Consider the following 72,089-nt stretch of genomic DNA (forward strand, 5'->3'; position numbering starts at 1 on the left):
CATATTGTCAAATAGTAAATTCTATAGTATGCAACCTGGAATATTCTTTTAATAAGGAACTCATCAGTACACCTCTACATGGTATGACATTTGCACACAAAGCTTGGATCATATCACTTACATGCATCTATCTTTCAATTTGTGATGGTTGGTGTTTATGTAAACATGTGTTCCAACAAGTGGCCCCTGCCTTCTAATATAAGAATCTTATGAGAATCCTGCCACATACTTCCAATGCATCATATTCCTAATCCCAGCATAACTTTGTCCTAATAGATCCTGTAAGCAAAAGCTTCATTTCTTTCCAGCAGACACCCATGAATGCTATGTCCTTTTAGTAGCACATTACCGTCAACAGTTGCTGTGAGATCAAAGAGAACCCGTTGGCTAATTTCAAAAGTACGATAGTGCAGCCAGTTATGTGAAATCCTGCATTATAAATGTGAAAATATTTTCTAGATATTTTAGAACTTCAGATGACCTGATAACTCCTTAAGTATGTAATATTATTTTTATTGGGTCTATTTAAGGCACTATGAAATCTGAGTGTATAATATATTATTTGAAAAGGGATGTTTGCAAAGGTTGAGGAATGAAAACTATTCGTCAGGGAAGGCAGCAAGGGGGAATTACAGATTTCGTATAAACATTTGATTACAAATTTGTATTTTCATTGGCATATACAGACCCATTCAGAACCTAAAATATAGCAAGTGTAATAAAGTGTAAATAAGTAAGTGTTCCTTATTTTAGTAGAATAGTCTTCAGAGTGATATCTCAGTGGGCCAACACAGCTCTTTAACTCTCCTAAAGTGAAGCTTTATCAGAAAAATTGTACCATAGTCTCAAATTCCTCATGCTTGCAGCACTGTATTCAGTTCCAGGGTCTCTAACTTAGGGATGTGGAAAACTTTCCCGTCCTTATGTGACAGCTTTGGATCAATCAACACCTAGCAGTGTCACACAGGAGAGTAAGGGCCATTTCATGCCCATGGTGGACCATAGTGTTCTTCCATAAGGTCAACCAGGGCCCCCCGCTGCTTCTATTCAAATAAATGGGAATGGATTGGGACCATTTTTGCACATATGTAAGCAGCTGCAGCAGATAATGGTGTGATTTCTGAAAGCGTTATATATCTTTTGGCTGCTGCTGCTTTTGGTTGCTGTTGTGGGCCTGTGCTGTTGCCGCAGACGCAGTAAAGTGCAAATGAGCCAGTGCAGTTTGCCTCCTGTGTCCATACAGCAACAGTATACTGTGTGCCTGGGAACAGAAAACCACATAGTTTTAAACTATGGGTCTGAAGGTCTAATATCACTGTGATAGGTACTTCACTTTTCACCCAGCTGCAGAACAACTTGTCTGCAGAACAAAGGTAAGTATATGCTGCAAGGGACAGAGAGGGGCCTAAGTTAGTCATTTACTTTCCCTGCATGATCAATAGCAAGGTTCACTTTGCAGAGTCAGAAAGCAAACTAGGATTCTCCAGAACTTCTCCGCATTTTATTTATTTTTTTATTTTAAGCCAGAATATGTTGAGTTCCAGGAATATTCAAATATTCTGTGAAAACACTCCACCTTCATTGTATCCTCTGTGTCAGCTTCTCAAATTTCATGTTTGCTACGAAAAAGGAAATAAACCCATTTCATGGGAATTTCTGTTTTGTAAGTCAGAAAAAAGAAAAAAAAATGGAGTTTTTTTACTATTTTTTATCAGGAGTGGAAAGTGGAATAGTGGAATATGGAAAGTGCTGAGCCTAATATTCTTTGTAGAACAGACTATTTGTACCATATTATTAGAGAAAAGATAGTAATAGTAAATTTCAAATTACTAGTGAATCTTGCCATTCTCATCACTTATGTATATAGAGTATATGAGTATTGACTAAATCCCAATAGTCCATTGGATTAACACACATGTTTCCAAACTAATAGGCATGCCAATAACATATTATAAAATATGTTATTATAGGCAGGTAAGACAGAAAGCTAATATTTTGCAAGGGAATAATGGTATTAGTATATAATATACTATGGTATAATATGTTATAGTATAGTATATTATGTTTTGCATATGTATTAACTCAAATAATTGTAAGTATATAGTAAAGTACACAGTAAGTATTATAGTATTATAATATTGTATTAAGGAGAATTTAACAAGAAACTGTTACAAGAGGTAGAAGTTCACAAAGTGGACAAAGTAACCTTTCTCCATCTGTGTCTGCCCTAACAATGTTACTATGTAATACAAAGTTCATTCTGAGCACTGCCATGTTGATGATTACTTAAGTGCAACCTCTAGACACAGATTCTTCATGACTTTCTACAGAAGTGCTGATTACTGATGAGTGAAATTGCCAAATTCCACTTTGCATGAAAAAAAACACAAAATATTGTAGTCAAATGGAAGGCAAATTAGGGTGATTTTTAAGTGGTTTAAATGAATGAAATAGCCTTGAAAATTCCTCTGAGAGTTCCTTGCAGCTATACCAGACAAAAAAACAAAAACAAAAAACAAAAACCAAAAAAAAAAAAAACAGCAATGCAAAGCAAGATGGTATTAGCTGAAAAGGATTGTTAAGCTAATTGGGACAATATTTCTAAAGCTACGTACACACGTCCAATGGTTCTCGCCTGATAATTGACTCAGGGCGGATATCGGATGAGAATCTGGCGTGTGTACAGCACCCGTTGTCCATCAACTGAATGACTGTCCTGGCGGATCCATGGACGATGGACGACGAATGATCCTATTGCAAGTGAAGGGCGAGAGTGCGCAGCAGGGTGCAGCTGTCGCTGTTCCCCTTCCCTCTCCATACAGCAGAACGGTGTATGTACAGCACTCGTTCATGCATCGTGGAGTGCTTAGTCGTGGGAAAGGATTGTGAAAGATCCTTTCCAATGACAAAAATTGCATGCGTGTACCCACCTTTAGTACAATCTTTTTTTCTTAAAACATGAATCATGTTGCCTCGATTTAATAAATGTTTTTGAATTTAGTATATCGAAACATAAGAATTTTTTGAGAAATAATACACCACAAGGTAAAACTTTTAATGACTTTTTACAGCATTTTCCTTCTCATGTTAGCAAAAATATTGTGTCTTGAACTCTGCCAAGGCCTGCACATAGATATCATAGAACCATCCAGGTTTACAAAATATAATAATTTTTGTGTTAAAGAAAAAATGACATGGACTTTTTATTGCATGTGTACATTTTCCTTTTACCTCCAGTTTAACAGAATGCTGAAAGTTCTGTTAAAGCAGAATGAGAAATTCAATATACAGCCATATGGTAAATAACATCTGTATTACCAAGCCCAATAATTAAAGCAGCAGTAACTACAGACCTACACTGCCCCTATGTTAATGGCCTCCTGGCTCAGAATCATATATTAGTGCTTTTTCCAGTATCTTCATTAACGTGATATGTACCTGTGTTTTCTTCCACACCCAATTTTGTGCAGAAGAAATTCCTATTTTTGGTAAAACTCCCCTGCATGTTTTAATGTTGCAGTTGGGTCAGGAAGTGTGAGGATACCTTTCTCTTCAAACCTCAAAAGTGTTTGAATGTGGGATATCTACTTTGTATCCTGATGAAATGTTGTCACCAGGACAGGAAGTAAGCCTAATGGGAAAACAAACATCTAAAAGCACCAACATTTTAACTTCAGATAACTTTCAATGTGGCTTTTAGGTTAAAAGTGGAAGTAAAATGTAAACTAGGAGGTAGAGGTTCATGGCAGAAGGAACATGCAAAGCTTATTTTACCCAAAAACTTTTCTTTGGCTCCAGGTGATTTTTTTGTTTCCTGTTTACAGCACAAACCACATACATTGGGCCTGATTTATTAAAGCTCTGGAAAGACTGGGTGATCCAGTAAACATTTGCTATTATTTGGCAAATATTTTCAATTCTGGACCAGATTCAATTGGGGTTTGCTAGATCACCCAGTTGCCAATGAGTATCACCCTAAACCCAGAAGAGTTGGCAGCTGCATATGATGCATTGGTTGCATGATTTTGGATTTGTCATCGTTGGAAAGCACAAAGTGGCGGTAGGTAAGTGCTTTATCTGCAAGTAGGATATGCATGCTGGTCATGGCTATAGTTTGTATTTATTCATAATACTGTACTGAGTAAAAATAAATGCTTTCTTGATATGTGAAATATATATAATGTTGTGATGATTGGAGAAGGTTACAACATTTACGCACACCCTCTTTTTTTCTTCATTTTTAAGGTTATTTTAAATGATTTATGTGTCAAGGGCTTAGGGTGGCATGTTCCACGCAGGCAGAGCCCTTGTGATTGTGTACTGCATGTTCCAATTCTCCAGAGGGGAAATGAGTTGACAAAGTTCTCAGATGTACTGGAAGAGAAACAATGTTGTTGCACTTCTAGTAAGTTCACATTCGCTAACAATAACCTTCGTCCTGAAATCTCTCAGTGTCAACTCAGTTTGTAGCTCAAAGTGAAAAGTTTGTCTCAGTGCATATGTTTTCACATGACTATGCTTGTATAGCACGAGATGAATTAGCAAAAACAGGCAACTTGTGACTGTCCAGTTACTGTGCAACTTCAAATACCGACATGCCAAAATAATTTTATTGTCCAAGTCTGCCACACTGCTACTGATGTCAGATGATAGCTGAATAAATTGGGCTTGTTATTTTTTTCCAGGTGTTATGAAGATCTGTGTAAAGCTGCATACGGATGTCACATTCACAATGAACAGTCAGTAAAAAATCTTACATGTGTACAGCAGTCCCCTGGCATTGGTAATCAAGTCACCATGGCACAAAAATGCTGGGCTAGTCAATAAAATGCATATATAGTCTAAACCTCTACATACTTCGGATAGAATAGAGAGAAATTACAACCTTTGTCCAGTCTCATTGCTGTCTGTGTCTCAGCTATGTAGAATAACTACAATCTTTACAAAAAGTGAGGGGGAAATCTAAAATTTTACAGTTGTCACTAGAGCTGAAGGTGAGATTAAAGCATCCTTTGGAGTCTTTTGTTTTAATTAAAATGTCATAGAAGGGAATTCCCCTCAGTTTGATGATTTTCTTTCCCCAACAGAACACAGACCACAAAAAAATTGACTCACTTTGGACTTACCTATTTTCTGTCATATCAAACATTTTTAAAAAATTTGCCTGGACAGTTACATAAGAACAAGGTAAGGGCAATTACATAAAACCAATTCCAAAAAGGTACCAGATTGTTTTTCCTAAACTTTGATGGTAAATTGATTGGAGGTGGAACAAAGGTGAGAATAGGTAGAATGGGGTGGTTGAGCATTAAATTGAACATCTTGCTTTTCTTTGCATGGAACATTTTAATTTTCATTGTTTTTTATGCATTGTGAAGGTACACTATGGGGTCTATTTATAATCCAGCATTTACTAAAACATTTCCAGGTGGAGAATTAATCATTGCTATTGAAAAGACATGGAAGATCTACCAGATAATATTTCTGAAATCAGAAATTCAGATTCACTGCTTTATTCATAGATCCCTATATGTCATTTATGAACTGTGTTGAAATGTCATTGTTGTGTCATTACTTTGCATAATGGTAAATTGGGGCCTGGTCTCAATTGTGAATAAAGATGGACCTCAGGAAAGCTAAGATATCAAGTGAACCTTTTCCTTTGCCTAGTATGATGCACAGGTTTAGTTCATTTTAATTTGTTTGCTGACATGTAATTATTATTGCTTTTGTTTTTACACACTATATTATCTTAGCCAAAGAACAGCCCGTCACAGTGGTTTAGTCTTTGAGCTTTGTTCTGGTGGATGCATCATCCCCATCACTCCTACAATGTCCCAACCACTAAATCATGTTTATTGTTTGGGAGAAAATATACAGTGTGCTAGCCTATAAGAGAACATTTAGTCACTGCAGTATTTGTAAATGCATGCTAACGCCAGCTTGTTTGCGTTACAACTAGCTAGCTTGAGCGTTACAGAACAGTGTTTTGAAAGATAATCTGCTTCACAATCAATAGTCTGCATACAAAACAAGGCGGCATTACATAAAAACACACGCAAAAGCAGTATCAGCATGCTCTATTCAGTGTTCTTCAATGCAAAAACACCAATCACTGTAGCTTTTACTTTTGTTTGTGATTTAACTAGGTCATACCATAGTGAACAATTCTGTAGTGAACAAAATAATGGCCTTGAGGGAGCCAGCCACAATTGCATGTTATGTTATAGACAATACCAGTGTTTGCTTTTACTGCTGAGAGATGATGTTTTAGCAATTAACTGCAATTCTTGACGAGACTTGAGAACATACAATCTGTCCTGTACAAGGTCTGACTACAGGAGTTTTTGAAGTGTAAATATGTTGAGCAATGCTTTTTAGAACATTAATTTGTTGACTTATTTATGAAATTTCAATCAATAAAAATCTATCTATATATTTATATATATATATATATATTTACTCACTGGACACTATATTAGGTACAACTTGTCAAATCTTTGTCAGCACAAATATCTAATCAGCCAATCACATTGTCAAAATGACCTGCTGTAGTTCAAACTGAGCATCAGAATGGGGAGGGAATGTGATTTAACACAGTGGTCGCCAACCTTTTTGGTTCCGCGGACCACTACAAACACCGGCTCCTGACCGCGCAGTTCACTGTTATCTCCCCGCATATCCAAGTACAGAAGAACACATTATAGGAACATGTCACAGATACATACATATTCATTGTTGGAGTATGTCTGAATGTAAGAAGTCATATAAATAGATATATAAAGAAAAACTCAGGTATTAAATAACTTAAATGTGCAAAAACTATTCAACTTCTAATGCTGCATAGTAAATAAAGATGATTCCTCACTGATTAGCAATATGGCTTATTTCTTATGGTTTTTTACCTAATTAAAAAAAAATATACTTAGTAACACTGTGGATCACCAAGTCCTTAATAGTTGTTATTAGGGACATTACCTTTACAAATTGTCCTTTATAAGGAACATAATATAACTATAAACCTTGTCACTATCAACTGATTTAGGCTGCTTTTACTCCTGTTGTCAAATATTAGGCAGTTAGCTGTTGCCAACCATATCCCTTCTATTGCAATGCATTTTTTGAAATTGTTAACAGAAAAGATTGACAACTGCTTTGTCATGTGGTTGAGTGTGGCTGTGGTTCTGTTTTTATCCCCAAAAGACTTACAACTGGCAAAGTGTGCACAGAATACACCAGGGGTTTCAGCTGCAGAGTTGTTCAAAGCAGTAGTCCACAACCTTTTGGAGCTCGCAAACCACTAATCTCACGGACTACAGACCGCGCATGAGCTGGGAGCCGGGTTTCAATCAAAGGGGGAGAAACCTCCCTCATAGTGACCTCATTATGATGTAGCTCTGCCCACTCTCCCATCGCAAATGTCCAGGGACACAGCCCACCCACTTTCCTAAGCCTGGGTCTTTTACAGGGACGTGTTCCGCAGCTCTGGCCGGTTTGTACCCCCAGCGGGGTCCTTCTCCTGCCCCGTTTGGGGGTGCACTGGCCAGAGCCACGAACCCCCAAAATGTTCTCGTGGACCACCGGTTGGTGACCATTGATTTAGGAGGCTTTAAAAGTGGCATGGTTGTTGGTTTGAGGCAGAGAGGGCTGTGTATTTTAGAAAACAGCTGATCTGCTGTTTACATTTACAGAGAATGGTCTGAAAAGTAAAAAATATTTAATGAATGGCAGTTTTCTGCAGGAGAATGGTCAGACTGGTGTGAGCTGATGAAAAACAGCAGTAACTCAAAAAACACCTGTTACAGTTAATTATGCAAAAGAGCATCTCTGAGTACACAATATGTTTAACCTTGAAGCAGGAGATCCTTCCAGGTGCCACTCCTGTCACCTAGAATGGCCACCTGAGGCTGCAATTCACATGGGCTCATCAAAATTGGATAGGAGAAGATTGGAAAAACATTGTGTGGTCTGAAAATTCCTGATGCAGGGGGTCCAACTCGCTACTAGCAGGGTGACCGCTGATTATAAAACAATAGTTTGGTATAGTCCAAGCTGGGAAACACCTCCCATTGTCAGTGCAGTGAGGCTATACCCATTATATGATACATGTGTCACAATATTTTGCCCCAGGTTTTTCACTGTCCTAGCAAAAACACTGATAATAAAGGTGGTATATATATCCTAAACACTGCCCTGATGGCATTAGATGAGATTTAGGGTACATACACTTTAATCTGTTCCTGCAATGTGTCCAATTCTTGCATGATGAGAGTGATTTCATACAAGGCCTGATACTTGTATGATGCAAAAAATAGTGCCACTTTTACCTGTCCATATACTTGTACATTGGTTTGTCTGTATGGGTAACCTAAGCGCAGGTAATTTCATTATGAACAATATTGGCCAAATATAGCTCCTCCAGCCTTATTCTAAGCAGTCATATCATGCGGGAACAATGGAATGGTTGTTTAAAAACCTTGCACAATCTATATTAGCCTGCTTTGAAGATAACCTAGAATGTCTGAACATATCACTATATTTATTTATAAAAGATCAAGTTTATTTGTTTTTTCTCTGCTTTGATAATGGGCTAATTTGTAGTTCCTAGGATACTGTTGTGGCTTTCTTTCTTTGAAACAGGTTAAATAAGGACAGTCTAAATACACACAAATCAAAGCTGCCTCCTTTCATACTGTCACGGTACCTTCTAATCACCAAACTTCCTTGTGTAAGAGGAACAGCTGCTGTAACTGCCTCTTCAACATGCAAAAAAACAGTCCAAATTGTCTCCTACCTTCCTAGAGGAACAGGTGGTGGTTTACCGGTACACTGATCTCCTGCCCATTCCACTTGTAGAAATATCTTGGGATTTCATAGGAAAGAATTAACACATATTTAAATGTTGAAGCAAAAAGCAAATTTATTTTTTACTGAAAAATACCTAAACACTGTATATGTAAACACACAATGTTATTGCACTAATTGTATGGTCCTAGCATTTGGCTTGATGAAAACTTTAGATTTTAGCAAATCCTTCTTGAATGGATCTTATGGATGATAGTATTGTAATATGAATGAACCACTAAACTTTTCCACATCGTTTCAGGACAATTTTGTGGTGGTTCTGAAAGTGGTATGGGCAAAGCTACACAAAGCGTGGGGGAAGCTCTTACCATGAATGAAGGGATGTAAAACTCTACCTTTATGAAACGCATTGTTGTGTCCAGGGAATCATCTTAATCTGCTATTCAAAAACAGTGTATATGCAATGAAATACTAGTTTCCTTTTCTAGACAGAAATTGTAACAACATTTGGTCAGACTTTCCAAGTTGAAGAATCTTTATACACAACAGATCTGATCATTATTTAATTATCAGATGTTCATTACTCTGGGGAATAATTTACAAAGTTTTGGACACCATAATGTTGGCAATACAACCAGTCGGGCAATTGGTTGTATTGTCAACTAGCTTTCAATAGCAAGAACAACCAAAAAGCAACCTGTTATAAAAACTGTTGGTGATGATAATCTAATGTAATCTCTTTTTATGTGTTACTGGCAGATTGTAAACCAATGTAATGTTCATGTACTCAATTTTATCAATTTTTTTTAACCTAGTATAAAACTACTATAAAGCAAAATCAAGTTTCCCTTAAAAATAGTCTAGGTTTAGAAATGCCTGAAACTTTTCTGTCTTTATTGAATCATTTTTTTTACCATATCCTGTACAAAATGTTTCAACCACAGCTCAGAAATTGTGTATCTGAATTGTATTAAACACTGTAACAACACATAGTTTTAGCTATGCATGGTATGTTTCATCATGTGACTTGTAAAAGCAAGAATAGCCCTGATTTAAAGCAACTGTGCAATGGTCACTCTAATAGTAAAGTAAAATGCTTGACCCAGGTCAAGAAGAAGACTTTCTGAATACCTGCATGCTAAAGCTGTGTACACAGGTCAAATTTTTCTCGCCCGATAATCGGCATCAGCCATATATCGATCGAGAATCTGGCGTGTGTACAGCCCAGATCATTCATCGTCCGTGGATCCGTCCTGGCGGATCCACGGACGATGTACGATGAGCGATCCTATTGCAAGGGAAGGGGGAGAGTGCGCAGCTGGGTGCCGCTCCGTCGCTCTCCCCCTCCCCTCTCCATAGAGCAGAACGGTGCTGTATGTACAGCACTGGTTCATGCATCTTGCGGTTCTTATCGTTGGAAAGGATCGTGAAAGATCCTTTCCAACGACAAGAATTGGACGTGTGTATGCGGCTTTACTGTGTCAGCTGAGTGACAGCAAAGGCTGGTTCCATATACTTAAGATTTTCTTAGGTCATTTGGTGGCCACACACAGTGATCACAGATCATGTGGTTGGTCCCTCATTCAAGAAGAGATCAGGGGTTGTTTGACAGCACAGTCCAAAACAAGGTTTCCTAAATGACAAGTTCTCTAAAACTAAAGACAATTCACCTGTGATTGGACATTGACTGACATTACATGGGACACGTTTTTGAAAGTTTTGCTAAATATAAATGCATACAGTAATAAGTACATAGCAATAACAAGGGTATTATTTTATTGTGTAAAGTGCATATAATATACAAGCTGAATAAAATGAATTTAAAATATTGGATACTATCAGAAACACTTAATGTTTATTTAATCTTCTGAAAAATCACTACATACTTTCATACAGTTACTCTACCCACTGCTTTTAACACATGCTGTTAAACAAGCCAAACTTCACTTTATGTGTCTGTTATTGTGTTTCAACCAATAGTTAACTCATTCTTTGCACAATAAATTAATGCAAAGTAGACTGGTTGCTGTAATCAAACTATGCATTTTGGTTAAAGCCCAGCTAAATCTATAGGAGAAATTGGCAGATTCTAATAGAAATCAGAAATTTACCTGTGAACTGAAACATAGTGTAGAAACTGTGGTGGACAGAAAAGTGGTGGACATAATATCTGTTTCATGGGTCATATATGCTTACCCACTATATTACAGCTACTTCCTCTCATCTGTGGATTCTTCAATCCACAGGAAGCTTCTCCAATATTTAGGAAAATCTACTCTTTTACACTATCCTCAATAGAAGACTTACCCTATATTCCTTCTTCGGTGGTAACTAAAAATGTTTACTTTTTCCTCAGTTTTGGTCCTGATAACAGCGATCAACCACGACAAATATAGAAAGTGAATTTCCCCTAGTAGGTACACAGCAATAAAATCCTGATAGAGGGTATAATGCCTAGCTGCCCAACTAAAAAATGTAAAAACTCTTTTGCCGTAAGAGAATACCAGCTGTAAAGCTTGGCAAACCCTAAATTACCACTCAAGTTTTTAGAAACTGGTAAATACATGTCTCCTTTATAAATACACAAAACCAGGAAGAGGAGCAGACACTAATGTTTAAATATCCCAGGATACAAAATAAACCAGTGTGTTGTGTAAAACCAGGGAAAATGTAATATTTTTACCTTATGCCATGTTATTTGTAAAAGTGGAAGCCAGGTGGCTTCAGTTTTCATTGAACTACAAACAATACAGTTTAAATATAAGAATGTAGGAGGCTTTTTATTTATTAAAATAACTGTTATGGTCTCTCTTAGCTTTTATTCAGACATAACAGAGTGATGGCCAACCTTATACAATGTAGTCAGTCTGTTGAATTGTTTTAAGAATGTATATATAATGTAATATTTGCAAAGTTCTCCAGTGTAGGGTTCATGCACACAAGTGTCACATCATATGTCACATTTGGAGCATCAACCACGCATTTTTTGGTTTCACCCAGCCTTGGCTGTAGCTGTTAGTCATCCATAGAGCAGCTCACAACAGAATACGGGAGCAATGGGAAGCTGTGCTCAGAGAAACAGAGGTTACCATTATTTATCTGTCATTGTAAAGGTGATATCTGCCCTGCTGTCATGCTGATCCAATGGCTTCAAAATAACTGACATGAAACAGGAATAAAGTGACTTGCTAAGGCCATGTTGACAATAAATAATGTACTTTGCAATGCATTATGTTGTACCAGATAGCAACATACAGCCACCCACATTGCTGTCTGTTGTGATACCGACCTCACTTATTACACCGAATGGGGCAGTGCAAAAAACATACAGAAAAGAGTGCAGAATTATGTTCTAGCACCACACCGCACTGCATGGAAAATAATGAAAATAGCAGGCATTGGGCCTGATTTATTAAAGCTCTCCAAGGCTGGAGAGGATACATTTTCACCCAGTTTCACTGATGAAAGTGTATCTTCTCCAGCCTTTGAGAACTTTAATAAATCAAGCGCATTGATTTCTATGCAGTGTCTGTTGTTCCTACATATTGCATAGTATGTGAGCCACATTGTACTTCACTATACTGAATATACAGGATTGCTGGATCATCCAGTTTCACCCATGATAGTCTATCTTATCCAGTCTTGGAGAGCTTTATTAAATCTGGCCCAAAGTGTGAATGAAGCCTTGTTCTGAAATGAGAAAGTAGTGAATCCACAAACAGCAAGGAAACCAGCATTGTTAGTATCGTCAAGGTATCATGAAAAAAAAAAGTTTTTTTAGGGGTCTTTTTATAAATGTTTTTACTCATGATTCACAACTTGAACCCAAAATTTACATGGACTCAATTAGAAAATGTGTGAATCAACTAATAGACCCTATGGTATACAAATAAAATATAGTGCATTGAAAACTTACAGTCGATTTCAAAGACACAATCAAACTAATCGTATTATCAATTTCAATACTGATCCAAAAAAAAGAGTAGACCTAGCATTAGAGTGAACATGTGTTTTGCCGTCTACTTGGAGGAAAGAACACTACAAGTGGTCCAAACTATTAGGCACTGGCTTGTAATGTAAATAGGGATATGTGTGTTTTCTAATGTGGTTGATTGCCCCAGGGATGTACTGGATAGAACTGTCTAAAGCTGCCGACAAAAGAATATTATTTTATGCCTATGAGCAATTTGTGGAACAAACGTTGTTAAGAACTATTTAAGAATCAGAGCATTCATATATAAAGCGCAAATATGCCTTTTTTCATGCACAAATATAACTGCATACTACGCATTACATTACAGTCTCTAAAACTCTCTCGTCACTCCCATGAACCTCTGTACTGATTTCCCTGGGTGAAGGGTGGGTACCTTATGACCTTTGTTTTAAAAGGGGTTTCCAGATTTCACTATAAGCTTCCTCGTAAAAAACCCCACATCGTTTTGTGGGAATAAATGAGGGGAGGAGGCCCTGTCCCTCAACATGGGACCCTTCAATGCTGAGGGAAGGCATAATGCCTGGTAGGGACAAGCTTGTTGCACCCTTTCCTGTTGACCCATGTCTGGATAAGGATCTAATCCTTAGGTGTAACCCCACACTTTTTAAAATTATCCATAAAAGTAATATTAAAATTATCACAGGGCATACAGCAAGCTTGATATTTAAGGGGTTTGTAAATCATTGATGGTGTCTCTAAGCCACATGGATAGGTACATGCTCTCCGTGGCATTGCCTAGCTCCTCATGCATTTTTTGCCAGTAGTTATTCTATAAGCCCTAAATTTTTAATGTTCCTACCATGCCCATAAACTAATATATTGTGCCAATATTGCAAAAACAAATGCTGCCGACTGGATTTTGCTGTATTGTTTATCACTAATCACCACAATTGCTACTGATGCGCACACTAAGTTTGAAAATTTCTGTAAGCGCACAAGTGCAAAGCTTTACTAAATATGCTCTATGAGACATAAGTGCACTAGGTGTTTGATGAGATCTTGAAGAATTGTTGACCCTGAGAACTGGAAAAATCCTTTTATGTCTGTACAGTACATAATTCCCTTGCAGGTATCAAGACATTGTGTCATGGTAAAAGTAGCACTGATCTCACCTTTTCAATTTGTGCAGACGTTGCTGTAGTTACTGCTGAGACGTACATTTTTCCTAATTTTAAAGTAACTCAGAGCTGTTTTAAGGTACGTCAGAATGTGCATAATGGTTATTCTAAAGGTATTTCTATTTATAAACTCCAGTGAAATGACATTCAACTGGTACAATCTTACATTTACTTCTCTAAGCATACAAACTGTCTTCATTTCTTAAACACCCATAATACTGTTTAACATGTCAGTTCATATTTCCATGGGCCAGAAAAAGCTTTTATTTTGTTTAGGGCTTTACATATCTCTGGCCGGTATCTGTATACAGTAATACGTCCCAATATGCCTGGTGATTAGCATAGTTATGATCGGTTATTTCTGGGGATTTGGCCAATAAACACAGTTTACTAAACAGCTAAATAAACAAGTCATAGTTATGTTTGCAGGCAATGCAGTCTGTATCTTCTCCATGGTGTCATTAACTGGGCAATGCTGTGCCCAACACATTCTCAGCAGTCTTCTCATTTGAATTTCCATTGCTGCAGCCAGTACTCTATTGATGTTGCCAGGGACCTCTAATGATGTAACTGTTTTTAATTATATAACTATAATGCATGCTTACACTTTGCAGAAAATTAGTAAGATGATATGTAATGTGAGTTGATGGAAAACAAAGTTCTACCAACTGCAACCAATCTACTTTCATCTGCCATTATATCTAGAGCAGGTTAGGAAAATTTTACCTTATATTTCATTTTATTGGTTTTTAATAACTCAGCTTTGGGGGTGTTTTTTCAATAAATTATTTGGCTGCCAGCTAAAGGGTTCTGGGCACAGATGCACAATTTTTAACCGGGCTGCACAGTATATATCGCATATACCTAATGCCTAATAATACACATGCCATATACAAAATTTAATTTTTTTAAAAGAGAATTTAATAAATGCATACCTTATTTGACTAAAATAACACAGTGATATTTGCAATTGGAAGGGATAAGCATGCGCGTCTATGGGCCTAGTAGGCTTGGTTACCTTGTGGTTACATCCCTAATACAATTGTAAGTAATAATAAACTGCCTAGCCAATAAAAAGTCATACACTCTAATATTTTGTTAGTCTCTCTTTAGCTTTCATTACAGTATTCCTTCACTACTGTATTGTTTCAATAAACGTCTGCAACATCCCAACTTTTATTTCTGTCCAGAGCTGCATTCATTTTTTGCCAAGATCTTGTATTGATGATGGGAGAGTTGGACACCTGCATAAAGTGTTCTCCAGCACATACCAAAGATTCTCAATGGGAAGAACCTGAACCACTCTTTTACAGTTTTTAACTCAGAGAATCTGGCATTATCATCTTGGTATTTGTCCATGCCAAAACCCATTGATGGAAAAACCTAGACCTGATCAAGTGTAGCAACTCTAGACCACACTACTGCTCCCACAGGTGTTACGATCTGGGGTTGTATATACTACAACAATAAGGTGATGGGTGATTAGGTTTTGCCTTCTCCCTTAAGTAAGGATCAGTATCAAGTGCATAACTAAAAGTCACAGCCACCAGTTTTACCATGCTCCTCAGCAGTGATATGTAGCCTATTTTGCACTCTTATTTACACTCATTTAATACTTTTGGCCCATTTATAATGCACATCTATAGGGCGATATTTTTTTACTCCTATAATAAAGTGACAGGTCAGTGTTTGTTACAGAAGAGACCCCCAAGACCCTTTATGTGTATTCTGCAATAAAAGCCCCTTTTCTGCCAGCCATGTTCTTATAATTGTACACTGAGCCACACTGAATTACATCAGTCTTGGCCAGCCATTCAAGATGCCACCAAATGGATGAAAATATGAGTGAAGCTGCAGCTCTGTTCAAAGCCGGTGCAAGCATTGAAAATGTTCTTTCATTGCAAGGTGAAAACTGACTTCCCCCCTTTCCCTTTGCAGCTAATGCTAAAATTACTGCCCTAGTTAGCGTATTATAACACAACCAGTAAGTACGTTTGTCTCTGTCCCAGTTAGGTGTATGCTAGAATAATATAAAAAAATGCAAACTATTCCTGAGTGTGTGCATGTTGGAAATCAATTCTCCCTTGAAACTCAAATTGCACGCTTGCACGTTAAAACATTCAATTCAGGTGGAATTGTCAGAGAACCATATATTCCTTAAAACTACTATCTTTAAACTTGTTTGCATAAAATCAAATTCCCATATTGCAAAGACATTTGTAGAGCATATACTAATTTTCAAAAATAGATATCCTTATAGTTTACTGGGTTAAACATTTTCATTAGCATTCTAATTGTGGAAGCAACTTTATATACAAAGCAATTGTTGCAGTCTGAGATGGCTCTTTATATGCTCTGTTCCCTTAAGAAAGACTTATCATGCATTAATATCCCTTCCATTGTATAGTCTGACCCAGTTTGATCCACCTTAGCAATGCTCTGGGACAGTCTGTTCTTCCTTAATTATACTTCTTATTTAACAGTTTCGTTCTAGAGGCTGTTCTTTCACAGAATATACAGAGAGACAATAGTGGCAAGTACTTTTTCCGTAACAATATTTTAAAAGTGGTTTAAGTTTCCTGATTGTTTATATCAGTTTTAACTGCCAAGATATTTGCAAAGACATTTTTATTCTTCTGGCAGAACTTTGTGTTATAAGACTCCAAATTGTACCTACTTTGCTTTAACATTCCATGGCCCACAAGGTGAATTGAGTTTATATTTGCTATCCCATGCAAGGATGTTAATATAATGTTTGCACATGTTAAGGTCACACATTTGGAGACGCCTGTAAGGAACAAATTCATTTGATTTTCTCAGAGTGACACAGTTCTATTGGCGGCTGGCCAACATTTAAAAAAAAAGATCCTGTAGGGACCACTGCCAAGAGAGCTCAAGGCAAAAACGCAGCCTGGGTTCAGAACATATTCCTGTGAAATCATCTGACATCAGAACATTCAAGTCTTTGGCGTCCTGGTTCCTAGTACAAAGTGCTCATAAACACATTGCACCCAGTCTCCAGTCTCTGAGGGTTAATTGAAAACTTCAGAAAGATTTAGTGGTAAGATAGAGCCTTGTGCAGCTCTCTAGCTTGTTATGAAGGCATGGGCTAAATGTTGTTTTGCATGGTGAAAAGCAACCTGCACTTCTAAAATAAGTATAGCAAAGGGGACAGCTCCAGAGGGACTAACAGATATAGCAGCATTCACTAGAACAAGCATGCCTATTGCACAATACGCCTTGATGTTTGTTATTCTACTTGGAATATTGATCAAAACACAGTCTGCTGACCAGAAGAGGAAAATAAGTTTGTTTCTGATCCTTGTGTTCCAGGGTAACAGGAGTTTATCTCAGAATGGCCAGATCACAATAACACGTTACTAATTCAGTGTGTTTTTCTCAGCTTTAATCCTTCTTATATCTAGGCAGAAGTCATTTGTCCATCTGCTGTGTGAATGCAGTTGCCAGGGATCACCTTCAATATTCTCTTTTATCTCTCTTACTATGGTGCATCATTTAAGACTACTATAACCCAGTGCATTAAATACCACATGCACTAAGCAAGCCCGATATGTTGTATTGTCACAAAGAAAATATTTACAGCAAGTTGGAAATATTCATACAGAGTAATTGTACAGCGCAACAAATAAAGTAGTTTTGTGCAAACCAAAAGCTGCAGTGTAATTAACATTGTGAAAAGAATTACTGTTAGATTTAAATGGACAAAGAAAATGCCATAAAACAACTCAACTAATAAAAAGCAAATTCTAGCTATACCAAGAAAGCAATATATTTCCATAATCTATGTTTCTTTCTAGAACAATAAAGCCTAACTAAACCAAAAATTTGAACAAGGCAAAGTCTACTAGTAGTCAGGTCAGTCAGTGAACAAAACGAGTTTATAGAAGAAATTGGGAAACATGCTTTGTCTTATGGGGTAAACATGCTGCATCTCATTTCTTTTCTTTTCTGAATTCAGCAAGTGTGAGGGTCAATTATGTTTGATCATATGACACCCAAGGTAGGAAGAACAACAGATGTTAGGCTGGATTTCCCAGCATCCCTTTATTACAGTATAAACTCTATGTCTGCATGAGAAGTCAGGACTTGTAGTCCGAATTAATGAAATCTTTAAAGCTTAAATACAAATTCCAACGATTACACCAGGGCCGCATTTCTATCAACAAAATTAATGAAAATCTAAAAAAAAGTGTTAACAAGGTAGCCTGATTGGCCTGCACATGTACACTGATTATCTGTTCTTGCCTTATCTATGTTGCAAATGACAAATGACCAAACACCTGATAGTTTTGTCCTCTTTCTATATTTTGGGTCCCTTGCAAGCAAAGCACCAATGCTCTGCATCCCTTTAAAAGTAAGCTAAAAGTCATGTGGTTTAGTAGCAACCCAACACTGTATACCAGGGCATGTTTAAATTGAAACCCTTCTTCCACTCACATGACCACTCATAGTAACAGACATAACTGTTTTGCAATCAATTGCTATAACCTAATCATATTCCAAGCAGCAACAACAACATCTGTGGCATGGCAGTAATCCTGCAGCTCATTCTCTCATTACCTCCAGGGCCTTTCCTGATGATGTGCCCACAAATACGGAGAAGAAACACCTATGTACTATCAATCTGACCAGCTTTTTGTACATATAGGTACCTATACGTTATATCCTCAAAAATATTTTGTACCTGGGCTGAGCAACCATGATTATAAATAGGCCAGTCCGTAGCAGAATGGTCTATTCTCAGCAACAAGTAAGTTATCAATCCTTAATTTCCGGATGACAAAGTAATGAAAACCACTATATTGATTCAGCTACTTCCAAAGACATTTCTATATTTGCAATTTATATAGACTTATCTATAAGGTCATTTTACAGAAAACTAGTGTTTCATTTTCTGGTAGATGCTAAAAAACACAGGAACTCTGTGGTTGAATTATCCCCAATCATATTTATAGGTGTGCACACCTGTTGTGGCCATCTCTGTTGGATAATTATTTTACACTGTAGGGAATGCAGGAATCCTCAAAGATAGTCCAGAACCCCAACCATTGCTAGGTGGAAAAAAAACACAGTTGGGAATAATGCCAGGGAGATATTACTGTGAGTATCCAAGACATGTAAAAGGGTAGGGTAGATAGAATTAGCCCACCAGGCTTCACTTCTGAGTGAAATTATTCTTCAAATACTTGGTTTAAAAAATATATATAAATATTATTATTTTTAATATTATTATTAATAATATTGTGGGTGCCCCTGTTTGCTGAGCAGGGTCCAGGGTCCCCATACAGCAACATACTTTGCACCTCCCTATGTCTGCCCCTGTTACTCATGTCATGCAAAAGGCAATAAATGCATATAAAGAGTACAGAACATTTGTTCGCTGTAGTATCATGATCATTGAAAGATGAAGCTGAATAGGTTGCTGTTGGTCACCACATTACATGTACATTCCATGAAGCCAAGTATACTTTTGTTACACCCTGCCACTAATTAATTACATATCTATACAGATATTCCCTAACTTAAGAAAGTAGTATATTCTAATCCAAATAGAGATAGAGAATACATATGGAGCTGAAATTTCAAGCTGCAGCTGGGTGACTTCTCAGGAAATGTCCCACATTTCTGATCTGTTACAAAAACTGTTCTGGCAGCGTTGTCCTAGGTATGTATGACAGAGATCACACCACAGACATGCATCCTGGCTCCTACATAAAACTAAGGAAGTCAGGAAAAGACAGGACGGATTAGTATGTGCAGGCTCTCCGTCTATATTTACATACCTAAGAAAAGAAGATCCCTTTGTTTTGCAATTTATATATTTCTGGTGGCTCCACAATGACATGTTAACAGTTTTTATGAGTTGTGTTTAGGAATTGCAGAGTGTACAGGAAGGAGTATACTGTAACAAAATACTGTTGTAATTATTGATTATGATTTATAAATTACATGACGCAAAATAGACTCATGGTTCTGTGCAAGAAATGCATTTTAAATGCTGTTTAAATCACTGTTTGTAGTTATTTAACTTTTTTATCCACTTTCCTGGCAGTGGAGGAGCAGTGAGACCAGTCTTTCTTGGTCTCTTTATTTCTTAGAAACCCTATAATAAATTTCTTTCTTTAAGAACCCCTTCTAAAACCAACATGAAAAAAATGCATTTAAGTGGCGAGTGGAAAGTTTCCCCCCTACAGTAGTGTACAGAAGAGCACCCCTAAAGACAACTAAAACATGATACAACTTGCTCTAACTAGTGGTGGTGGCCCCAGAACTATGCAGGCATCATTTAATGGGAGGTCAATCAGCCACAGTTCGAGGAAACCATTAGGAACCCCTTGAAGAACCCTGGTTGAGAATGACTGAGCTAGACCTTGAACTTTACACCATAATACATTATGATTTATTAAAAGTCTCAAGGACTGGAGAAGATAGCCTGCCATGAGAAAACCTGGAAAATATTTGCTAAAATTTGCTATTAGGTGGCAAATGTTTTCAATCCTGCCATAACCATTCAAGGTTTGCTGGATTACCCAGGTACTCTCATGACAAGCTATAATTTTCAGTTTTGGAGAGCTTTAAAAAACTTTTGACCACATTGTTTAAAAAGTTTTACCTACTTCATTCAGATCTACTCAGCTAAGGATGAAGGGAAACACACATATACTATTATTTAAGTTCTTAAGCTAAACTCATTATAGAACTCATTATTGCTAACTCATTATAGATACATAAATGTGTAGTAGAGTTTTCCTTTAATATGATTTTATGTACTGTATTTTTTACATTATTTGCACCTGAAACTGGGCCAGGACACAGTTGAAATGGGTTATGATTATACAAAGTAAAGAAATGTTCTATATAGTACGTTTAGGTACTCATTTCATATTAAAGTAATAAATGTTTTCACTTCATACTTTCAAGGATGCATCATCATTACCTGTTTATAAGGCCATCACTCCAACTAAATTACTTCATTTAGAACATGTGGGAGTTGAAAGGTAATAAAAGTTTGGGAAAGTTCCAATTACTCAGCAGCATTCCACCATAGATTGCACAACAAAATCTCAGTGTATCTCAACATTCCACCTTCAAATCTCAGAGTGTCTCAACATTCCATGTAAAAACCTAACTGTGTCTTGGCATTTCAAGCATCTTTAAATCCAGCTAAGACAATACTGTGTTGGTGGTCCCTTGAAAATTATCTGTTTATCAGACTGGTGTGACTAATTGTCCAGTACATTATGTTTTCTACAGCACTTCACTATCTGTCAAACAATTTATGATATCTATGGGATTGTTGTGTGATTCTATATATTTCCTAAAAATAACACCTTTCTAGCATATTTTACATACCAATATAGATAAATAATAGGTTTAATTGTAGACCTTTAGCAAAGGCCACCCACACATACTCAATATTTGCAGCCATTGGGACCAATTGGGCATTGTTTTTTCATTGTTTTTCAACAATTTCTGCAACCAATGGACAAAGGTTCTTTTTTGTATAAAGAAAGGGACAATTATGCATTCCTCCTATTAAAATATATAGAAACCCAATTAAAAATGTAAAATACTTTTAAATTACAATCATTCAGTTAGGTCTTTCACAAGCAGGTCTTTTTGCAGTCTTTCTGTTCTATTAAGGGGAAGGGTGAGCATCATGCACCCTGCCGCATCCCCCCCATTAAAAACATAGTTTTGTTCCTGTGACTTGTTTACCGGTCCAGTACTGCAGATTGCTAAATGATGTTGTGGACAGCTTTACTAATGCTAGAGTTTTATTTTCAAAAATCTAGTGTCTGTATAGGGCTATGTACCCACGTGCAATAATTGTAATTGGAAAGGATCTTTCACAATCCTTTTCAACGACTAACGACTGCACAATCCATGAACAAGTGCTGTAAATACAGCAGCGTTCTGCTCTATGGAGAGAAGAGGGGGAGAATGACGGAGCTGCACCCCGCTGCGCCCTCTCCCCCTTCACTTCCATTGGGATTGTTCCTCATTCATTGTTCGAGGATCCAGCAGGACAGACGTTTGGATGATGGACGATGAGTGCTGTACACACGCCAGATTCTCATCCGATATCGGCCCTGAGCCGATTATCGGATGAAAACCATTGCACGTGTGTACATAGCCTAAAACTTTAGGCTGCCCATAGAGACAGATATAGTATCTTGCTAAGATTTGAAGACAAAGGTATCTTCATACCCATCCACAACTCAAATGAACACTGGGAACTGCTGTAATTTCTTTACCCAATACTGATAGTGGTGCACATATAATATCTTAGATCAGAAACTTTCCAGGCAATCTGAACATTGGAAGTTTGCAACTGCTTGCAAATGTAGGTTAATACAGTTGGAAACATTCCTATTTTATTCTGCGGAAGTAGCAGACCCTTCCTATATGTTGCATGAAGCTTCTGAACAGCTGAAATGCAGCCCAAAAAAAAGGTTTTTAAAATGCTCTCATTGGTTTGTTTAGTGAACTACAGTGGTACTGATTGGAATAACCACCTGTCTCAGCATAGCCTTATCTGCACCAACTCTTTGATGTCCTGACTTGTCACTGTTTCCACATCAATGTATTGAACAACAGAAATAACATTTGCTTAAAATTATGATGGTTTGATGTTGATTGGTCTGTGCACATCAGAACAGGTAATAATAGCCCTTATGTACTTCTATGATAATTGAAGAAGATGGTGAGAACAGGCTACAGATATTTTGTGCAAAGTACCTAAGTGGGTATAAGTACACCTATACATAGCTCAAGTGCTCTGAAGTTCACTGATCCTAATAACTTTTGCAGAGGAACCTTTAACCAACATATGCGTGAATGGGGGCTAATATAAATGCATAGATGCTTCAATAAAAATGACATCCAGCTGTGCATACCTAACACAGTTTGATGTTCTTGTGAATGAACCCAAGAGAATAAAAAGTAAAAGCAACTAAGGTAAAAGGGGTCTGAATTCAAAACATATATATTTGATATTGTTTAGGGAACATGTGAATGCAAATTGCACATAATCTGTATTCTAATAACAGTATCTTCTGTCTATAATTCCTCTTTAAAAATAGCAGTATCCTTATACCACTACAGCCCCATAGTTGTATATCTGTAGCATGAGATCCCTATTCAATGTACAGTGCTGCGTAATTTGTTGACGCTATATAAATCCTGTTTATTAACCTCCTTGCAGTTAAGCCCGACCTTCGCTCGGGCAAAAAAAACTTGCAAGGATGGTTAAGCCCGAGATTTTTCACATCCTTACTTACCTGGTCCCCCTGTGCTCATCCAGCGTCGTCCTCCATCGATCATCGTCCGCCGATCTGTAAGTTACAGGTCTACAATTTAAAAAAAAATTTCATGAAAAACAGTGGATCACTTTTGGTACAGAAATCTAGACCTCAGTGTAACGCTTAGGTGGTTAATAAAAATAATAATAATAATAATGAGTTCTAAGGCACTGTTACCTTCAAGAAACCTGGATTGCAAGATTTGTTGATATCACTAATGTGCATTTGCTGTTTCCTTGCTGGAGGTGCTAACATGATGAAGCAAAGCCCTGTCTCTGCCAAGATGGCCACCTGTGCACGGACACAAAAGGCTGATATAATAAAGCTCCCCAAGGCTGGAGAAGATACACTTTCATCAGTAAACCTGGGTGATCCAGCAAACCTGACAAATTAATTTTAAGAAAAATATTTGAGGTTTGCTGGATCACCCAGCTGCACTGATGAAAGTCTCATAGTTGTTTTTTTGTGTTACTAGTGGCTGTGCCCATGCATATTACAAAACTGGCATTTTTCACTATTGGTACCACTGGAAAACCCACCCTGGCAAAACACATGCATCAGTTGCTGAAGTGCATGACAAGACAAGAGGTAGCTACAAAGCAGTAGCAATGGATCAACAGGACAGCAATAAATAAAAAATGGAGTAACAGTAAAATCAGATAAAATGGGACAATAGTTTATATTGCCCAACAAAATGCAATTTAAAATGCAATGCAATTAAGATTTACTTTGACATTAGTGTGTGTTATTTTTAGGGTATTACTGCAATATAGAAGTGCCAGCATTCAGCATTTAGGAAAAAGTAGAGAAGCCTTGTCATCTGTGCCTCAGCTGGAAAACTATTAAGGATTCTGGCAGGGATCATGCATTTTTATTCAGTATCCTCTTTGCAATCACAGTCATTTTTAGGTAAAAACATAGAATAGAACATAATAACACATGTTTACCGGTAGAAACAGAGAAATATCAACATGTTTTCTGCTTCCATGTATTCAATTCCATCCTGCTAGCACATGAAAACATATCCCGTTTCTTTCTTTTAGGTTTTAGGAAATTCTGATGTAATATGTACCGAATGTTGTAATCACAAAATTCCTGAAAATGCCAAGTCATTGTCAGCTGCTTTGTAGTACAGTGTGATGCAAGCTAAATTTGGCAAGTCACGTGAGTAGTTTCTGTCACTGTTGAATAAAGTTCATGTTAAAGAAAAAATGTTATTTTACCTGCAAATAATAAAAAGAATGCTTACATTCTGCATATTTCTTCAATGGTGATACATAATCTATTTAATCCATAATCCAAATGTGCTTTTTTCTTCCCTTTGTGTAATATTAAATTGCTGCCTGGCTGAAAATTAAAAAGAAGCAGTAAAATACAGGTTGTCACAATTTATGGGTGTGAAGCCCACATATCGCATATACTTGGATCTGTATATTCTGGATATCAACACCACTGAAAAATCTGCAGGTTGTGCAAAAAGAATGTCAACATAAATTTATAAGGAGCTGGTTAGTTATTTGCAATCTTTGTAATGTAAGCTTGTCAAATATTTAGGTAAAAATAACTTCAATAATTGTATTACTATTTTTTTACTAATTTTATTACTAATTATATTATATATATATATATATATTTTTTTTTTTTTCTTTTCTTTTTTTCTGTATATATACATGTGTGTGTGTGTATAGGTTTTGTATATGCAGACAGGTCTGGTATGTAAGTCGTGACACATCTTTTTCACAGTAAGAGGATTTGTTGAATTTTGCAGGAAATTAACCTATTGACAAACAACTTTTCCTGCCAAGAAGACTTAGTGTCACATTGGTGATAGATTTGGTAGATGTAGACCCCCTTCCCCCTCTAAAAAAGGTTTAAATTCTGCCTGGCAACTAGGCCAAGCTCCATCTGCTGTTATGCATAATGAGCTAGAGCATGGTCCCCGGCACATGCCAAGTTTTATTCCCCTTTTCAGTCTGATTATCCTGTCAGCTATTCATTGTTCTTTCCTAATGATCTCACAATGGCCCTGCCTGTTGCCTTTGTACCATAGTGGGGCCAAATGAGGAAAGCCTTAATCCCTGCTTCAAATTAAGGCTACTTCTGTGAGTTTGTAATTGCAGCTGTAGACGGGCCAAAATAGTGGCTTTGGTATAAGTGGATGTATTGCACTCCCCAGATATCAGCTGCTGTGATTAACGAAGCCTTGGAGTGTCATGTCATACTATTGCGTTTCTACTCGGCCAATGAGCAGCCGGCCCCTCTCCTCACCCTCTCTTTACTCTGCAGGGTTACCACATGGCCTTGTCTATACAGTCTTTTCAAGCATAGCCCAATTATGCAGCCAGGATGCCCCAGATAGGGTGACAGATGGGACTGAGTTTGTCTTACTCTAACGTGCAGCCTCAGGGCACACACTAATAGCCCTATTCAGCAAAGCAGGCACCAATAAACCAGATAGGCCCAATGTTAGACTAGACAGCATGTAAGGTCTCTGCAAACCTACTTAGAAGAGTATTCAGATTTTAAAAAGTCTCTTTTAAAATTTTGCTTCTGTCATCCACATGGATTTGGAATTATAACTACACCTACATTAGGCAAACAAGTTATATACGAACAACTGCGTGAAAAATAATAAATATGCAATACCATACAATCTTAAAAATTTACAAGTTGCTTATTACATACATTATAACCCATAATAAATGGTTTATTATTGTAATATAACAAAGCAGTGTACAAAAAAATATTCATTTGTGTAACACTTGTGAAGGATTATTGGATTAAACGCAGCATTGCCTTTGATAAAATTCTTAAAACATTATCAATATATTCACCTGCTGGGCAAGTTGTGAACTTTCCAATTTATGTGCTCTGTAAAAAGGAAGTCGGGCAATTGTAAGGTCTAGCATGGTGTGTTCCAATGTAAAATGAAGTAGTTGGCCTCTCAGACAATAGATATCATTGTTGTGTGTCCATATCCTCTGCCTCCTGCAGATCTTTTAATCTTGAAAGGACAGCCAAGGGTTCTGAAGACTCAAAACGTGTGCCTAATGTCCAGCATGCTAATAGGCAGAGATACTTTTGCCCTCTGGCCTGAAAAGTATGGCAGACTGGTTTCCTCTTTACGGAAGATCAAGCAGGTGTGGTGTATACAGGACAGGTGTAACGCTTACCATATGGTCTGACTGCACTGTGATGTCTCCGAATTTATTAAAACCTCACAAAAAACACTAGTTTAGACAAGTAGAAGCAAGCTGTCTGACTGCTGGCTGGTGTTCTATTCATCATGATAACTCCTAACAAATAAGATTATTTACACTGACTCTCTTCAAACAGGATTCACTGGGATCAAATACTCCTCTGTGACAATCCAGTTTTCCTGTTCACCTGCTGTATCCGCACATCAGTCTATAAAGGGCTTTGAAATCTAATATTGAATTCAGGATCATTTTGCTCAGTGGGTTTTTATGAGAATATATATCTAAGTGTTGATTTTGGGAATGTTTTGCATCTACATACAAAACTTTCATAAAGGAAGCTTTTTTATTATTATTATTATAGATTAACTCCAGGCAGATATACAGGGTGTATCTAGAAATCAGACGGCTCTGTAGCAGAATTTAGGACCCCCGCCCCCTAATATGTTATCTACCAGTGTGTAAAGGATGTATACCTAGAATATATCTAATGTGAAGGCAACCAGTGACAGATGGCCCCTCTTGCAGTATTGGGTTGCTCCTGCAGGCCCCCCACAGAGGTGCATTTACCCCTGGGTTGATGGATTCTATCAGTATTGTTGCTGATTTATGGTCCATAGATGGTATGATATGTAATATGAGATGGCACACTGAGGTCAGTGTGGTGACATCAGGAACCCCAGAAACATTGCCCAGCTGGCACAAGACAAGCTTAGAGGAACACACAGCAGCAGCAGCAAGTGATGTCCATTGATATACATAGAGACTCCCATGCAGATATCTAGAAATAAACAGCTCAGCTAATACCAACATTGGATACTGCAGTGAGTTTTCAAACAAATGATAGCATGACATGAGTTGGGTCTGCAGCACCCACGGATTTACTTCAAATCCCAGGAAAGTCTCAGAAATCAGACGGTATGAGAGATCTGTGGTCAGGTTTCTTTGGGCTCATTCATTGTCTGTGTTCCATAATATTAATTTTTAAACCATTGGTATCAGCCTCTTGCAGAAGCATCACAAGGAGTCACTCAATTGTGCTGCAGTGCAAGGTGCATGCTGACAGAGGAGAGTTCAGATTGACAGGGAAAAAAGCTTGATTTTCTGCAGCTGACTTTTTTTCACTTTACTTTGACAAGGTAGGGGTGGGGAGAAAATCTTTAAATCAGGGGCAAGGGGATCATAGGGAGGCGCAAAGTATACTGTTGCAGAATAGCCTCTAAACCTCCCAAACTACAAAGATTACAAGTCAGTTTGGTGATTTAGTTCAGGTGCTCACTGTTGGCTATGTCAGCCACTGCTTTAAATGTTACTTTACTGCAGTACCCTTCCGTGCCAGACAGCTTTGTTATGTGTTGCAGAACTCCCAAATTTGTATCCTCCTTTCTTGTTCTGGTGACTGTGCACAATATGGAACATATGTTAACAACCTTATTAATAGTATTGGTAAATATATTCAGCGTCATTTTTGTATGGTAAAAAATACATAAAAACTGCTGACAATGCATTCTGGCCAGTGACATCATTAAAATAAGGAGAATACCTGGACAGATTTAGGGATTTTGCTGTTGAAATGTCTACATAAATATACAGTGTTGCATATTGTTGTACTGGCTTTACAGTCTATTGCACTGGAAGAGATCACATCATTTGATTACACCTACATGCATCATTTATCTCAAGAAAGAGAAACCACAAACTTTTCAAATTCTGAGTCATACATCAAACGCCACTAGCTTTACTATAAGGTCACATACAAATGCTAAGGGGAAAATCCCAACTACAGTTTCAACTCCTACGATTTTATTTTTTTTGGTGAAAAAGAGTTTGATAAGAAAGAAATGACAAGTATAATAACAGATCGTATCATAGGGCAGGCTGTGTGGACGGGCTTTGAGTTTTTGCACATGAAATCAAATTGAAATAAGTTTTTGATGCTTCTAACCACAATAAGAATTCATTGGTAGGTGCATTTGAGCTGCAGTTGAATTTGTTTTGCAGCTGATCTGCATTCCACTTGCTTTACATGTGTTGTACTGTACTATAGACCTCTATTGGAAACTTGATGGAAGCAAACAAAAGTCCGCCTTCAGGTTTGCATTTGCCATATTACATAAAAAAATAATAACTTTAGAGTTTAAGCATTGGGCCTGATTTCTTAAAGCTCTATAAGACTGGAGAAGATAGAGTATCTTGGAAGAACCTGGGTGATCCAGAAAACCTACAATCGATTTCTTAAATGTTTTCAAATCCTTTTCAAGTTTACTTGATCAGCCAGGATCTCCTGTTTTAGAGAGCTTTAAAAAATCAGGCCCATTGTGATCAGCTTGCTATGATTTGCTGCTTTTGCATATGTTGATGAAAAGTTCTGTAACAGCCTGTGGTGAATGCAATTATTTTTCCCAATTAACACAATATTTATTGATGTGCTTATGTTCAGCTGATCCCTGATTACTGCCTACAACACATTACAGGATAATGTTGGCTTTTGGTATCATGAACCTGGTATCTTGGATTGTAATTTGATGTGCTTGACATTTCTTAAATGTACTGAACTGCATATGTCAAAATTGGGTGTAATAAAAGGGAGAATATCACATATATTATGTAAATGGAGAAGCTTCTGCAAATGCAGAAATAACTAACAGTGCAACCAAGCTATACATTAAAGCCTACCAATGTGGAGAGGAGGCATGATCTTTGCAACCTCTATAAAACAAATGAATAGTGAAAAGTTAAATTTGTAAAGTATTCAATAAGTCAGCCAACTGTCTTTTAGGTGAATGCTAACTGTGTTCAATTATAAAAAATGAAAAGTTTGATATGTCTGTGACAAATCATTGCCATTACTTTCTATAAATCTGGTGCATCATTTTGCATAGGCACATGCCTTTTAGAAGCTACAATCAGTAAAATCAACAACATAAGTTATTCCTCCTGTTATCTTTTTCTAATTGTAAACTTTTGCTTACAATTGTGTTTTATTTTTTTACCAACACTGTAATTTAGCTGCAGATCATAGCTGCGGTGCAACAGAATGAACAACAATCCAATCTCTTTGATGTCAAAAAGTGGTTTTCTATCTAAAATCAAGTTAAGACCCCTGTAAGGATATTTAATATGGGGTTAAAGAAGGATAGTGGTTTTGTGGACAATGTAGAATTAAGGCGCACGTGCTGTCTACTGTTTCAAAAGGCAAAAAAAAAAAACATACACACACTTTTTACTTATTTCTCCTTTTTATTATGGCTTTTAGAATGCAGGCAGCAGGCCACAATCGACAGCTGTGAGTTGCGTGTATCAGTAGCAGCTGTCTCTAGCTGGGGTGAAATTAAAAGATTAAGGGGATGTGGGCACGTGCTGGCTTCTGGAGGCCCAGACAATGCTTGATTTAGGCTGGAACTTGTCTGCAAAGGCTGACAAAAGAAGTAGACTCAGGCTTGCATCAGGGTCAAAGGGGACATTTCATTGACAAAGACAAAAGCCATACAAGAGACAAGTGAAAAGGGTGCTCAGTGCAAATCTGAAAGAGCCGGCTCAGCCCCGCAACAGCTGCTCCTGCACATGAAATTTGAAACGGTCCTTTCACAAATACAACAGGCCGCATCAAGAAGGGCCAGAAGAACAGCACGCTTTTGGCTATAAGGAATCGTTTGCAAATGAAAAGGCTGCTCTGGCTATTTTAAGCATTTGGACCTGAAATGCTAAAATAACCTAACCATTAGTCAAACTAGGTGATCAGACAGAAAGTGTGCATGGCACAAGCCACACCGGGGGCCGTCATCCCTTCCTGATACTTCTACAATTGGTTTCCATGAGTGAATATTACAGGCTATGCTTGTCAAAATGATCTGATTCCAAAGACTTGACAGAATGTAGAACCCAGCAAGGGTCTGCACTACTTTTATTGTGGGTACATATAGATAAGACACTACAAGAGATTATATAATCCTAAGAGAATTTAGTCAATTGATTTTTGACTAGTTGCTATGACATATCTTGCTTTGCAGGTAATAATGCCCAGTATAGTCCTCCCCAACCCATGCAGATTGCCTGATCTTGGAGGATGGATCAATGAAATGGATATTTCCAGCTAGTTGTTACTGTTCTTGAGGTGCTGGTGGCTGGTGCTGGCTGTTGTTTGCACAGGGAATAAACATACACCACTGCCTATTGTTGTCCTGCATGTTTGTGCCATCATTTTTCTACTCAACAATTGTGCAGCAGTCATATCTTATGGCTGTCATCTCATATGTATATAACTTTAGCCATTAAAACATTTAAAGACTTACAGGGCAATCAGCAAAAATGATGTGCACAGATGAAAACTTAATTCTACTACATTTAGAATGTACATTATGATTGGCGGCTAAAATACCATACTGAAAAAGCTACATATGATTCTGTGGATGATAATCAATGCAGTCCAATTACCAAAATTTTTAAAAAAGCTGTAAGTAAATGTAAGGAATCTTGCCTAAAATAAAATATATGACTGTACAAAGCAGGTAGGGAGCAGTAACACTCAAAATTAGTAATAATTAGTAACAATAGATAATTTCACCGTGTATGCCACAATACCTATTAAATCAATTAAGAGAGAAAAAAGCAATCAATTGCAACCAATAAATTACAGTACATTTACTGATCTCATTTCTATAATTTCTGAAATATGATTGAGTATTGTGCACTTACCATTTAATTTATCTGTCTAAATTCTAAATAATTAATTGTTTGTATATTACTTTTAATGATATCTTAGAGGTTCTGTTAGCCACTTCCAACATCTAGCTGTACAGTAAAATGGTATTGATATTCTAATACGTCATAAGCTTTATAGTTGACTTGACTAAATGCCTGTAGACTGTGCTATATGTTATGGAACCAATTTTAGGTTCATCTCTAAAAGTGAATATTTTTTTTGGTGTCAAACAATAAGGCACCGGCAGAAACCTGGCCTTAAGAAACATTCCTCAACAGACAATTGTGTAGGAACCATCTTTTCCCTTTACCCAACCCAAGGGAAATGAAGCATGGAAACAGTGCCTCCTGTGGCTAAATAATGCTGGTGAAGACTCGCTATTTGTGCAGCCAAGTAAAAAAATTGAAAATGCAACTCAGCAGTGTCGCAGTAAATGTTAAAAGAGTTTCAGTTACTACAAGACCCACAGGCCCATTAGTGACCCCAACAAAAAGGGATGCTTATGTCTCTTCGACTCACCAGGTTTTAGGTTTACATTTTTTGGAGATCTAAGAAATTCAGTAAGTATAGGTAAATGTCTATGTGCCATAATGTTTGAAAGACTGGTAAATCTAGTAGAAATCTAGTTTAGTAGCAAAAACTTTGTCCAAATATTTTCTTTAAAACATTTCTTACAAATGAAGCCTGCACTAACATCTTGTTTCAGTGGCTTGTCCTGTTGTAGTATCTACAGATGAGGCAACTCTTGGGTTCCCCCTACTGATAGTGGCAAAACATTGGGGCTGATTCACTATGTACGGTAGCAGTTATTGTAACTGTGTATGTTATGTTTAAAAATTATCTTTTGACACATTTTTAATTAAACAATTATTTAACGTAAATTGAATTCTGAAATAATAGTATTTAATGCATGTTTTATAAATAACTTCTCTATCTTGTTTTAAATATTGTTTTCACCTCCTGCAGCATGGCATCACGTTCATGTCTCAGTTTCCTAATAATGACAACAGCAAAACATGCCTCTGCAATGAGAATCTCTTGTCGTTAGCAAAAGCAAGTGTGACCTGGTAACAAAAGCAGAAGGGTGATAGAGCGTTGTCACTTTATAACAGGAAGTTCTAAACAAGGACCTTTAGGGCAGGATTTCCAGGTATTATTTTAGAGGAAAGCAGTAAATGTATTTTTTATTTATAATAAAGTGCTAAAGCATATGAAGTTTAACATTTGGGAATAAATCTAATCTCTTGGCAAATGTATGTTTGTATCACTGGAGGCTTCCATGAGTATTGCTTTCCCATTGGAATGAATTAAGCCATGGCATGCATACTCAAAGTAAAGCTGTCAGCAAAAATGGCTGTCTATTTCTTTACAGTAAATATTGCTGGATTGGGAATAAACGCAAGTATTTATTCTAGGGGGGAAGATTTCAGGGGGCTAGGTGATATTTAATTAAGGAAAACTGTAGAAAGTTATAATTGTTCTTCAAATGGATCAATATTCCCAGAAGCTATTGGTATATGAAGGAATGGGCATCATTGCAATGTTTTTTGATCAGACTTTGGAAATACAAAATTGATCATATAAGGTATTGATGGTGAATGGGACAGGATGTAGGGAGAAATCTATTAAAATGGGACCACAGACCTAACCCCTCTACATTCTATTTAATGTCTCATATACAGGGATGAATATCAATGTGTTATAGTATATATAAAGTACTGGTTCTTGGCTTAATACCTAAAATACTTTCAAATTCTGTCTGCTGTAATGGCATGAAGGGTTGCTTCCATTATCATGATAAATGCAGGGTCTTCAAACACAGAGAGCAGGTCAGTACTTAGTAAATACAAAACGCACAGATGTGAGACCTTAGAAATACCAAAGTTCACAGTAGCACTGACCCATACTGTGTGTGATGACAGTCTGTGATCTATATATGATCATGGTCCTTCTTGAACATGCCAACTTAGGTCAGACGGCTGCACTGGAGACACAGCGGGAGCCTGACAGAAATTATATTGTTCATATAAACTGCAATAACTGGACATGGATAACTGGATGTGTTTATTTAACAACAGCAGACATCTGTCATTATTGTAAAAAGAAAAAAATCCTGTTTATTTTACAAGCATTGTTATCTTCATGAAGATATTAAACACTAGGCAGCTCGTACCTGTTTGTGGTCACCTGGCCAGAGCTGATTGTAGGCCTCATGCCTTGATCTATGTTTACGTATCAGCACCGCTCTCCCGTAGCACTGATTCAATGCAAATAAAAGAGAGTCAGGCGGCAAGCGGACTGCTGTTTACTATACACACATTCTATACATGGTGTCAAAACAGAAGCACAAAATATATAAACAGTTCTTGGAGTTTCTTGGTTTCGGCCAGTTCCTAACTCCTGCTTGCAAAGGAAACATTCTGTCCTTGCTGGAATGTGCTGGTTTTAAATGCTTAATAATAGCTACTTAGGGTACTTGTAGAATTATTCCTGGAATGAATTGTACTATAAACATAAGCAAGGCAGATCTATAGATTTTTGTCTGTTTGCCAACATTTAATGCCTGGGCTTAGGTCAGTGTAGGCTAATGTTATTCACACACAACAGAGAATGCTTGGATATACTGAAGTGTTTGTATTCAGACCATGGAGAGGGGCTAAGGAGGCACACATATATCTCCGGAGCTAGATTATCATTGGTAAAAAAAAGCAACTGGAAAAGTGTTTTTTTTATTTGATCATTATTAGCTTTGTCTGAGAATACTGGCTATAGCTGCAAAGACACATCTAATCATTGTCACCCATGACAAATGGGCATGCGTTCCAGCCTGACAGATCAGTGAATGACCGATCGGGTACAACTACTGTTAACTCATATGGAGAAGTATGGAGAAGAATGGCACCTGTTCTTATCTCTATAGGAAATTTAACCAGTCATCACTATTTGGTCATGCATTGATCTGCCAGGGTGGATCAATGAATGATGTCAGTGGACCGCTGTACACACGATCACAACTGTTTGTCTCAGACAACAATAATTTAGTGCAGTGTTTCTCAACCAGGGTCCTCCAGAGGTTGCTAGGGGTTCCTTGAGCAATTTGTTTTCTCAGGTCTATTAAACTGGCACCAATAATTTGTTGGCTATTTGTAAGGTTGATATTCTTCCCACTTCTATCACACCAATGTACTGTGAGCTGTGGATATAAATAATATAGCAGGGATTCCCTGGAGTCCTGAAAGTTATTTCAAGAGATCCCCCGTTAAAAAAACTTCAAGAAACAGTAATAATCTAGTGTGTGTACATAGCTATAGGTAGCACTAGAGGATGGTATTTGCAGAAGAAAAATATGGAGAAACTGCATAACAAATAATTTAAATTGCCCTGGTTTAATCACACAGCTAATTGCATTACCAATGTGTTTGGACTTCTTCTATTACAATGCAAAGCTAAAGGATTCAGTAAAGTTTAATATATATTTGAAGTATATTTTAGGATGAGGGACATACATTACTACATATACTAGTAATTACATTGCAGAGGGTGATACAGATGGCAGCTGCTGCCTTGAATCCAATTTATGTAAGAGAGGGCCTCAGCTCAGGCCCTGTTAATTAAGAGCACTTTAGCACAATGCACTGAAGCCTAGCCACATTTCACAAACTGACATTTGTGAATAGTGACATGGTGCCATGGGGACACAAGCCACTCCTCTTCCAATATTATGGCTAGGTCAGTCCAGGGATCTCTTTTGTTTGGTATCCCTTTCATGGGAGCAGGTGGAATGCAGCCAGTTGATTCTCCCTGACCTCTGGTTTGTGTTGTAAAGAGATTGCCTGGCCTAATTAAATAGCGACAATCATTTATGGGAATAAAGTCATTAATATGTATTCTTATTTGATTGAATGTACTTATCTAATACAAATATGTGTACGCTGATTTCATCATGCTTTACAGGCGCTACATTGCAATAACCATACACACATTCTGATGTACAAGCACTCTTTACAGGATAGTTGTTTTGAAATTAATGTGCTGTATCAGAGCTCTGAAATATGTTTTATTCAACCTTTATGCAACTTTGATTGCTTAGGGGGATGTATGAAGGTTTTAGTATTATGATATATTTTTTACATAAAAAAAAAAGTGAAATGGCAAATATATCTAGCAAAATTATTTTTATTTCTGTTTTTTTCTACTATTCATTGCTCCTATAGAGAGATTTCACATTACTCGCTGATGTGGTGACAACAGTTTCACCAGGCAGGACGTGAGGGGAAAGTTGCAACAGGTACACATACTAATATAAAGGTAACAAGCATTCCATCTTCCCCTACTTAAAAATTATTTTGTTTCTGTAAGTGTTGTTTGAAATGTTCTTTACTTTACTTCCTCACTGTGGTGAAACTTCACTGAGGGGAAATCTCTATAAGGGCTTGTACATTTCTGTGTTGTGGTAATGCTGTTGTTGTTAGTCTTTGTTATTAGTACAACAAATGCACCTTACCAATGCACTGTGCTGCAATATAAAGCTGTGCATTGCTATACAGTTCATGTTAAAAAATACAGCATGCAATGCATTTGTGTACAATGTGGTGCATTTGGTATCCCATTCCAGCTAATTATAAAGCACTGTAACATGCATGACAATGCATGTGTGTTTAGTGAAAAATATAGGATGCACATACATTTTTAACAAGTTATAGATATAGGGTAGTTCAAGTTTTATTGGCTTATATTAGAATATTGGTTTTATTAGAATAAACTGGCAGACATCTAAATAAAATTCAATCACATATAAATTAGTATATCTAGCCAGAGAAGAAGCCACATTACAAAAGTTATGTTTTAATAATCCTTTTGTAACCAATGCAACGGTATGGTTGCCCAGTGACATTTCACTTACTTGCTTTATCGTCTTTTACACCTAAGCATCTAATGCTACACACATCAGATAACTATTGCCCAAAATGAAGTGCTCATCATATTTAAAAATCTGACATGTGTCCAGGGGTTCCCTGACTGATCGGGAACAATGATCACTCCTATGGAGGAGAGCACAGCAGGGTGCTGCTCATTCTCCCTCCTCCTCTCTACATATAGGGCTGTGTGTGCAGTGCTCATTCAATATTCTGTCACTGGAACCGTTCACAAAAGATCATTTCCATAGAGAATTCTCTGACATAGGTACATGATTTATGGCATTGTATAGATAGGTCAACAAAATAGGGATAGATTCGTAGACAGGGCCTGATTGGGGCAGAAGGCTTGCCATGCTCCCCCAGCAAAACAACAAATTAAGATTGAGAAGTTATAGCATCCATTTATTAAAAATGTTACTATTTCCTTACGTAAACATTAGGATTCTTTTACAAACCATGTTTTTGCTAAACTTAAACAAAAAGAAATATTTCAAGTAGTATGAATTCTTTATGATATAAAGACAAGACTTCAGTAAAGACTGTAGGTTCAATGTAATGCTCACCCACAGTAACCTGTTATGTCAAAGACCTTTCTATACTTTGGTTGACATTTCACAGAGAAATAACTTTATATCACCAGTCAAACATCCATGACGTTCAGTGTTTACTTTTCTCTGCTACGTACGATATGTGTAAAAGTTCACTTTACATCTCTGACCACAATTATTTTGCATAATAAGGCAGTAACGTTCTTTACTGCTTCACTTAAATGGTATGTGGGCTTTCCTCAGAACAGCCTCACCTAAGAATCTGATTAATTCCCATGAGTGAAACCAATTCTGTATATCTCATGCCTAAAAACAAGGTGACTCTGGGAAGATTGCAGAGAAGAATAAGGCGAGGCACAGTTCAGGCCTATCCACCCACAAAACTACTCTCATGTTACTCAAGGATCCTGGAAACATTACAAAGGATATTTACAAAACTTGTGCAGAGTGAAACTGAATATTTATTTGGACAAAAGTTAATATAATTTAATAACCTGGTTTTGGAACATTTATTATGTTTCTAATAAGATGCAAATAAAATGAGTGTGGTCTGGGACTGAGTTTCGGTAGGCCAAAAAAAGTTCCAGTTTTTATTATCTGTCAAATGTGGAGCAAAATTCCGTACTCTTATGTGCAGCATTTAAGACAACTGGACATTTTGAAATAGGGGGGGAAACAAAGCGGGAAAGGAAATGGGAATTAAGGTAGACTTTATAAAGATTCATTTGTAGAGAGTCTGGATCCATTGCTTTTTTGTTGCGTTTTTACCCTTTTTACCAAAAAGTTTTTTTCTGTAAGTGTATATCTGTGTGCCTGTAAATAATGAACTCTATTCACTTTTGTAGTTTTTACCTCCTGTTTTTATGTTGCCTGTTAGCACATGTATATTCATCAGAGCCTGGTTTTCTCCTAGTGCAGCTCCTCTTTCTTCCACTGTTAAGGTGCAGCTAAACCTTCAAAAAAAAAAAAAAAATTACAACCAATCAGGTCCTTTATTGTAGATGGGACAGGAGGATCACTTTACACTAACCTGTTCTTGCTTTCTTGCGGGTGCAGCCATCCTTATCAAGTTTTCTTCCGGTTTTCAGGAGCTTTGACCACCTTGATTAGACGGGCCGGGAAGATGCAGCTCACGTGCATACATGGGGGAGTTCATTCAGTCCTGGCAGCCCTGAGGAATATCCCAACATCCTACTTTGCATGCAAAGCTCAGTGTTTTAAAAAAATAGATTGCAGAAAATTATATGTTTTTGTTATTTTCCTGGAATTCAGCTTTATTAAAACAACTGCAATCATGTGGCCTCCTAAAATTGTACATGTGCTTAACTTTAGAACAAGTAAAAATTGCCAAAAAAGGTGTATTCTTACCTAAATCCTCTTTCAGTGCCTACTGCTGTCTCCTTGTGCAGACCATCTGGTCTTGAATCCTCCCCCTCCAGTTTTCTGTAGGCTGCCAGTAGTGGGTGAACTTTCCGGGTCCCTCCTACAGCTCTGCCCTCTGTGCAATCTCTATGATTTTGGTGTGCAAAAAATTGGATTTAAATTGTATGTGGCTATTGAGTATTATATTTAGAAAATTTTCCTGTCTAGAGTTCATCTTTAAATACTTATTTAAAAGACCTGCAACCTTGGCCCTGATGTCTTTCCTAAATGGGTAATGAAACTTTTGTTCACTGGCACAGGGAGCAAAACTTCTCATCACAATGGAATGCTACCTATTGGAAACTTTGATGAGAAGCATGCCAGAGGTATGTTTGATTTTTAATGTCAGTTAAGGGTGGTTCCTTGTACCTCTGAGAACAGACACACCTTCTTGGTCTCACTTAATGCATTCGCACAGCTATTCTTATGCCATATTTGCATATCATGATGAACAAAGTGATTCATGTCAACAGAAAGCCATAGATGACGAGTGAAATCAGCAGGGAAAGGGCTATAAAAACAGAAGATTACTAATTGCCTGAAAAGATCTTCTAAAAATAGCACAGTCCATTAAATGTTAGCAAAAGGAACCTTCGGAAGTGTTTAAATATAGTGCATACTAAGCTGTAGTGGATAATGGATCAATTAGAAATTCTAGGATAAATAAACTGTACTGTATCTATGAGCCATATAAAGCCGGGAAATTTCTCCTGTTTTGTCATGGACCACTCTGAATAGGTCTCTAATGCTTCACATCCACAAATAAAAATTTGCAGGGACATTGCAGATGGAAGATAAGACAGCTCATCAGAGAGGTCTTTGCACTGTAGTCACTACTTTGCTAATTCTCTTCATTGGGTGAACTGAGTTTGTACAAAATCGTACTGCAATCAACATCTGGAGTTTAGTCTTTCTTTTTCAGTTATTCCACCATTTTATTCAATCTGTTATTTCTATTAGTAGAATCAGATGACAGTTTGGATGTCTATAGAGTACCGAAAAACTAATCAGATTACTCCCACAAGCTAAAGTTGAGTTCAAACTTTGTTCCAAATCACATTTATATACCTGCAGTATTTGATGGAAAGGCAGTTAGTTCTTCAACTACAGTATAATATTCTTTTAACATTTGCTTTCCATCTACAGTTGGTGGCCTTTCAGTTCTGGGTATGCTTAGAATGAAGAAAATTAACAGAAATGGGGGTATAGTTTCGGGGGGGGGGGGGTTCCTAATTGATCTCTAGCCTATTAGGAAAGCAACGAAAAACCAATGTGTATACACTAAGGAAATTACATCCTGCTCACCTCATTCATATGACAAATGTGCCAGGAAGTATGATTAGTAAGGGAGATGCTGCCTTCTAATTGGAGAGATTGTGCACAAAAAGATATGTGTGTGTGCGCGAGAGCGGGGGGGCGTTCTCCTGCCTATATAATCCTGGGACTGACAGTTCAACCTCTACTATGAAGGAGAGGAAAGTAGAAAAGAGGAGAGAAGAAGAAATGGATTATGCAACCCAGGACCCTGCAAAATGATCACCATTGCAAATTTTTCCACATTTTATGTTACAGTAAACAAAAGAATGTAATTTTGAAATTGAAGTCATGCTCATTTTAACATCACTAGTCATCATACTGTTAAATAGCATAATGTAATTAGCAAGCTCAGTTATGTTTAAATAATGATGTTCTATTTAAAGCTTTCCATCACGTGCCAGTCAAATGAACAAGGTGCCGTACAGCTTGGAGTCAGAGGTGACATTAAGCAATAGTACTTGCCTTGACATGAGCATATTGGTGTAATGTAAGTATCATTAGCTCACCGATGCAAATGAAAGCTGTTGTTACCTTGAGTTTCACAAAACTCAGGTGAACCCAACCTGGCATAAGCCTAAAAGGAAATCTCTTTTGGGCCTGGCAAGCTATTTTCTTCGCTTGTGTTGACTTTCACATTAGGGAAATGGCTGTAAATCATGCATGATAAGCTCACATTTAATGGGTCCATAAGTAACCAATTCAAAAAAACACATTTATTTTACCATTAAGGCGCATCTGCCCATTACAGTTTACTGTGAACTGCTGCCAATGAGAAACTGAACCTAATTTTTCAATCATTATTTCACTGGGACAGAAGAAACCTATGCTGAGCATACCTAATATATTTGATTTGTTAATATGATTTTGTGCAGAATTTAGTGAGGGACTTTTACTGTTGGCAAGAACATAGAACACGTTTTGAAAAAAATATGCATTAAAGATGGCAATTAAATTAGTATGCAAAATTTTTATGGGAAGAAACAAAAACAAGGCTATATGAGTACATATTACTTGTCTTCAACTACTAGTCAGTGGATCCAGTAAAATGATCACATAAAATTAAATGGAAATCTGATACCCTAATAATCAAAAAGGTCATCATATAAAAAAGCTAACATTGGTATAGAATGGAAGTTGTAAAAGGCTGAAAAAACCTACATGTGGGCCTAACTATTTCTGATGCATATAGTTTGAATCAAAGACTAACTAGAAAACGTCAAAGGACCTAAACACTTATACAGCTTAATTGGTAACTTAAACAGAAACTCTGTTTTCAAAAAACATCTGTGCATGACTTTTCCTCCTCAAAAGTCCTCAATCAGGGTGTGTGTTTAGGGAGGTATAGACATAGCACATCTCCCACACACTCTTAATAAATGTTATATGTATGTAAATTCTAACACTGAACTAGTATTTTTTTTCCTTTGCTTTGCTTAATACATACAATTTAAAGCATTTTGTTTATCAGTAAAGGCCAAAAAATACCAGTTGATCCTTATGAAAGTCTTGTGCTGGTAGCATCCTATGCTCCCTGATCGTGTTGCAGTAATAAAAGTGCAGTATTATATTGTTCCAAGCTATCTCTGCAGACAACAAACTATCATGGAAGAACCTGGGTGATGCAACAACTTGGAATAGATCTGGTCCAGGACTGAAAAGCTTTGCAAGATAATAGCAAATGTATTTTAAGTAATCCATTCCAGGTTTGTTGGATCACCCAGGCTCTCCTATGATAGCTCATCTTCATCAGACTTTGAGAGCTGAGATAAATCATGTCCTTTGAGTCCAATAACAATGTTGAGCCTGCAGAAATACATTGCAGTAACTGAGTGTTGTCACCCTTGGACAAGAAGTGTGTTACTGGTAGAGTAATCAAAAATAAAACAAACTCAGCCATCACATCTTAAAAATGATAAGTTGCAATATATACCATTTTTGTTCTTGTGTTTAAATATACTTTAGGGTATATTATCCACAAATACAGAAATACAGATATCAAGATTAGGAAACCTTGTTTGATTCTTTTATTTTCACTGCAGCTGCAGTTGTAGAATAGACTAGTTTTTCTTTCCTTTTTTTTTTTTTTTTTAATAAATTAAACTAAATTACCTTCTGATATTAGAACCATACATGCAGTTCTGATCAACAAAATGTAGATATTGTAAAAGCTCTTTCTACAAAAAATTGTCCAAACATACATGTTTATGTTTGTACATAAATAAAGGGTAAGTGTGTCAAACAATTATAAAGACATAAAACAAGAGTGGTTTGCTGTGAAAATCCTGTCTAGGGCTAAGTTTAGACACAAGTTTACAATCACATGGCTCTCAGACAGCCATTTTCAACCACCAAAAATTTACGAGCATTTTTGATTTGCATTTGAAAAACAAGTTGAAGTCTATGGAAGAGGTTCAAATAGTAGTCCACGTTGAGACACTGGGATGAACTAGCTCAAAAACCCCTTGGCAACCAAATGCCTGTATAAAAAGGGATTGTAGCTGTCCATGAGTGCTTTGCAGTGGATAAGGAGTGGTGGATAATGCTGAACCACATCAGTACTGCTGTCAAAAACTGCCTGAACATAGCCTAAATGGTCACTTTATTCCTTGACAACAGTCTCCCAGGGCATGTCTTACAAAGCTGAAGGGTTAGTACGGACTATTTCCCATTCTAAGCATAACTTACAAATGTGGCTGCTTTCACATGGGCACCTAAAAGCTATATATTGCCATATACCTGAATGACCAACACAAGAGAGATCAGTTCACCTGGATGTGTTCTATTGGTGGGGCAGGTTTTAGGCAGAATGGGTCCCTGGGAAAACATGAAGTGAGGGCCCCAAATGCACAGCATTCCAGCTCTTTTCACCCCTGCCATTCTGTTGAGACTCTGGAGAAGGTGTGGGTCCTGCGTAATTCCATAGTTTGCCCTACCCCAAAACTGGCCCTGGCCATGAATATAATTACAAGAAGTGTATAGAGCATAGCATTCATGAGAAAACAGCTCACTGTTTACAGAGTGCACGCCAAGTATCAATGGTTGGTAAATAGCGTTAAGACAAACTGAAATAATGCCTCTTCTCTGAAAGGTGAATCGCTAATGAGAAAAATCTTTTAATCAGATTCACAGGAGCCACAAACAGAGATGGATAACAGGATTCCCTTCCCAGATGTACACTGAGTAGTTTCTGCTAAACTACAAAGGGATATTTATCTCTTTGTGAGGGTAATCCTGACATAAAAGCCTTCCCATACAGCTAAAATAATGACATTGGTTGTCTTTGAAATTGCGGTTTCAGGATATTATTGAGAACAATTGTTTTTAGGTGCTGTCGATACTATTTAAAGTATGGAAAAATTATTTTCCGCAGTTCTATTGTTAGTAAATTCAGAATCTGTCAAACAGAAAACATGTTGTTAGAAAAAATGACTCTTAAAAGTGTATTTGAACTCAAGAACAAAAATCAAAACAAACTCCAGTGTATCAATTTTTTGGGCCATGTTAGACAGATAGGTGATTGTGATGTTGGCAATTTGTTTCCTCTGCCAGGATCTCTATAAGGCTTCTTGATAGTTTTTATGATATCAATCCCTTGCTAGTGAGACCAGAAGCATACTAACCCAGTTGCTAGAATCTTTACTTCTGCAACATTCAGGGGCAGCGAGGCAGCCATTCCACAGACTTGAAAGCTGTCCTTCAGGACTGGTAATTTTTAAGATATAGCGGTTGCATTTGTGTTTTTCAGGCTCTTGTATTTTTACCTGGAGATACTACCAGTAACACACTTTCTGTGACAAAATTTACTGTACCATATCAATGAAAAATTAGTGTTGTCACCCTAGCACAATAAGTTTGCTAGGACTGCATCTTCATTACTTCTCCATCCAAAGCATTGCAGAAATGAAATACCTATGTAATGCTTAAGATTTTAATTTAATTAATTTTTTTTTGCACTTTTGGAAGAGATAAAACACTTTTAAAGGTATAGTTTCAAGTTCCCAGGTTCAAATGAGGTATCTTATTGAATATAACCAGCAATGAAAGTCCTTCGAAGTATGGGAATAATTTACAGATACCCTACCAATATGTACAAAACAATCTTTTGAACTTTTGAACATCATGGATTACAAATAGACTTCTTGACAATGACCCCCCCCCCCCCCAATGCACTTTGAACCTGTTGCTTCTACTTAGATGATAATTCTTAATTGGTATAGTATAGTTTTTTATGTCACCTTGTCCATGTTTAGAAGTTGTTTTTTTATTTCTCTTTTTTTTTTTTGCTAAAACTTGAATTGTAATTTTTGCATTTTAATTCATTTTTGTATGCTTGTTATATTTATCCTTAAATATATTTTTACAAAATAATAAGTAATGCATTATTAGTATTACTAGTATTATTTCTTTTTTATGCTTTCTTGCACTTTGCTTAACATTGTTGCTAAAAATTCATTTATCAAGTTTTTGTTTTAGCAGACTAATCACATCAGTATAAAGCTATGTACCCATGCTAGAATATTGTTGCCCGAAACAAAGTAATGTTTGTCTTAGGTGAAAATCTAGAATGTGTACAGCAGTCCCCTCACATCAATCATCAATTTGATCAATGGAGGAGAGCACAGTGGGATGAAGCTCGCTTGTCCTCCATCCTCCCCTCTATAGGACTGAACAGTGCTGTGCGTACAGCGTTAGTTCTCCTGTCATCAGAAAAAGTCATGAAAGATAGTTTCCAGTGACGGAAATCTGACATCTGTGCAGGATTAAGTCTAAGGATGCCCTTGTTACATCTCCAATCTTTCATTTCCCTGTCGATGTTAGGACATTTGATTTTACCATTTATTCTGATGATGACTGGCTGCTTGCTATCACATCCCCTGGCCTCCAAATCATAAATTCATCTGAAAATGTCCTAACAAGTCGTATGTACTGATCATTTCTGGTGCGTCCATATGACTAGGTATGATATTAACACTTCCATTTTAGGACATGTTACAAATCAGTTTTGTACTACAAGGTACTAAAATGTTGTTAGTCCCATACATGAACTTTTTCTTGGCATTTTACATTTTTTGTTTTGTTTGACTGTCTCCTTGACCTTGTGTCAAATGTGTAAATGTTAAGCCACTTTGTCATTCAATCCTACATATATTGTTCTGTTCTCTGTAATCTACTCTTGGATGCCCAGTAAATAAACAGTCTCACCTGTTTGGCAAACATAATATTTCTTAGCAGCTACAGTGCAGCAATACACGTTCACTGTCATTGTAGTGGGAACACCGATCCGGTAAACGGACATCATGGTAGGTAATCCAAACCATGTCTGACAAGCTTCACAAGATGAAAATAAGGTACTGACAGGGGTTACATATCTGCCTTCCAATACACATAATTACAAAATGATTGGAAGATATTTGGTCAATGTGTAAGCACTCCTTCAAACAGGACATTGACATTTTCTTATAGTTTTCACTGTGCAAAGATAAGCTTCTGCAGGTTGTTTCCCATGCTGCAGCTTTGAGTATATTTATATACTAATATATATATATATATATATATATATATACACAAAAAAACAACAAACAAAAAAAAATCCTGTAGTGAGTGGATAATACCCCAATGCACAACTGTTATTTATGTGTTTCTTTAGGTTTTTGTCTCCACGTACATGTCCCAATGTACACAGGCCAATATATTTCTCCTTATAGATGTTGCTTGATAGTAGATAGTAGTAGTATCTCTAAAGATGCCCATGTGCACTAGTTTGAAAGTTTAATTGACCTAAATGAAACAAGAAAAACATAAAAAATGCAGTATTTGGGTAGGGCTATATTTGCTATAAAGGCATGTGTGGCTAATGTCTAGGGCAGGTATGTGAGGGAGGTAGCACCAAATGTTAACATAAATTATGATAACATTTTTTCCTATTTTGTTGTGTTCTGTTCACTTAAGTACATTTTGGTCTAAATTAGGCTACAGAACTATATAGTAAGAGAATGCTTAGAGTAGTGAGAGGGCTGTTTATAGCTAATGAAGTCATTTGTAAAGTTTAAAATTGGCTTTGCATAGAGGACATACTCCATATTGCCTTCAGCAGTTTTTACAAACATATAACAAAATGAGAATTCTTTAGAATGGACATTTTTATCCAGTCCCCAGCATGATGTCCATGTGCCAACACAATGGACCATTTTTACAGCTCTGACATTCCTATGCAGCAAATATATTTGGTTTTATTTGCATTTCTGATACTTGTAAAGAATATTTAGAAAAGCAGTGAGATAAGAAGAGAGAAATAGCAAGAGATATTGGGAGAGACAGAGAAGATGATGATGACGAAGAATGAACGGGCACAGCACTACATGCAAAACTTCAATGAAGAAGCTTTGACGTATTTTGCCATAGAGCAGCCAAAAGAATGCAGTGTCTTGTAGCAGTCATAGTAAACTGCCTTACACTTCAAAGCTCCTGGGGAATTGGTGACATAGTAAAAAAATCATTACCTAGACTAAAGATGTCAAATGTTCATCATTACAAGATGAGTCATGTGCTTGGAATGGGCGGGAGCTAGAGATCAGTAAGCAGGGTTTTTCTTCATGAGAATTCAGCCAACCTAGATGAAAGAGACCTTTGATTTCTTCTTACTGATACAAGGCAGTGATCTCACACAAGTGGAAGCATGGAAGCTTTGTTGGTGAATACTACAACCATATATGGATGGACACCAGAACATTTGATCATGAGAACAAAGTATTGGAAGCATCTCACAAACTTACAAGTTCTTAGTAATAAAGCTTTATGTATATAGATAAATATTTGCTCACTGACTCAGGGATATTTTCTTATTTAGCAGACATTAAATATTTGTTTTTTTCTGTGAATATGTTGGCACAGTAGTTAGGACCAATGCCTTGCAGTGCTAGGGTCTTAGTGGTTATGTATTATCTTCTCATGTGTTTGTGGGTTTCTCCAGAAATATTTAGATTGCTTAATTGGCCCTGGAATGCATATGGGTGCTTGTGCGACTGTGAGAAGGACTTTAAATTGGCAGCAATTACTGACATAAATGATGATAGAGAAAAACAATCTTTTCACATCACCACCATATTTATGGATAATAATAGAACATGTACTTTGTCAGCGTCTTGGAAACACATTGTCTTATTTCCTCTACAAGTTTGAAAACCAGTATAAAAAATCAGTGATACAATCACCATATAGTATATTTGACCAAAGACATAGGTTTTTGGTTTTGTGACCAGCACTGGCTGGAATCTAGAGCAGCGCTTCTCCAGTATTTGAACACCTTACCTATGTATGCATGCTAGATGATTGTTGCCTGTGACAATCCAGAAAGGCCCATAGCAAGGAATAGGAACAGGGCCTTCATGACAGGGTGTAAGAGGCTGCCCAGCGAGGAAGTAAAGGGGGGGGGGGAGGGGGAAAGAAAGAGGGGAGAAAGTTAAAGATTTGGAAGACGCTTTGGGAGGAGCAAATAGGAAAGGGTTGAAAAGTAAAAATGGATGGAGAATAGACGCAGATATAGGAAGGCTGTAACGGAAGTTCGGCACAGTTTTTATAAAAGGAAAATTTGGGAATGACACAGGTAGGATTAATGGAGTCTTTTGACATATTATTGGGTCAGCTTGGGGCTGTGCTGGCCTCATAAGGTGAGGCCTGGCTGCAGGCTAGGGATGCTGAGGCAGTTGGGGGAGCTGTTGGTGGTCCCTCATTAGGTAGATTAGAAGGGTTATGGCCTCCGAGGGTTAGGCCCCGGATGCGCCTGAGTCCAGAACCGTTTTCCAGAGCTTAGCACCATTCTGGGATCCCCTCCAGGGACCCTTCTGGTGCCAGCACGTACAGATCTGTAGGTGCTGGCACCAGGCCAGGGAGGAATCCTCTACACAGGCGGAGTTTAGGTTTGGGGGCTGTCAGGGAGCCAGCCCCCTGTCTGAACATGGTGAGGGCTTGATAGGGGAGGCCTTGCCTTAGCCTCGGGTCTCGTGTAATGCAGGGTCCTGGCGCGAAACATGCGTCTGGGGGCTGTGGCCAGCAGGGTGCGCAGCCCCCATTTGATGAGTGGTGTGGCCTATTCAGGGGAGGCTGCACCTGAAGCCGGGGCCCAGCGTTCAGCGTTGTTTTGGGTGTATGTTCACCAAAGTTTGGGCAGGATGAGTGGCCCCTTTTCGCCCCCACCAGTGGAGGGTTTTGTGATTTTTCCATTGGGTTTGGTCCCTTAAAAGAGGTAGGAAAGTTTAGAATGATCCATCATTTGTCACTCTCATGGGGGGGATCAGTGAATGATGGTATCAATACAGAATTGTGTGCGGTGGCCTACACATAGTTTGACGTGGCCATCAAGTGGGTGCAGAGATACGGGCCGGCTTTGTTGGTGAAAGCGGACATTAAAGCCTCTTTCAGGCTCCTGCCAGTTCATCTGGATTGTGTTAGGTTGTTGGGATGTAAATAGGGGGAGTATTTTGTTGATAGATACCTTCCCATGGGATGTTCCATTTCCTGTGCCCTGTTTGAGTAGTTCAGTACCTTTTTAGAGAGGGTGCTCTGGTTTGTAGCGGAAGTGGATTAAGTCATCCATTATTTGGAGACTTTTTGTTGATTGGGCCAGCAGGCAGCTGTTTGCAGGGTATTGTTGGCCACCTTGCAGCATGTAGCTGAGCAGTTTGGGGTTCCATTAGCGGATGACAAAATAAAAAGGGCCTTGATGAGGGTGTTTTGTCTTTCTGCTAAGAAATTAGCTGAGGAGGCTTCGGTGGAGGCAGTGAACAAATTGGTAGTGGGATTGGCTTTCAGGTTTAAGTTGAAGGGGTTGCCAGATGTGATGAAAGTATTTATGGTGCGGTAAGCTCTCAAAGCTCTCATATCGGAAAGGCAAGAGTGTGCGGGATAGCAGGAGACCGGTATCTTTTGAGTAAATGCAGGGCTTGGTGGGAAAATTGAAAGAAATTTATTTTTGGGTGTATGAAGGGTTACTTTTTAGGGCAGCCTTTGTCACGGCATTCTTTGGGGCTATGAGGGTGGGGGAGTTGGTGAGCCCAGCCAAGAATCGACTAGGAGGGATTCTGGTGGAGGATTTGATTTTCTATCCGGACATGGTGAGTTTGTGGATTAAAAAGTCAAGGACAGATCAGTTTGGGAAAGGTTTTGTGTTGCAACTGTTTATTAGGGATATCCATGGTTTGTCCAGTGCAGGCATTAGAAGAATTTTTAAGGGTCAGACCATAGAAGAGGGCCCTTTTTTGGTTCATGAAGATGGGATTTCTGTCCTGTTTTCAGTTTGCGGTGGTTTTTCGCCAGGGTTTGCTGCAGCTAAGTGTTCATGGCAAAGCATACTCGTCTCATTCATTTAGAATTTGGCCAGCCACAGAGGTTGCCAGGTGGGGAGTTGGGGAGGGAGTGATTAGAAGAATTGGGCTTTGGGAGTTAAAACGCTTTCAATTGTATGTTCGGCCCCATTTGATTTAATGCAGTAGGGGTCCAAAGGGGGGAGGGGGGTTGTTATCGAGTTGAAATTGGGGCTGGCATTGTCTGTTTGTAATTTTAGGGAGCGAACCTGGTTTGGTGTGGATCCTCGGACAATCATATTTGTGGTGGGGTGCCCGGAGGGCTAAGGTGCAGGTGGATGGACGCCAGTTGGGGGTGCCCAGGTCTGAAGCTACTGTGCGGTTGATTGGGATTTCCACAAAGCTGTGGAGTTGGGTGGTGCCAGAGGTCAGAAAATTTCAGTGCTGGATAGGCCTCCCAATGTGTTGGTAATACATGCAGGAGGTAAAGATCTGGGGAACCGGGCCATAAAGGAGCTGATCCGAGATGTACGGTTAGATTTTTTGAGACTACAGGTGGAGTTTCCTGGAATGCTGATCGTGTGGTCGGTTATAGTTGGGAAGACGAGCTGGAGGAATGCAAGGTCTGTCGAAAAGATCAATAGAGCTAGGATCAAGGTCAATCAGGAAGTAGGCAGTTTTGTGGCTAGAAATGTGGGTGTGGTGGTGAGGCATAGGGAGTTGGAGAGGGAGACCTGGCGCTATTTGCGTCAGGATGGCGTACACCTAAACGCCATAGGTACTGACCTTTGGTTTTTAGGACTGCAAGATGGGGTGCAAGCGACCCTTTCGTGTGTTGAGGGGGGCTCAAGGGTTAAGGGTCAATCTTGGGCGCTGTGGCGGTTGGGGTCTGGTGGAAGGTAAGTGCCCTGTCGTAATTTTGTGGGGAAGGGGCATCCAGGATGGTGGGGTGCTCCTTTAGGTTGGTTTTGGTGTGGGCCCCTGAGGCCGTGTTGAGATTAGGGGCCAGGACCTTGGTATGGTGGGTTGCAGTTACTGCAACTGGAGGCGGGCTTTACATTCCAAGACCTGCAGCCTGGTTAAGTGGGGGGTTTTAAAAGAAGGATAGTCTGAAGTGTTGGGGGTGTTAACATTTTGTATGTATTTGTGGTTTATTAAAAGTGTTAAATATTCAGAGTTATTTATAGCTATTTATAGTTATACCATTTATTTTTGGTTATTTACAGTTATTTATGGTTATCAGGGTTTTTTATGGTTATTATATACTTTATGGTTATTTATACAAATTTTATGTTAATGAATTGTTGTTAATAAATAAATGGCTGCTTGCCATCCAAATTTAAGTCCAACGGGTTTTTGTTTTTGATGGGGTTTATGGGTTATGGGGGGGGGGGGGGTGGCAAGCAAAGGTATGGGAAGGTGGTGATGTGAGTTATAAGAGGTATGGTAAGGATGGGGGGTTAAATTATGAGCTAGGCATGAGATCCGCACTACCCTAGTCAAGGAGAACATTATTAATGTTAACTTGTGTTTATTTAGCACCAACATCATACGTAGCGCTTTACAAAGTCTACAGTCATGTCAACTGACCTTCAAAGGGGCTCACAATCCAAAGTCCCTACCATAGTCGTATGTCTTGGAGAAAACCAGAGTGCCTGGGGAAAACCCACGCAAACATGGGGAGAATGTACAAACTTCCTGCAGATAGTGTCCTGACCAATATTCAAACTAGAACAGCAAAGGTGCTAGCCAGCGTGCCAAGCCATCCAGTGTATGTACACTACTGCCTGAACATTATTTATGAACTGCTATAGTGGATCACTAAGTGACTGACCAAGGATGACCACAGTAATATCCTATGGGAGAGGTCACACTGGGGTGCCTTACACTCACTCTCCCCACTTGAGAACATGTCTCAAAGCATTAAAGTGTCTTCACACCCTAACAAAAATGTCTCCTACTTGGTCCCTTAAGGCCTATAAAATATATCAGTTTGTTATATCTGTTTGATAAATGTTGATCGAGTCAGAAATTCAGAAGCAGAATTCTGCAAATGCGAAAAGTGAGAAAAGTAGCTCTCATATATGAATTCTATCTGTATATTTAGCTATTTGCCTGTAGTTCAGCTTTTTTATAATGTCAATATTTGCCTTTAAGTAGTTTTATTCTAATTAATAAACATGAAGTATATTACTTCTAAAAATAGAATTTTTCAGTTGAAGCATACTAGCCTGAATTAGGAAAAGTTAAGTACTACCTGCTGTCCCTTGTATTTACTCAGAAATGGGTACAAGCTGCTAATGCAAGTCAAATTGGGTGGAAAATATGTGAAAACACATTAAAAGTTACTGGGCACTGGCATAATCCTTCATAAAGGAACGAATAGCAGTCATGTAGAGATGCTAATTTTAAAACTATGTGATCAAACTTTTTGAACCTTTTCATTACCAGGGACATTTTGTGCCTTTTGAACTAAAAGTAGTCCAATCAGAAGGTTTTAGGCTTGTGCACAGTATAGCTGTTGAACAGATTATCAGTTATGTACCCAACTGAAACCCTCCAAGTAGAATATCTAAAACACAAGCATGGAAAAACAAGACAGTAACAAAACTGCAACATTCCCACACCCAGAGGAACATTGTACATTGTGCATCACTCACCAGTGAAATCCTGTGCATAACCATACCACCACTGATGCATATGCTTTGCCATGAACTCTTTTGGAATTCTGATCAGAATTCCTCTAATGAATCATTTGTGGATGTTCTGGGAGTAGAGGGTGTAAGATTTCACTGGGAAATACAAGGCATGCCTCTGATCATAGCCTCTTCAGTGATAAAGTTCCGATGGTTAATTGTGTTTCTTCAGTGTCTCATGTTTACACCTTCAGCTGTTTTTTTGTGGGTGTAAATGTATTAACAAGCTTGGAGAAAAAGAGAGTGAAACCAATAAATAATGATGCTTTAACCTTTTACAGACAGTGAAAAAAGAGAAAAGTTACTTTTTTCAAACTGTCCCACCATCACAGAGTAGGAAATGTTATTTGCTCCAGCACATTCGGATACAAATGTAATGCTCACACCAGCAGTTCCCTGGGTTCATCTTTGTTATAGGGCAAACTCACTAAGTTTGTGCAAATCCATTTTTCAGAGGTTTTATTGAAACCTAACATTAATGGGGGGGGGAAGCAGAGTGTCCAGATACAAGCAGCTCACAGATCCAAAATAATTCCATACATTCAACATTGACAGCTGACCTTTAGCATCCTCCCTGACTTATTAACCATAGTAAATTGTGAAAGAAAAATTGCTGGCCCTCTCCTCTGGCTATCATTATAAGGTGTATTTGTATTTAGGGTATGCATTATTTAGTATAAATATGCTCCCTTCTGCAGTAAAACATACTTACCTGCCTGTTTGCTATCGTCTTGAAATAATTGCAGAGCTGCACAACTATGATGCTGGGGATGTGCTGGGTATCTGCACTGAAAAAATCATTTAGTATTAATATAATGTATATAACTATATAGTTTGTCAGGTTAAATCAAAACACATCTATTGAGCTTAACCAATGAAGAAAAAAACATAAATGATTAAAAACCATCAATGCATCCATAACTAGATGTACATTATGTCTCAAATGAATAGGAAAGCAAGACAGTCTATTATTTGAAAAATAGTGGTTAATGTAACCCCAGTGCACTAAAAACCTGATTTTTCAGGTGAAGCATAGTCAATATATAATTAATGTCTGCTTAATCTATAACATAGCTGCTTAATCTATAACATAGCTGCATAGATATGCAGGTAATAACAAGAACAAAAGAACAAAAAAAGAAAGGAAAACAAAAAGAACAAAAAACAAAAAGAAAAAAAAAACAAAATACATGATTTTCTAATCTAACCCCATCCATGTTTATCCTCTTCTTTACCTGTGTACGTACATTACATTGCACTGCCCATGTATTAGTTACAAGTATTTGCGTAGATTGTTTAAACAAAAGCCTTTTTCTATCCATTTGTCAAACAACATTCTCGTAAGACTTGCCTCATGGAAAAAGGCTTGTTGCTGTAAACTACAATAGAGATATGCTGAATAAATCAAGCATGCTTTTCTGTCCAATAGACAATGCAAACGTCTTTTGGGTGTAAACATATTCTATAGGAGTGCAGTTTTTAAATCAGTTTTTATAATGCAAAGTGCATGACAACGCTAAGCAATGTTTTATGTCATATTAAAGAGGAAGTGAAACAATTTTCAAACTCTGGCTGGGCTAAAATGAAAGTGACATATCTTTTGTTTTCTGTAAAATGCAACGGAGTGAGGCTGACCTGACCTTTCTTTTAATAAGAATTCTGTGAAAAGTGAAAAAAACAAAGTGGTATTTTAACTAACCTTTTCACAGTATTTTATGTATTTTATATGTGATTGGCTGGACACCCCCATGTGGGTTTCCCCTAGATGGTTTGGCAACCCTGGGCCACTCATATCATAAACCATCTTGTGAAATGTTTCAGTTCACATGCATGTTTTTACAGTATGACAATTTAGTAATTACTGGAGTGGGTAGGGTATAAATTAATCCATCTTAGATATTGCAAGAATGCTACATTTTTATGTATATTAAAACCCATACTTTGCCAATACAATGCATAGTAAGAGGTCTAGATTGTAGCTCTTTGGGGCAGGGTCTTCTCCTCCTGTGTCTGTATTCATCTGTCATTTGCAACCCTTATTTAATGTACAGCGCTGTGTAATATGTTGGCGCACATGTGGTGCACATACCACATGCAAAATGCAAGAAACAGGAGCAGCCAGTCATGTCTCAGTTTACTAAAGTTAGATCAGCGCTGCTTATATCTTTTACATTTGGAATTATCAAATTGGTGAAGGCTTAGCGCGTGTTCAAAGCAGATTTCTCACCTTGGAGTTAAATTATAACAGTAATAAACCTAAGTAAAGACAAATTTCTCATCTGCTGCTAGAATAGCCGAGACCATGCATAAGAACATTTATTTTGCTACTCCTGCTTTATTTACAGTGGAACAAAATCTCTGCAGGTTTCTCTAACTCCATCAACAACATCTTCACCTGGTGTTCATCCAGGTTCCCATCTTTGGCCATCTTGATTTTAATTCCTGCTACCTGGATATGGTGGAATCAACACTGAGCCTAAACATCCTTGTTTTAAAATCATCTTCTGTGAATGGACGAGTTTTAACCTAAACTTAATGGCAATCGTCTCAATTTACTGAACTATAACACTGGGGAACGCATTTTTTGTTAAGTTAGATCTTACACTTGCTTTTTTACAAATTTTTTTGGGTGGTGAATCCAGAAATGACCCCAGTTTTTTGCTATCACATCCAGTTTTTACAATACAAGGTACCCTCCATTTTTGTCAAAAAACATTGACAAAAACATTTCAAAATAATCAGGGTAAGAGGTTAAGGTAAAAATTTACGCTTATAGTTTTTTCTCGGACTGTTCATTGTTAGGACAATCCCGCCGGACGCTCCATCAATAGTCAGCCATCATATGTACATCCCATCTACTCTGATATCTCCCTACCATGACCTTCAAATCTTGGTGGAATCGTTCACCTTGCTCATCACTGAGTGCACCAAGGTTTTCCGGGAAGTTTGAAAGATGGCTATGCAGAAAATGCACCTTGATGCTCATATTGCAACCAAGCATTTTGTAGCTATTCATGAGTTTCTGGACAATTTCTGTGTAATTATTTGCTTGTGTGTTTCCAAGAAAGTCCATGACAATGGCTTTGAATGATAACCAAGCATTCTTTTCGACTTCTCACATTGTCCTGATGAAATGTTCATCTTTGATGAGCTGCCGAATCTGTGGACCATCAAACACTCCAGCCTTTATTTTTTCGAATGACAGGCTAGGAAATGCCAAAATTAGGTAATTAACAGTCTCCTTCATTTGGCAAAGCTTTAACAAACTGCTTCATCAGACCCAGTTTCATGTGCACAGGCGGGAAAATAATATTCTTTCTATGCTAGGCTCATGTAGAATGTTTGGATCACCAGATTTTGGAGGCCAATTCCTTTCCACCCGATGCCTCTCACAAGCTCTGCTGTCCCACATGCACAGATAACAGGGATACTTGGTGTATCCGTGTTGCTGACCAAGAAGGAAGCATAGCATTTTAAAGTCAAGACAGATGACCCAATTGTGTTGGTAATATTGCAACAACTCAATGACTCTCTTTATGTCTGCATATTCTTCACAATAAGAAACTGAATGGCGCATTGGGACTGACCCAAATATATTGCCATTGTGAAGGAGGACACACTTTAAGCTCTGCTTTGAGCTATCGATGAATAGTCGCCATTCAGTTGAGGTATGGATTTGAATTCCCGATTCCTCTATTAAACCAGGTATGTTATGGCAATACACAAAGCCACTGTCAGTTCTAAAGTTCTGCAGAAATGCAATTTCTCTGGTTCGAAAGTACGATACCTTTGTTCCTTTTTCAAGTAAGTTTTTTTCATGCAGTCTTGATGGTAGGAGTTCTGAAGGCTTCTTCAATAGTCCCAAATGACTTGCCAAATGTTAGGAGATGCTCATCTGTCCAGGGACTCTGTGCTGTGCGTCATCGGTATGAAACACTGTTTATTCTGTCCAGCAATGCCATTTGCAGCAGCCAGGAAAACTAAGATAGCAGCAACCCCTGCTTCCCTATAGCCGTGCAGCCTGATGTATTTTTGGCATCTCCAGCACCACTCTGTGAGGCTGTGCACAGCTAAAGGGGATTCGGAGGCAAATTGCTCCTGACTCTGGCCTCCACTGCCATTGGCTGCTGGGACTTTGAAGCCTCTCTGGTCCCAGTCACCAGTGCTGTTTTAGCGTCTGCTGGGCTTACCTGGGCTGGAGTGATTTTGTGTGTTACTGACCTGTGCCTGTTCCTGACATTCCATTTGCACTCTGTCTGGACCAACCTTGGCTTGTGACCCTGACTCTGCTTGTTCCCTTCCCTTTGTACTTTGCTTGGTAGACTGATTTCCTTTTTACTGTGCCTTGACTTCAGCTTATTTCTGGATTTCCTGATAATTCTGTACTCTGTATCTGTGGACTCCTGGTCGGCTGCCGGCCTATCTCCAGACACCATCCCTTGCGCACTAGGTCCTGGGGCAACCGAGTGCTGGGAGACGCAACCAGTCTCCCGAGGCTGAGCGGGGGCTGCTACAGGCAAAGATTGGGGGACTGGTGTCTGGGGAATACTGATCCAGACCTTACACCAAATCACTCAACTCATGCTGATCAAATCCCTTACAAACAGAGTCCTCTTCAATTTCAAACTCTTCATCATTGATGTCACCTAGTTCATCACCATTATTATGTTCTTCAAGAGAGGGTAGTGTAACGAAAAACAGCACTAGGATTTCATCTGAATGAGCCACTGGGCGTATAGCTGATGGTAGACTAGGATACTCTATGTTACATTTATTTTTCTTCTTATATCCTGAAGTTTTCACTATACAAAAGTACCAGTCACTGAAATGATCTCCTGGCTCTCGCCAAACCATATATATACCAAATGGCATCTTATCACGTGTTACCTTTGTCCACATCCGTAAACCCTCCACACACTGTTTGCACACCTTATGAGGGGCCCAATAATTATCTTGATCACCAAGTTTAACTTTGAAATATGCCAAATAGGCTTACTCTACAAATGTGCTGATGTTCACCCTTTGACTGGGAATAATTAAACTGCCACAGATATAACAAAATGAATCAGGGTTGTTTAGGCACTTAGGACAAGAAACAGCAAAGCAGTCCACAACCTCTGACCACAGTGTCTTGCGTGTAAATGAAAAGCTTATAAAAATCTACACTACAGTAATCACATTAATATAGGTGGTGGAGAAAAAACCTGATGTGATAGAAGAAAACTAACTGCACTTTCAGAATCGGCATACCTATTTTAGTGTAAATAAGCTAAAACATTGAAGTCAACAAAAAATTTAAACAAAATTGTTCCCCAGTGTAATTATTGTTAGGTGTCAGAATGGTTTTTATTGTCACCAATAAAAGCCAATGCCAACAATGGTATGTCATTAACCATGCATTATACTACTATGTTAGAGCATTGGCTGTGCATGCTGATTCTGTGGCAAATGTGATTTACAAATTAGAAAGTTACTATGAAATTAAAAATAAGTCTGTTGCACAAATTATATTTTTAAATTTTTAAATATGTTGGCTATTTATTGCAGTAACTAAGTTTAACCTACAAATTTCACAGAGTATTATTAAAGGTCTACCAGAGTTATTCAATTAATCTCTTCTTAATAAGTAGCAGCATCCTGTTTCTTAGTAAATAAAATATTAGACTGTAGCAAATAACAGAGATTTCCATGAGCTATTTAGATTTGTGTTCCATTCCATTTGTGTGTGATATCACAGTATTTACTATGAATTTCCTGTCTGATCTTACATCAAGAGCGGTAACAGTGCAGACGTGCATATCATACACAGGAAGCTGTGAGAGGAAGCTTTCTGAACCACTGATCCTCTTGATTCTGCAGAACGGGGAGTTTGTTTTCTGCTAATAATGGAATATTCAACCATACTTACTCTTGTTTGTTTAAATTCACTTTTATCTAATAATATTATACATTTCCTCCTTGCTAAACTTTCCTCTGCCTAAAGATCTGATCAGACATGATATTACATGGCTATACCTGTCTATTCCATAGTAGGTGGCCACGGCAATGAGCAGGACAGTTGTGAGGCTCTCTGTGACCTACAATAAAAATAATTACTGTATTATAGAGCACTAAACATTAAATAATAAAATGGTTTTGAATTATGGGTTCCATAACAATATGCAGAAATATATACAAAACAAATACAGAAACATTACACAAGACAACCCTGCTCTTGACAGCTTGCACTTACAAGCTAAATTGTGATTTACATCTCCTTGGAAAGAATTATATTTATTATTCAACTCTCCACCTGTTATATGGTAAATTCCTTTTTTTATAAACTCATGGCATACAGACTGTAACTGTTCTTCTTCTGACTTCAATTCTGCTTAGCAGGGTCAAGGCCATATCTAATAATTTTGTATCCCCTGTGGTTTCACTTTCTACAGGCTGTACGCCAGACAAAGAAATGCAATCATGCAGTTTGTGTTCCAGTTTTAGTGATATAGAAATATTGGGTTGCAGTGCTATAGTGCTATGTGTATTTACTACAAATACTAATGCCCCTGTTAAGTGCATGTCCCCCAAAGTGCTATAAAGATCACTGTTAGGTAACAGTATGCCTTTGGATCCTATAGTTCTATGAGCTTTATGCAGTCCCTTTTGTCTGAAATAGAGGATCACTAAACCAGTCCTTCTGTCTAGCCAGGTAGACAATCTAAACTAGTCCAGACTAACATATACATATACAGTCTCCTACTAGTGGAATAGACAGGAAAAAGCATGCCGTTGATCAGAATATTAGGTAGTGGGAAATTCAGCAGTGGAGAAAACACAAGTAAAGTGCCATATGTGGGTAAGCATATATCTGTTTCCCATTATCAGTATCTAAAAATACAGCTAAAAATTACATAATGTTTGTTTGATACATCTTGATTTGATAGAAGTTTGTGGTTATTGGCATCAAAATTACTTTAAATATTATTCTCTTTGACCATCTGGGAAGCTGTTGTAAGTCTCATGCTCTAATGTATGGCAGCTATCCATTCTTGACCAGTCAACCCTAGGTGTCGGAAAAGCTAAGCATTTCATCATTGGGTATTCCTGACTGTGAAAGTGCATGTATTTCACGAAGGGAAGCTTAGCTACTTAAACTTAATACAGAAGTCAGTGCCCATTCCCATTTTGCAAGAGAAAAGTCCAGTCGATTCCCCTAAAATTAGGGGATAACTTCTCCAAATGCTGTAACCTTTTTCACATACACTGTATGGTGAAACATATGTAGGCACCTCAAAGCCATGTTTGACAACTTTAGTGTGGAGGAACTTCAGTGGCTTACAAAGAGCACTGATTCCCAACTTTTTTTAAACACTTTTGGGGAAAGTTAGAACACTGATTTCAAGTTTTCTTGCCTACCATTAGTACCTGACCTAAGAAATGCTCTTTTTGCTGAATGGGCACAACTTCACACATATATGTCCCAAAATCTTTGGAAAAAATTTCCTAGAGAAATGGTGGCAATTATAGCTGCAGAGGGAGGGTAAACCCCATAATAAACACATAGGGCCTAAATAAATACGTTTTCCAAGCCTAGAAAAGATCTTGTCCAGGATTGCAAACATTTGCCAAATATAAGCAAATAATGTATAATAAATTAATTCCAGAATTGTTGGATTACACAGATTCTCTCAAGATAGTCTTCCATCTTCTAGAGTCTTGAAGAACGCATTGTGTGGAATAGAATGTCTAAAAAGCTCATACAGTTGTGTCAATTGTTTACAAAAATTTTTGGTCATACATTATGGTTATAAATACTTTGGTCATAAATCATCCATTCACTATCATGCATACCTAAATCAAAAAACTCTTCAAAACTGGAGAGCATACACTTTCCACAGTAAAGCTGGTTGATCCAGCAAACCTGGAATTGATTTCCTAAAAGTCATTAGGCATTTGTTAGCAAATGTTTTCAATCCTGAACCAGATCCAATCCATTCCGGATTTTCCGTATCACCCAGCTTCACCGTGGTAAGTGTATCCTCTCCAGCTTTGGAGAGCTTTTATAAATCAGGCCCAGTGTTTTTGGGGGAACCATTTGTCAAGGCAACAAACAAAAGAGTTTATAGTAAACCAACCTACCTAAAATGACAGATTTGTACAGTTAGTCCAAGGTCAGAGCAAAGGGTTTATGTAAGGCTAAGTGTTGCTTTTTCTCTTTGGACTGCCTAAATTAATTTTATGCTGTATTTCTTCTACAAAATTTGCATCAGATTGTTTTTTAAAGGTGCGTGAAGTTTTTTTTTCTCTGATCAAACTGAAAAGACAAAATTATCACCTTTTCTAAATCTCTGACTTTGCTTAATTAAAGTACATTTGACCAGGAACAAAAATTGCTTTAGCTGTTAACAGCATTCTGAGAATTCATCAGAGTGGAAGCTTATCACATTGCCTGTATAACATTCCAAGAACAGAACAAGTGGGAAAAACACTGTCTTTGCAAGCTTTCTATTGATTTGTATTTTTTGTTCCAATGCTGATAAACATAGTTTCCATACTTGCGGTACATATACCTACAGTATAGAAAAAAGCATTAGGTTAATGATAAAAGAATTATTAATAATAAAAAAAAATGTAGCTCAAGGATCTGTTGTGAATGACTGTTGACACCTTACAAAGATAAGATTTAGAGCTCCTGATTACAAAGTCCAGGACATTTCTGAGTAGTGTTTATACATGCTCAATATAAGGACATTACAGAGTTCTCTCAGTTGTTATGGCCTTTTCTATGAAGTAACAGTTTGCATACTTTCTCATACTTTCTTGATGTTGACTTAAAATGCTTGCATCATTCACAATGTACCTTTAAAAAACAATTTTTGGTGTCAAGCTTTTTAAAAAAATTGGTATTTTTTTTAGAAAGTGTTGACTAGAAAAATTCGGATTGTCCACTTATCAGATGTTCTTTGGGAAAGTTGGTTCTGCTGTGTCAGAGCTAAGAATGAATTAGTACTGCCTTTTTCCTCTTTGCCCCCACTCCTGCCTGAAAAGGTCGGGAGTGGATACACAAAGCACTTTTTTCTGTCTCTTCTCACCACCTCCAGTAATTGGTGCATGCCAAGAAGGATGGTTTCCTGCACAGCCCACACACAGTGCTGAGGAGTCGGGAAAAGAAATATTTTCTTTTAATACATATACCCATGTGGGGAGACAATGATATATTGATGCAGATTCATTTATTGAGATAACATCAATATGACGATATACAGCAAAATTTTCAGCCTGCCAAAGAACGATGGTTAACTACAGTGAGGCCACGTTCACACTGGCCATAGTTTGTGTTGCGTTTAGAGCTTCCTTTTGCCAGGGAACCACTGATTTTGGCCTGACGCTACATGTATCTTCTCCCAAATGACAGCCCCACAGAGAACAAATGGGGTGGCAGTACACAGTACTAGTACTACTTAGTTCCACCAGTTGACAAATGTGCAAAAGTGACCAAACAGCAAGGTGCCAGCCACTAGGAGTCACGTGGGATCAATAAACTAATATTAGCCACCCTCTAAAAAAGTTATTTTCTAACAAATTTATTAGTCTTCTCTCTTTTTTTTTTCAAGGTAGCATTGTCACACAGTTTTTCATATGCTACATGCAGCATCCAAGGGCCATTTGGATCCCAACCACCTCTAAAGAAATGAACTGAAGCTGTTTTTTTACTGCATTTGCAAGCAGTTTTTGTATGGAGGACTGGAAATGGAAAAAAGCCCATCACTTTGCTAGACTTTACAGCTCCTAAAAAAAAGGCCTAGCAGTTACCCTCTGTTACTGTTCCTGGGCACTTAGCAGCTTCCAGTAGCCACCTAGGAATATTAAAGTGTTTTTTTTTACCACTAGTCTAAATTGGGTTTGGTATCTTTGCATGTTAGAAATTTAAAGTAACTTATGCACTTACAAAAAGTTTATTGCTTTTTTGGTAATGCCATTCTGATTGGACAAAGTTCTAGCTTTTTCTGGTAGTGAGGGAGCTTGTGCCATCCCACACCTCTTACGTATAGAGTTTATCACATCAATGAGCCAATCAGAATATATGGGGGTGGGAAAGAGTGTGCATTACCTAGTCAGGGTGCATGTAGGCATTGATGGGGCAAGGAAAGCTTTTGCAGCCTCACTAGTAGTCCTGCAACACCTCTTATACCACTCTACTTTACCAAGCATGCATTGATCAAAATCAAAAGGGTTTGTATGTCCACTGTGAACATCTGAGTTTTACTGAGGACAAAAGAATGAATAAAATTGCAATCACTAAAATTATACAACAGAAATTGGATCAAAGGCATTTATGTCCTACTTTCTGAACTGCCCTGACCAGTTCTCTATGGATAAAATATAAATATAGAAGTATATAATTTTGTTTCAACATAACTGTAGGTATGAGGAAAAACTAGTCCAGTAGCCAGAAGTAGGAAATATATGAATATTTAATTACAAAATGCTGCACACTCGTCGAGTAATATATTATAGCATGTCTTTAATTTTTTTATAGCATTCTTTAAAGATGGATTTAAGTTGATGTGTCATTGGTAATGACAGAATCTGATTGTAGGTTATGGGGCCCGCCAGAGCAAATAATTGCTTGCACTATATAATATCTCACTGGCTTATAAGTGTAATTTTGTAGGTTTTGGTTTATCATGTGCACACTGCTTTTGAATCACTATAGGAAAGGGAAAGAGAGGCTGATCTAAGCATCCTCTGGCTCTCTGCTTGTCTTTAGGCCTAAGTTGTTACAAAACCCATAGCAATTCTATACTTATTTAAACATTAAAAAAGTCATGTTATGCACTTGCCATTAAATCTCTTGTAGCATGGAAGCAAAAATTAACTGTGGAAAGGCACATTTAACATGAATATCTTTTTTCATGTTTTGACTATAGGAAATATAATTATATCAATCTGTCCCTGTATTCAACTTAACTTGCCCCAAGGTAATGTACATTAAAACTTTCATACCTCCTACTATGTTTTTTCAAGCACCAGACCTATCACCTTCAAGGGAAAAACAACTCAGTCCCCTCACCCACATGGAACCAACAACTGCAATCAGCACCATAACAGAGGCAATCTATTTTCCAGTTAGGTATCGATGTTATTGTGTCTGAGGACATTGACTAGTTACAGCCATTGGATGGAACCTTTATTTTATTGTCTTGTAAAATTGTAAGATTCTCCACTTTCTTTTAAACAATGTGCATCACTCTACTCTCCTGAAGAAACAGTTTCAGCTTGGAAAGCAATGGGTTCCCTTTGGGGATTTTTCACCCTAACGAAGCATTAGTTTAATAAATTGTGCATTTAAGGTTTGTTTTAGGTCCAAATCACTCACATTAGTGTACAATACATAAATATATATAGTGTTGACATGCTGTTACACCGATACAAAGTCCAATTTTGTTTTCTTCTTTTCCTTTAACAATGTACCTTGTGATGCGTCAATTAATTTTGCTGAGTAACTTATTACTTGTATTATCTCCTCCAAATACTCCAGTGTACTTATGACCACATTTCAACATCATAAAATCCTGATACAAATTGTTGACACATACTAGATGTACAGAAATAAGGTTTCTACTGTAGTTGTTGTTCTGCACTTTATTTATTAGTAATGGGAAAAAGATTGTTCAGCAATCAGATCATTCTTCCACACTTTCTGATGGCCAGCCCAAAGAGATAATAATAATAATAATATTATAATTGGCATATGAAGAATAATAACAGATACAATGCACATGAGAAGGCATTCCAGAGGAAACATATAGCAATTAATAGACATAAAATAAAGCTGAAAGCACATTCCAAATCCATCCTGGTTATTATCATGCCTATCTAATTTGTTACCTGTGTAACAGGCACTCTCCTGGGTCATGGCACTTTGCTGTGCTGCTGCTTTGCAGTTAGCAAACACGTGCTCGGTCACTGAATTTAGAACAGAATGTTTTATAGTCATCTGTGTGACACATTTAATTCAAGCTGTGAGCACCTTATAAAGTTCAGGATTGTTTACATAGCTGGTTATGATGCATTACAGTAATATGCATATTTTAAAGTCAGCAGATCCATCTGAAAACCCAGGTCAACTGGATCATTTCCTGCTACACCCTTTTGGGATTATCAATGATCTGTCTTTAGGCAGTACTGTCACAGAGTTATTTTGTGCCATTGGAATGTAAGAACATGTCGACAAGCAATTTCTTAACAGCAAGATTAAAGTCTATGTAAACACTAACAATGAACTTCTCTTATTGGCTGTGTTGAATTTACAATTTTTTGTTGTAAAAGGGAAAATATTAACTCTGTGACAAAAATGTGTTGATGCTGACAGAAATCCAGTGCTGATTTGTGCCCTATGCATTCCTCAATATTATCTCTAGCAGCATTATCAGCCCTGCTCTGTTCACCTCTGCAAAATTCAGTCCCCCCACCCACCCATGGTATTAGGATAAGCAGAAGAAAAAATCTTCCTGTGCTAGAGTAATAACACTGATACTTCATGGCAGGGTGAATGAGCATTGTCACCCCAGGGCAGGAAGTATGTAGCCAGTAGGGTCACCAGGTGAAAATAGAGGGTATAATAGAAACTCAGCACATTTAAGAGCTTATATGCATATACATGACATGTTTTTTCTTGGGTTTAGGTATTACATACACACACACACACACACACACACACACACACATAAATATATATATATAGTATATAAAAAACCCAAAATAACTAAATTTCTAAACATATCCACATTTCGAGTAATTAAAATGTGTTCTTTATAATGGGCAAAACATTTGGAAATGTACTAGCTTTTTGTCTAGGTCAAAGTGAAACCATATGGCTGTGTTTAGATTGACAGTGAGGTTGGTTGCAGTGCAGTTGCTGCTTCCTTACACCCCTGGACTGCCCCTTGGGTGAGACACTACAATTTGCATCTCATCTGCAGCAGCCTGTTCAGTAGTACCTGCTGTAAAACGTTCAAACACTTCCTTTGAACCAATACAGTGGTATGCATGCCTATGCACCTGGTAAAGTGCCAGCCACTAGTGCTCTTCTTGCCACCGTTGAATACATGGCCTAAATGCCATTCTTCACAATTTGCTCATCACTGGTGGTCACCCTTATCTGTGTCTCTTCTTATAAGCCACTGTGCCATAACAAGCATGTGAATATTAGATTTCTTTAAGCAGATGTATACAAGGAAAAATTATGTAATCTGCCATTGCTGAACGCATTGTGAAAAATGTTAATAAGCTACATATCTTCTGGTTTCAAAAATTTCAGTCACACACATGAAACAAGCATGCAGATAACTATATGACAAGTTGTGTTACAATTATCTGAACAACTGAGCTGTATACTCATTCTGTGTCAATGATCAGAAAGTATTAAAGACAGAGGATCAAAACAGCTACCAGGCAAGCTGCATTTTTTACAACTATGTCAGCAATGGCAGCTTACATAATCATTTACTGTAGGTTCACTTGAACACCTTGAGTGGTCCAGGTTATTGCTTGAACAAGCAGTGAAGGGATACTAAAGATGGCAGCACCAACAATGGTACCTTAACAACAAGTCAGCAATGGCAGCTCACATATTGAGCACTTATTTTAAACCTGATATGATTTACCTAGTGAACTTACTGGACTGTACAAAAGAAAAACTGCTGATGGTAATAATAACTGAAAAAAATTACAAATACTGATTTCAACACCTTTACCTTTTTTCAACCCCAAAACTGAAATGCTGAGTTCAGTACATTGACCACCAGCTAAAAATCCATATGCTGCTAACCTAGGCCTTTTTAGGATGAAATAAATTTAAGCACCATCAGTATCATGATTTCTCTTGGCCTCAAAATGAAAGCCTGAAATAACTGTTTACTGTTATGGCGAAAATATCAGGTGGTCTAGTTCCTTCAATTTAATTTGTAATCACTTCTTGGGAAGTAAATATTCTTCAAGAGAGACTTTGTGAGTTTTGGCTAGAAACTAAAAGACCCAAGATACTTTTAATGTTGCTTTTGCTTGACAGTGTGCAAAAACAGAAACCACATCCTCTTCTTTCAGCTGTCCCAACTCTGACCGTCTGTAGGTAATAATCCAAAAGGGAAACATGTTCATCAGGTTTCTGTGAAAATACACTTCCACTTCCAGTTTAATATTTCTTTTTTTGGACAATTTGATGCTTTATTTTCATATAACTCTCTAATTTAAAAGTGTAAACAGGAAAGCTGAAAGGCTTGGTGCCAAACCTGAACAGGACTCACTTATGTATCAACAATTTCTGATGACCTTGTCATGTTAAGGTTCATAATAATTATTAATAAAGAAAAGCTGAAAGTTTTTTTAAGTTATCCTTCTTGAGGCTAATTATAACCCTATAGTAAAAATGTGCACTGAATTAAAGAAATAAAAATAAAATATGCTATTTATTAATTTCATTAGCATTTTGATGAGGGTGAAAAGAAGAACAAAGGAGGCAAAATAGGAGACTAAACAGTCAATTTAAAATAAAAGCGCTGCCTAACATAGCACTCCTTAATGCAGGATAATAAATAGCCTGAACCATCCTTAATTACTAGGTTTATTTCTTGTTTGTTTTGTCAGTTTTGATTTAGGAGAAAACAGCAACAAGGATCTGCATGCGCTTTCTTTATGTTGTCTGCATTCTACTTTTTTGTCCCACTTAAAAAATCTCCTCTGCATCCTTTCACATCCTGTGAGAATGCGAATGGTGATGAGACTACAGCTGAAAATGGGTTGGACTTTTGTAAATCAGGGCACTACAATGGAACATGAAATTCTTCTTTGTTTATATGTGTCAGTCAGAGTTACTGAAGACAAAGTTATGTGGGGTACTTTCATTAGCTCACCTGCTAATGGATGTATATGATACACAGTGATCTATATATAAAACAGTGAATCTTACATTGCCTGGTGGAGAATCAGTTACTGCCATTGAAATTTATGAACCTGGAAAATTCTCCATCAGGGAATGTTTCAGTGAATGCCAGAATCACTGCTTTACAAATAGACCCCATAGGGTTAGTATATGTTAATGGACTAAACAAACTTGACAGCATGGGATCATTTGTAGTCTTACATGGAACATAAATTCTGCAACACTATATTATATTAGTTTTTATTTATAATTAATTTACTTGTATTTTAATGATGCTGACATATTACCCAGCGCTTTTCAAAGCCCATTGTCAAATCACGAGTTGTCCCTCAAAGGGGCTCACAATCTAATGTTCCTACCATAGTCATAAGTTATTAACACAGCCTAAGGACAATTTTGTAGGGAAGCCAGGCATAGGCATAACATCTATAAACCACCTTAACAAATTTCACATTAGGATAGTTGAAAGAGCTTTTTATAAAAAAAAACACTGAAAACAATGTACATGTATTACACTGCAAGCCGATGTTCTCTGTGAAACCATATGGCATGTCATTACAGCAAACAAACATTTCAGTTAAACAAAAGCAACCCAGCTAGACATAGTACATTGGTACCATTATATATCATTACATCAATTTAGATGCATGATTTTCTCAGTGGCATAATGCCTTGTCAATGATTGCATTTCAGGCAGTTAGGGCCGAATATTTTGCTGCAGGTGATACACATGCTACACATCCTAAATAACTTCAGGCCAAACACATTGTAATATTTCAGATTTGGTGGCTACTGGTAATTTAATCTTATGCGGCATCTGTTAATGACTCCTGTGGAATGACCACAGCACCAGCACACCTCTAAGGTTCCAGTTCAGGTGGTGCTATCTTCCTTCCTCCTTTTGTCTAACATTATTATTATGATTATTATTAAAATGAAATTATATAGTGCCAACATATTTCGCAGGGCTGTACATTAAATAGGGGTTGAAAATGACAGAAACAAATTAGTAACACAGGAGGAGGAGAGGACCCTGCCCAGAAGAGCTTACAATCTATTTTGCAAATTTACCAAACACGTTACTAGGTAAAAGCCTCTCTTTAATTTTAATATATCTTTTGGTGTATTACACTATACAAATCAAAGCATAACATTAGATTGAGATGTCTAATTGAAATACAAGAGGCACCTAACACTGGGAAAAATGATAGAAAATTAGAATAGTTTTATATATTGAGATCTGAATGGCCATTACAGTGATGTACATGGTAGATTTGCAGTTTATTTTCAGTAGAACTTTCCAGTCTTTGATTAGAGGATAAACATTTCCGTTTCAAGAAATTCTTACAGCAGACTGTTGATTTAAAGAACCTCTTACAATGCAATAACGTGACTCGCAGGCTAGAGATAAAAATATACCATGCATGTTCTTTTTTTAGCTCGTGTCCAGGCTAAATTTAGATTTCTGTTACTATTCTGTCTCAATGGACAAAATAAATGGATGAAACAGAGTCAGGGTCTTTGTGAGTTAACAGCGTCAGAACTTGAGACATCTGTGTCCTTTACTCTTTGACGTGCTGAGTCTTTTCAAATTTTCATGTTTTCAAAAACAAGAGAAATGCTCATGACTTTTTTCTTTTTTTGCTTTTGCAAGCTGGCACTTCTTCACAAATCTCTCACCCACATGAGAGGCAGACTAGATTTGTGGTTGCTTTTTTGGGGCTGTTTTTGTTTGGATGCCTATGTTCTTTTAAAGTCTGAGGATTGTTTTCTTAGCTCCACAGTACGCAGGTGTTTAGGAAAAGTGCACAGAAGGGCCAGCACTTTCATGTTTCTGTGTGTTTCTGATGAAAGACGAATTAGGAATCCTGTCCTGACAGTAACTTCTTTTTTTAAAATAAAAGGAAAAAGTTCAAAAGATGAAAAAAAGACATGAAAGTAAGCTTGTAGAAGGCCCAGGTGTCCGTGGCATATAAACCTTTAAGGCTTGCTCATTTTTGTCATATATATATATACATTTACAGGATTTATAGGTGCAGGTGTATTCAGAATTGTGCCAAGATCACACAGTACCAGTAATCTGACTGTAGCAAAAAAGGGACACACAACTCAAGTCTAATAGATATTGCGCTCTTCTGCAGGACTAAAAATGGGAGGGGTGTTATAGTGGTTTGCTCTAATATTAAAATAGTATAATGTCAGGTTGAAGTTAATAATATGCCAATTGATGCCACCCTGTGCATACTACTTTACCTTTAACCAAAATATCAGGGTGACGGTGCCTTTGTACCCGTGCCGCTGCTTCAGTGCTAGTACCATTGCTTCCATGGTGCCAGTGCTGATGCTGCTAGTGTTACCACCTCCACAGGTTCAATCATAGCACTGTGCCATTGCTGTCACTACTTTAGTGCTAGCAAAATTTCTTTCACAGTGTCAGACATAGCATAGTGCCAGAGTCTCCTCTGATTCAATGTTGGTGTCCTCACTTCCACAGGACCATTCATAGCACAGTGCCACTGCTGCTGTTGCTTGCTAGTGCCAGTGTTGCCTGATGCTTTAGTGTTAATGCCACTTGTTTCACAGTGCCAGTCATAACACAGTGCCAATGCTGCTTCAATGTAAGTATCATTGCTTTCACAAGGTCATGCATAGGCAATGCTTACTTATGGTGCCTGTCATAGCATAGTGTCAGTGCTGCTGCTTCAGTGCTACTGTGACCATTTCCAGTGTGCCAGGCATTGCATTGTGCCAGAGTTTCTTCTGATTCAGTGTTGGTGTCCTCAATTCCAAAGGGCCATAAAGCACAGCGTCTCTGCCAATGTTTCTTCTGTGCTAGTGTCACACATTCCATCATGCTAGTCATAGCACAATACCAGTGTTGCCTGCTGCTTCAGTGCTAATGTCACTTCTTTCACAGTGCCAATGCTGCTTCAATGTTAGTGTCACTTTTTTCACAAGGTCATTCACAGCACTGTGCCGTTGCTGCCACTGCTTTAGTCCTAGTTTACTTCTTCTGTGGTGCTATTCATGGCATAGTGTTAGTGCCGCTGCTTCAGTGCTAGTGTGACCACTTTGACAAAGCCAGGCATTGCATAGTGCCAGAGTTTCTTCTGATTCAGTGTTGGTGTCCTCCCTTACACAGGGTCATTCATAGTACAGTGTCACTGTTGCTTCAGTGCTAGTGTCACATTTTCCTAGTCATAGTCATAGTCATAGTTCAGTGACAATGTTGTCTGCTGCTTGAGTGTTAATGCCATTGCTTCCACAGGACTAGTCATAGTACAGTGCCAATGCTGCTTTAATGCTAGTGTAATTGCTTTCATAGGGCAAGTTATAGTACAGTGCCAGGGTTGCTGATGCGTCAGTGTACACTTCAATACATCCACCTTGCCACTCATAGCACAATGCCAATGTTGCCTGCTGCTTCTGTACTACTCACCACTTTCACAGTGCCAGTCATACCACAATGTTATAGTTGCTACAGCTTTAGTGATATTATCAGGGCTTTTAAAAGGCAAGGCTTCATAGAATAATGCTAATTCTGCAGTGCCAGTCTGTACCAATAGTAACAATTGGACCTGAAGAGAAAATTTTAAATGCAAAACCAAACTATATCAGTGAGAAACAAAGAGTTTTTTCAGCAATACATACGTGGGTTAGCCATAAACATTGAGTAGAGAATGATATATTACATTTAATATCTGGAGACCTCCTTTATTTGTGATCATTGTGTACTGGTGTCATAAAACAGAAGGAGATTAGTTAGAGACCGTTACAACGCTCCTGTGCCTTACCTTTGTTCGAGCAGCTCTCACCTCAGGTAACCCTGCACTGCATGTCAACAAAGTTTAATCCTGCGGTTGTGTCTGAGAAGAGTGTGCATAATCAGCAGCTCTGTGTTTGTGATTATGTACAACAAGCACTTAAAAATCAGAAAACACTCATTGCATAAAATGTGTTGTGCGAGCTTTTTATTTATCACATCCGCTTAGTCAAATAAACGCAGTTGTAAATAAAACAAACACATGAACCACAAATTTTTGGGCTAATCCTTGTGGAAAAAACTGATGACTGATGTCTGAGAAACTGATAACATTAGTCTGATTTAAAGGAATTTTTCTTTTATCTTGAAGTCTGTCATATTTTTCCATCAAATGAAATCTTGCATTACACCAAGAATATTGTGCATCATGTAGGATTGCAATTTGTGTCAAATATTTTAGTTTTGTAATATAATGATTAGGTGTTGGTTCTTGAGTCAACAGTTGGAGTTTTCAGAACTTTATTAACTGCTTTGAAATAATCCTCAACAACACAAACAACTGTAAATGATTTCAGCAATATAGGAACATTAACAACACAAACTGATACCAACACTGTATATTTTAATGAACAGACTGTTTGTCATTGTGTAAAGGTGCAGTTAGTGTCTATAAGGGGTCTGTAAACAGGTGTGAAGTCGATTGGAGCCAGGAAGGTGAAGCCACAATTTTCGACCCTAGGCCAATTTTACAAAGAGTAAACTCATTGGGAAAGCAAACTGTTGCAGGGATGATGTAATGGCATGTGAGTGAGGTGCAAACCTGAAACAGCCTCCTAACCCTTCCTCTCATTGCTAATTGTCGCTGGGCAGAGTCAGATCTTGTCATTACTGAAGGACTAAACCTAAAGATGAAAAAATTGCAAGCAGGCAGGTTCTTTATTGCAGAAGGGACAGGTGATGTTTGTTCTGCAAAAAACAAACTTAACTGTCTGTTTGCAATTTTGTTTGTAATGTACACTGAGCTGTGAATGCACAGCTCATGGTATGATGCCAGGGAATTAATTCCTGTGCGCATGCGTGGGAGATACTTCATTCCGGCCTTGCCAAACAAGATGGCCATAGATAGAGTATGGATAACAAATTGTGAACGGGCAGGTAAATTTAATTTATTGAAGAACCGACATTGCTTGCAATTTTTTCTTCCTTTGTTTAGTTCAGCATTTAGTTTCTCCACCACACATTTATGTTGACTTTTTACTATGGTGGGCCTCAATGGTAGAACGAATGGAGGAGTTAAGAAGGGCAAGCTTAACCACCATCAAAAAGGGCCAAAGCTTTGACCTCCAGAACCAACATCTGGCAGTTTGTGAGGCTACTATGGGTATGAAGGTTGAAGGGTGAAGGTTCACACTTGTGACAGTTTTGGAGGCTAAAAGTACAGTAAAGCAATTACAAAGCTTTGGCGAGAACACATATGTGTGTGGTTTCCAGCTCTTGGAATCCATCAGCCGTAGGTTGGTGGCTCTGGTCATTATGTAAGTCTTTACAACAGTATAAATATTAGGGAGGCGAACATTATGGGAACATGCAAATGCAAATATCCCTCTCCAAAAGTAGAAATGACTTCTGGGTACCACCTTGTTTTACATGGCAGGACTGTCAGTAATCTAATATTGAAACAGTATTTTTAGATTAAAACGATGAGTAGAGGAATTGTTATTTAGCATGACTTCTCACAAACCACAAATCTTCCAGTTTGGTTTTACTAGTGCCTTTTAAACAACCCCAATCTGTTGCTTCTTTAGCAGAACATGTTCATTAAACATTCTGCCATGCCATGTCTGTTTCAGATCTCGTAGAAAAGTCATACATTCTCTGTAGAACCCTTTGCACATGTTTTAATCTGTCAAACAGCCAAGTCAGACATACTATTTAGTGCCTCCCTGCCACCTATCTGGGTGTCCTGCTATATACTTGACCACAGTTACCACCCGCTTAGAGTAAACCTGCTACTTGCATGGCAGTCTTTTAAGTTTTATCAAGCTGCTTCTATAACA

The 72,089-nt window shown here is 37.8% G+C and overlaps 1 long non-coding RNA gene across 2 annotated transcripts; it reads right to left on the reverse strand.

The window, feature by feature from the left end:
- Positions 1-29,480: 29,480 nt before the first annotated feature.
- Positions 29,481-52,451, reverse strand: LOC140332507 (uncharacterized). 2 transcript variants are annotated; one of them, XR_011921148.1, is made up of 7 exons: positions 52,056-52,451; positions 37,978-38,118; positions 37,640-37,780; positions 37,462-37,562; positions 33,316-33,399; positions 32,100-32,206; positions 29,481-29,856 (listed from the first exon to the last, which is right to left on the reverse strand). It is a non-coding gene; the product is annotated as an uncharacterized lncRNA (long non-coding RNA). The 2 variants fall into 2 exon arrangements; XR_011921147.1 differs by having other exon boundaries at positions 37,640-38,118.
- Between the last annotated feature and the right edge of the window lie 19,638 nt (positions 52,452-72,089).

This window comes from Pyxicephalus adspersus, chromosome 6, assembly GCF_032062135.1.
Source record: "Pyxicephalus adspersus chromosome 6, UCB_Pads_2.0, whole genome shotgun sequence".
NCBI lineage: Eukaryota > Metazoa > Chordata > Amphibia > Anura > Pyxicephalidae > Pyxicephalus > Pyxicephalus adspersus.